This window comes from Beta vulgaris, chromosome 5, assembly GCF_026745355.1.
Source record: "Beta vulgaris subsp. vulgaris cultivar EL10 chromosome 5, EL10.2, whole genome shotgun sequence".
NCBI classification, from domain to species: Eukaryota; Viridiplantae; Streptophyta; class Magnoliopsida; order Caryophyllales; family Amaranthaceae; genus Beta; species Beta vulgaris.
Genome location: NC_079206.1, coordinates 10,965,873 through 11,037,961, shown reverse-complemented (window position 1 = coordinate 11,037,961; position 72,089 = coordinate 10,965,873). Strand labels below are relative to the sequence as shown.

General features: G+C 35.5%; 1 protein-coding gene across 1 annotated transcript; it reads left to right on the top strand.

The window, feature by feature from the left end:
* Positions 1-36,332: 36,332 nt before the first annotated feature.
* Positions 36,333-55,390, top strand: LOC125497592 (wall-associated receptor kinase 5-like). Its single transcript, XM_057394985.1, has 4 exons — positions 36,333-37,509; positions 46,380-46,544; positions 52,718-53,524; positions 54,632-55,390. Exons 1-4 carry the CDS (start codon positions 36,606-36,608, stop codon positions 55,042-55,044), a joined length of 2,289 nt encoding a protein of 762 aa, XP_057250968.1. The 5' UTR covers positions 36,333-36,605; the 3' UTR covers positions 55,045-55,390.
* The last annotated feature ends 16,699 nt before the right edge of the window (positions 55,391-72,089 follow it).

Below are 72,089 nucleotides of genomic sequence, written 5' to 3'. Positions count from 1 at the left end.
AAGATATACATGACCGGCCCTAGAATGTGCCGAAGCTATAAAAAAGATAAAAATGATATACATGACCGACCCTAGAATGTGCCGAAGAAGAAAAGCTATTTGTTTTAGCGTCAAGGCAAACTCTTGAATGGTCGGGATTATTTGACGAAGAAGATGAATTCATTTTATTGATTTTTTGAGAAAAAATAAGGAATAAGAACAAGGAGGAAAGAGGGGATACCTGATAAGCGCTTGGACGTTCGGTGAAGAAAAAGAAGTCTGGACGAACTCACTCTTTCTCTAAAAAATCAGAAAAGTTACAAAGTCTCTATCTCTAGAAAATTTCTCTCAAGGTGTGAAATGATTTCAGAAAGGACAAAAAAGCATATATATGTGGGGGGGGGGGCCTGAACCACTTAAAAAACGACTGGTAACTTCCCAAAAAACTGGCACACCTTTGCTCTTTTGAAAATAAGGTAACTTTAATTTCTCAAGTCAAAGGGCGTTAACCTTCTTAATGGTAAAATCCCCTTTTAGGGGGCAAATGTTGTAGCCTAAACAATTAAAGGCTCATAAAGAGACACGTGGACCAATAAAAAACATCCACGTGTCCCACTAAAAAGAGGAAAAAGGTGGTCATTTTTAAGGGTTTTTACTGATTAAAGGAGAAAAGCCCATTTTCGACCTGAAGGAATATTGAGGGTCCAACTCCCAAGCATTGCTTGCTACATGTCACAATCTGATTTCCCAGCCAATCAGGTGCTCTTATTTTAGGGTGACCTCAAATGATAGCTTTCATATCCCAAACACTATAAATAGTCTCCTTGAAATCAGAAAAAGAGGGTAACTCATTGAACAATGTGCCATTACTCTATTAAAATATTCTCTCACTTTCTCTTTCTATCTCTACTTTCCTTTTCCTTACATGATATATGACTTAAGTTTCGGAGGGGGAACCACCATCTAGACCTCCAGAGTTGGTTCCTTTTTATGCAGGTTTGGGAACGGAGCTCACGTTCGATTGCAAAATTAAGGAATCGTTGCACAAGTCTCCAAAGAAGAACATTTTGAAGGATATGAGTTTACTTGCCAACCAATGAGACTAAACACTTGTAATTTTTAAAGAATAAATGAAGTATAACATTGATGATAAGACTTTTGATCGTGTATTATTTGGAAAAATTATTTTCTTTATCATTATTTTTTTCAAAAGCCAGTAATTAACTATTACCGAAGCATGTTTGCAAGTTTGTTATTGTATTCTGATCTTCATCTTTCCCACAATTGCCCTATTGTATAAATTCTACAAAAATCAGCTTGATCAGTCTGGAAATTGATATAGCCAAATGAACAGAATTTGAAAATCACGGGCCTTCTTTGCTCGATATTTGGTCCATATTTCTCTCATACACAAACGAAGAATTTTTTCTTCCTTCGACTATTAATTGCAATGAAGAGATGCAATTGGAACAACTAACACCCAACAACGGCATATCCAACGCAAAATCATACTTATTCCAATAATCATCAAAAAAGTACACATAACATAATATGGGTTTAAGATAATAGGTTGCAAGATCGACTCAAATAGGTCCAGTAACCCGCTATGATGCACATAAATGGCTCGAGTATGGGAATACCTCAGATCCCATCTAATGTCGAGCTTCATCAACGCAAAACATATAGGATTTTGAGAACAAAATCATTGTGAAGATAGAATTACCTTGAAAGCCACAAGTTTTATTATTTCATACTCTTCCTATAAATCATCATAAGTTCTTGACAAAAATTAAGGCAACAACTTAACAATCTTAGGTTAGCACTTTGGTAAGAAGGAACATAAGATAAGGCAAAATTGGCGACTAACATGGTTTTTACACCTTGATTCTTCAAATGAAGCAAGTTCAAATTGACTCCTATTAACATGTTGAAATTTATGGGTTTTCATTAGAATTTACAATAATTTGTTCAATGTTGGTCCATATTTCTCTCATGTGCCTATTTATAGAATCGAATAAAGTTTGTCTTGGCTACTGAACATTATCAATCATGTGGGACGTTGGTCAACAACTTAAAAAATAACTTTTTTTTGGGTACAGTTTCAATTTAGTACCAAGAATAATGTCTTAGATTAGTGGTTAAGATTGAGGTGATGTGAACGATAGGTCACAAGTTTGAATCCCCCTTCCCTTCTTTATACTTTAATTCAATTCAATAAAAACTCATAGTTTTGAGTCCAGTTTACTTCAGCCCAACTCAATCAATTCAATTTATCCCAAAAACACTTTAATTGGGACTTCATATCCAATCACTGAAAGGGTTCACCTTTGAAAAGCTATTTCAAGATTTGTCTTTTTTGTTGAGAGTCAAGATTGATGTTGGGTATGCAATTCTCGACAAATTTCAGTTCTCCAAGTGGGCGCTTTAGTGATTCAAGTTGTCATACATATTGGGAGTCTGGTATTTTTTGGGTGTAAGTCCAATCTGATTCAGACTATTATATCACTCAAAATCATAATAGAAACAGAGTTTTGCAAAAACAGTTTTGTTATATAATCCTATTATATAGTTTTAATGAAGCAATTTTATTACTTCCTACGTTCTTTATTAGTTTACTCACTTTGACTTTTAACACTATTCATTTTTATTACTTTGACCATTATTTGTGCTTTATGTATAAGGAAAAATATAATCATGTGGGATATTGTTTGATTCGTCTCAAAATGTAGTTTTGTAATATCAAATTTTTATAATTTTTACAAATACATAATTAAAGATATTATTACTTAAAGTTTTACATCAATAATGTGAAAAGTCAAAATAAATAAACTAATAAAGAATGGAGGGAGTATATAAGTTTAATCTATCAAAATGACAATATATGTAAGATCTGATTCTTCAAGTCAAAGTTGCCAAGTCCTATATTAAACGACTGTACCTTCTATAGAAACTTTTGATTGGATATTCGTTTTTTCATTGAAGTATTTGGATCGTCTTTTTTTTGGGGTCTCTCTTTCGAAAATGATAAGGTAAATTTCTTCTGAGCTGCCCTCATATAAGGCCACCCACCCAGAGGTCCAACAAACCCCAACCTGCCCCCCACAATAATATTGAAAATTTTCCTTTCACCAAAATTTGAACTTTGGTTTCCCATGTGGGAGATAAAAAGCCATACCATTAGAACAACGATCCTTTTTTTTGTTATAGGAAAGAAAAACTATGTCTGGTTCTTAATATAGGACCAGCCTACAACATCCTTTCGGATGATGGAAGAAAAAACCAAATTAGAAGAAGAACACTAATATAAAAGAGACGAAGCCTTGTGACCCTTATAAGCCATGAAATCAGGCGCTTGATTCAAAGAGAATGCAACATAGATTAGAAGAGCTAAACAAGCAATAATTTAATCACAAAAATCTCTAAATCCAATTTCAAATGCCCAATTCAATCATGGTTGGGTTTTCACCAAACCCTAACCAACAAACTACTCCATAAATACAAAAATGAGGACTTTAGAGAAATTAAACTTTAATAACATGATAATAATCATTAATCTAACATTAAACTAAATAAAATAAATCATAAATAATTAAACTAATCAAGAACAACTAATCTAAGAAAAACAATGAAAATAAAACAATAAAAGAGGAGAAAGAGTAAGAAATGCTCATTGATTAATGGTTGAAAGTTTCGATACAAATGTCACCCTTGAATCTACAATCTTCCATCTTTCTTTGAGTTTCCTCCCTTTTCTTCCTAAACTAATCTATGGAGGCTAAACCTCCTTAAAACCCTAAAAAGTCTAAAACTAAGAGTGGTGAAAAAATAAAACTAGGCTAAAAAAAAAAATATATGAATATTGGTATATTTTTTATTATTTTCAAAAATATATTTCTTGAGATATAAGTTAAAATTGCAAAAAAGTAATTTGTTTTGGATAAATAATATTGTGACATGTATGCTAATTATATGTTGCAACATGGATGTTAGCTTTTGCTATAGACAAAAGTGTCTATAGCTGTTAGCGTTTTATCATTTCTCATACATGAGCTCACAGGCCCACAGAAGCCGATTAGTTATATCACCATTGGGAGTGCTCTTAACAATGTTTATTCACAGAAGCCGATTAGTTATACATCGGTACCGCTGACCCCACAGGCCCACACCAACGAATAAACTGGCATATTCAATGACCTTACCAAGAAATTTGGAAGTCTATTGATTCGTACAGTCACCTGCTTGAGCTTTTGTGTAGGATATGTCCTTTTTGCCAACGACAATTTGTCGGCTTTATTTTTCTCATCCCCCGCTTGTTGGACGTGATTGTCTTAAACTTTCATTAACTTTAAAGATCACTAAAGTTTTCTTTTGTAAAAATCCCCAATATTCATTGCTAAATTAACTGGAGGTAGTGATGGCCACTGGTGCGGGCTGGGCGGTTCGGACCGTGGGCCGGAGCGGGCTGGATTGAGATTTCACAGCCCAGGACCGGACCGTGAAATTCATGGGTTGGGTGGGCTGGTCCGCGGGTTGAAAAGTCTTGGCCCACACTGGTCTGTTACCGGTTTTCACGGTTCGAGAAGCGGTTCTGGCGGTTCGTGGGTCTATTGGGCTGGACCGGGCTGGCGGGCCGGCATGAAATATTTTTTTTAAAAATTATTTAATCATTGAAATTATTCATTATTGTTATATAAAATCTTTAAAATGAATAAAAAATATATACAATTATTAAAATTAATGAATAATTTCATTATTTTAAAATTTGACTGAATTATAATATATGCAATTTGATTAAAATATATACAATTTGATTAAAATATACACAATTTGGTTCAATAATAACTTGGACTGGGTTGGTCTGGTTCATGGGTTGGGCTGGACCTGTTTCGTGGTCCGGGCTGGGCGGTTTTAGTAGTGGGCTTTGGTGGGCTGGGCTCAAGAAATCTGGCCCACGGCCCACCCACCAATTTCACGGTTCGAGTTGGGCTGGACCGGGCTTTTTGCGTGCCCGGCCCACACGGCCCACGAGGTGGGCTGGGTTGGATGGGCTGGATTGGCCCGCACTGTTGGCCATCTCTAACTGGAGGCTTGTGAAATATAGCTGCTTTGCATTCTTGGTACTTTGTTGTCATCTACAACTACAAGCAAATACGACATTTTCAACTGAAGATTTTAATCTACAACTGAAGATATACAATCTCTTATTTGTCCCCACCCATCTCCAACTTGCACTTGGTAGTGTCGTCAGACAAAAAACACATCAGATTCAAGGTATTCTAGTAAGCCACTTCTACTTTGTGCCAAATTCACAAGTATAAATAAACAATTATTTACAAGATAACAATCGTTTTCCCTATGTATTAACTGTAGTAGGCTACATTAACTTTTTTTCCTATAACTTATTTAACTTATATTTATTGACACTTATTTTAATAAGTCGAGGAGAATAGAGCCCAATAAGGTATATTAAGTTCATTTAAAATAAACCAGCAAATAAGGTCTAACTCACAAAATAAGTTCTAATAAAAATTGATAAGTTCAGATAAGTTTGGATAAGTTAATTAAGTAAAAATAAGTTGAAAAGAGCAGGATTTTATTATGCATGTGGAAGACCAGTGAGGCAAGCTTCATTAAGTGATAAAACAAAGTGCACGTGGATATAAATAGTTAACTGTCCCCGGGTGTACAACGTATCTAGAGTCTAGATGTACTATATAATTTGTAACTAAAGTGAAGTACTTCCTCCTTTTCATAATACTCGCTATATTTTCTATTGTAGGAAGTTTTACATTACTTGCTACATTTTCTTTTTGGGCAATAAACTCTCTCTATCTCTTACTTTCTCTCTCTATCTCTCTATTCTCACATGTGTCCCTTTTCTTTTTACTCTCTACCTTTATCTTCTCCAAAAATTACCTAGGTGTTTGTGAAATGAGAAGTATAGCGAGTGATATGAAACGGAGGAAGTATGTAAAATGTAAGTAGTGTAAAAGTACCAAACTTAGTTTGGCTTACTTGGTGGGGATTTTACCTCATAGGTCATGGGTTCGAATCTAACCTAGTGACGGCTATACTTAGAGGAGGATTCTCCTTATAATTTTTCCCCCTTCCATGTTTTGAGCCTCTAGACCAGGCCATGTGCGAGGATATCTCAAAGGTTCATCTTACTAATTCAAAAAAACAAGTATAAAAGTGAAATTGTCGCTATTGTTTACAGAACAAGAAAGTATAGTATTTGATCACAAGACCTTCCATCATTATTATTAATGGGTTTTCTATAAGGTATCTTTGTGTTAGCGTTTATGTTTTTTCTTCTTCCAATTAGCACTCTTCAACTTTTATTTGTTCTATGTGGTACCCCTTGATTACTGTTGAAACCCATGAAATGCCCACTTGTGAGTGTCCCACATTGGAGAAAGAGGAGAGAATAAACCACTTTATAAGATTAGGAGTTACTCCTTCTATCACCAATTGGTTTTAGGATGGAACCTCCTAGCTTGTAAGTGGCTAAACTCTCCTCCTCCTTATTGGGTTACCCAGGCCCATTTTCACATAATCTAAAAATTAACATGGTATCAGAGCTCGGGTTGTGGGTCTTTTCTAAACTGGGCCTCTAATCAAGCAACTGAGTAAGGGTTCACCTCGACAGGTGTCAGCCCCTAAGAGGATTATTTCTGATTACCTTTCCAGTTAGCTCTAAATTCTAAAGACACTCACAAGTGAGGGGGTGTGTTGAAACTTGAAACCCATGAAATGCCCACTTGTGAGTGTCCCACATTGGAGAAAGAGGAGAGAATAAACCACTTTATAAGATTAGGAGTTACTCCTCCTATCACCAATGGTTTTAGGATGGAACCTCCTAGCTTGTAAGTGGGCTAAACTCTCCTCCTCCTTATTGGGTTACCCAGGCCCATTTTCACATACAGGCCCGGCCCTGAGGGATGTTTAGAGGGGCGATGGCCCAGGGCCCAAACCTTAAAGGGCCCCAATCCTCTGGTTTTTCTCATTAATAGAAAAAGATAAAAAAAATCGCTGCCAAAGGAAGGTTAAGGAAAACAGAAGAACACACGCTTCACCTCACCAAACCGCCTTCTCATCTTCTCATTTCCAAATCCAAATTTAATTTTCTTCGATTCCCAAAATTTTCTTTTAATTCCCAAAATTTCGCTAACCACCATTAAACTCATGGAAAATTCCCATATTTCCCTGATTATAGTTGTTATCCTTCTCGTGAATATGGCAACGAGAATGTTTATTTTCCACAATTTAGGAGAAAATTGCATTTATATAATGGATTACTCATAACTTTTACTCTTAATCAATTGTTAAGAAATTTCGAAATTAAGAACTTCTTTTGGGAATTTTTGCTGCCGTCTATTAAGAAATTGCATGTATTTTGTTGGAGTTCCTTTGCCTCACTAAAGATGGTCCGGTCCCTTTGTTGCCGCCTTGCCGGAGCTCCGCAATTCATTACTGCCCGTCGGATTTCTTGTTTGCACATTGGTCGAGATGTTGTCATTCCATTCTAATTTTCTATATTATTTCTTGTAATATGATTTGAGTGTTGAATTTATTTTTCATTTGCAAATATGTTGCCTAACAAACATTTATGTAGAAGTGAAAAGAGAAAAAAGAGAAACTTGTTGAAGAGTTACTGAAATTGCATTTTTCTAAAAGGCCCTAAATTTGTTATTTTGCCTAGGGCCCCAAAAAGATCAGGACCCGGCCTGTTCACATAATCTAAAAATTAAAAATTACGTCAACACAAAGTTTTTCATTTTCTTCTGATTTTCAATTCTTATACTTACGTTAGGAAGGCAATTTAACAATAAACTTAACATTGACGTAACAGAAAGGCACAACATATAACATATAAAATGGCCAAGGATAGGGGTGAAAGTTATTCGGATAAAATCCAAAATCCAATCCAATCCAATCCAAATTAGTAATTCGGATCGGATTCGGACTGTGTTTGGATTGGATTCGGATTGAGAATTTTTGGAAAATTGGATTTTCGGATCGGATTGGATTGAGGGTAATTGGATCCAAAAATCCAATATAACCGAATAGTAATATGCCTTGTATTATGTATGTGGATTGGGCTTAAGTGCTTAACTGATTTTTTATTATAAAAAAACCTACTCCATAGTCCAATACACATAGAACTTCAATCCTTCCCCTAAAGCACTAACTGCACTTAATTCCTCATTTCCTAAGTCTACTAGGCTGCTGTTGTGCTTAATTTATTTCATCGAAAAATTAAAGTTTTTAAAAAATCGATTTTCGGATCGGATCCAATCTAGAGTATTCGGATCGGATTCAAACCCTAATTGGTTTGGATTCGGATTGAAAAATTGAAATCCAAATTTTATTCGGATCAGATTGGATTAGGCCCTAATCCAAACCGCACACGAACTTTCACCCCTAGCCAAGGATACAACTTGGAAGAAATAATATTAGGGTACAACCGAGAAAGCACTAAAACATATCACAGAAAAACCCATTATTAGGGTAAATAAAAAAAAATATTACAAATGTATGTTTTGCAAGTCTAGCATTATAGCCTGATCTTCATCTTTCTTCTCGAATGACCTCTTGTAGAAAATCTACAGAAAACAACCTTATTATTCTGGTCTGCAAATTATTGTAGTTATATACTCCTTCAGTATTTTTTTACTTGCCATATTATACTCCTTCATTATCGTCCTCTTCATACGCACAATTTCCAAATTTTATCATATCCTTTAATCCTTATAAAGTTATGGTCCTTACCTCCTCTCCTAAACTCTTGTGTAAAAATAAAGGCAGAGGAAGGTAGTATATAAACAAAATCTGGAATTCATGGCACTTGTTTGATCGGCCCATATTTCTTGCATACACTAACGAAGAATGTTTGTCTTCCTTGATCGACCTTTCATCTTCATTTGACTATCACCTGCAATGAAATATGCAGTTGGAACAACAAACACCAAACAACGCCATATCCAACGCAAGATCGTACCAATTCCGGTAATCATCAAAAAAGTACTTAAAACAGAATGATGGTTTAAGATACTAGTTAGTAATATTGACTCAAATGAGGAAATCCTCAGGTCACAGCTAATCCGAAGCTTCATTAGCACGAAAACAGTTGGGGTTTCGATAACAAAATCGTTTTGGAAATCGGGATGCCTCAGATTCCACAATATCACGTACTTCATTGCTAACCCGTTAAATATCGCAAGTTCTTGAAAGAGGGTAGCATTGTGATATAGGAGAAGGCAAAAAATGGCGACTAATAACATGTTTTTGTGCCTCGATTATTCAAGTGAAGCAATTTAAGTATAAGAGAGACTAAGAAGCTGAAAGTAGAGTTATACCCATAATCGGCTCCTATGAACATGTATTTAGATGTTGCGAGAGTTGGTTCAATGTTGGTCCAAATTTGTCTGTGACACTCACGCACCTATTTATAGAGTCGGGAATAGAGGTTTAAATTTGTTACTATGCAGCTACCAAGCATGTTCGTCAAGAATAATTTCGATAGATAATGAATTATTAGGTGTACTTTTTTTGATTGGGACTTTTGGATCGAACAATAATAGAGGTTCACCTTTTATTAGCAAAGTCAAGGATTGTACTTTTTTTTGGTGGGACCGGGGAGTCAAGGTTGATGACTTGTACACGTTGCAATTCTCAACCAATTTTAGTCCTACAGGGGTACTCTTTATAGTCTAGAGATGGCCAACATTGCGGGTCAATCCAACCCATCCAACCCAGCCCACCTCGTGGGCCGTGTGGGTCGGGCTCGTAAAAAGCCCGGTCCAGCCCAGCTCGAACCGTGAAATTGGTGGGCGGGCTGTGGGCCAGATTTCTTGAGCCCAACCCACTAAAGCCCGCTACTAAAACCGCCCAGCCCGAACCACGAAACCGGTCCAGCCCAACCCATGAACCAGACCAGCCCAATCCAAGTTATCATTGAACCAAATTGTGTATATTTTAATCAAATTGTATATATTTTAATCAAATTGCATATATTATAATTCAATCAAATTTTAAAATAATGAAATTATTCATTAATTTTAATAATTGTATATATTTTTATTCATTTTAAAGATTTTATATAACAATAATGAATAATTTCAATGATTAAATAATTTTGAAAAAAAATATCTCATGCCGGCCCGCCAGCCCGGTCCAGCCCACTAGACCCACGAACCGCCAGAACCGCTTCTCGAACCGTGAAAACCGGTAACAGACGGTGTGGGCCAAGATTTTTCAACCCGCAGACCAGCCCACCCAACCCATGAATTTCATGGTCCGGTCCTGGGCCGTGAAATCTCAGCCCAGCCCGCTACGGCCCACGGTCTGGCCCGCCCAGCCCGCACCAGTGGCCATCACTTTTATACTAGTGGTATGGTATGTTTTGTTTATCTTATTTTAAATCTTTAGCAGAAAAAAAAATTTAGTTAAGTTCAAATAAAGTCTAATAAGGACTCATAAGGTTTAATAAATTTAGATTCGTTTAGTTTAATAAAATAAGGTTTGACAGTCTCATAAATTAAGGTCTTATATCAAAATGTTCAGATTAGGTCTAACAAGGACTAGTAATAAATTTAAATATGTTCCGATAAGTTCATATAAGTTTAAATAAGTAATACTAAATTGAATAGAACAGATCCTACATCTATCTTTAGATACTACATTGCTATAGGCACAAAATTTTAGAAGATTAGAAAAAAAAGTGATGGAGATTAACTAAAAGTTCATGGAAAATCGTACAAAGATGTGAGAGTTATAGGTAAAAAGAGGACAATAGTAAAGGAAAACTTCGACAGTTTTATGTAGGATCATGGTTACCAAATGAAAGAAATGCATAGCAAGTTAAAAAAGACATCCATCTCTCAAAAAGTAGCAAGTAAAATATTCTTTATAGACATCAAAGCCCTTAAAATATTGGGGTAAGAAAATTGTAAACAAAACAAAAAGATGTATTGCGAGTTACTATTTATTCTCGACTCCTAATAATACTATGAGCCATGTACGTTAGGTCACTTTAACTAACCACTTATTAGTCAATCGTATTTGATATCCATTATCATATTTGGAAAGGGAGGATCCACAAATCAAACTACTTCATATGTGCAATCCTATTGTATATTGTTGTTCTTTAATTTCGAATTCGAACTTGTATACCAGTTGTACGTAAGTTTTTGTAGTTAACTATGAACTGCATTTAATTGGAATTTCAAAGTTGAAATAACCTAAATATTATTCATTAGGGGATAATATTCCACTGAAAAACTATTCTATAAAAGTTGTTACTAAGGAGTGATGAGATTACTACAACAAATCTCAATCACAAGATTGATGCCACATCAACTACTTCATCTACACTTGATCCTAGCTGCGTTTCACCTTAATCTCCTGACTAACTGACTCTGATGCAGTTAGTTATTGCTCTTGTAATAAGCCTTGTATAAATATTGTTTTACTTTCTGGATTAGTTAATTCAGTTATTTATTTATTCTCTCATTCTCAATTGTAAGAATTCTCTATGTATTTTCTCTCTTACAATGAATAAAGTAGTTCTAAGAATCTGAGCTCAATAATGAGAGTGACGAAGATTAAAATCTCCGTGTTCTTTGATTAAATATTCCTCTAAACTTAATCTATAAAAAATACATGGTATCAGAGCTACCAGATTCAATCCTAGATGCTAGATGTACTTCGCTGGAGTTCAATCTCTTTTTCTCAGAATTGTTCAGTTCATTTTCTCAAAGTTTTCTCGATTTTTTCAGCTCGTTTTTATGAGAATTGTCATTTCTTGATCTATATTTCTTATTATTGATTGTCCGTTTTCAATTGATTCAATTTGTTTCAATTGAGAATTTTCATGACAATCTTAATTCAGTTCTCATTTCTTCGTTACTTCAATTTTTCTCAATTTCAGTCATCAATGGAAGCAACTAGTGATAATACTCTACGAACTAAACAAATGATTTGTCCTTCACTGTTTTTCATCATCCTTTTGATGATTAAATTTTAGCTTGTTTCTGAGAAATTAAATGGTGAATCTTACACTGACTAGAAAAGGTCAATGATGATCAGTTTATCTACTAAAAACAAATTAGGATTTATTGACGGAATTGTTCACAAGCCTGCACCGGGTATAAGAGAGTTGGGAGCTTGGGAAAGGTGTAATTCCATGTTGATTTCATGGAATACTCTTGGAGTTTTGGATCAAAATTTGGCTCTAAGTGTGTTGTATTTTCACACATCATGAGATATATAGTTGAATCTTGAAGAACGTTTTGATGCAACACTGGAGCTCTTCTGTATGCTCTACAACAATCTCTTGATGATATGAAGCAAGGTACATTTAGTGTTTCACTATTTTTTCACCAATATCAAAAGAGTTTGGGACAATCTTGATGAAGTTGATCCACTTCCAATTTGTGATTGTGGTAATTGTTGATGCACAATTACACAAAGTTACTCAAATCACAACAAGACAGATTCAATTCAATTTCTCATGAAGTTAAATCGTGGATTACCGAGGGCTTGGGAAGCAACAATAATGTTGATTTGGGTTGCGTGGAACATCATAAACACTTGGGTGGATTTTTTAGAAGAAAAGGATTGAGGTGAAAATGGTGTGTGATAAGGTAATGAAACTCTTAAGCGAGTACGAGATGGCCATGTAGAGGGAGGATGTTTGAGGACATAGTGCTGAATCTCCCTAGGAACATTGGAAGAAACCCACTAGCACGCCATACAAGATGAACACTGATGTTGGAGTCCGTAATAGAAGTTGTGGGCTTGGGATGGTGACACCATGGGGGAGGTCCTAATGGCTAGTGGAGAGTATAAACAAGTCGATTGACAAGCTGAGTATGCCGAAGCTTCAACTATCTACTTTGGTCTCGAATATGCGCATATGATGTTAGGTTTAGAAATATTGAAGTTGGATCTGAATGCCTTCGGGTGGTCAATATGCTAACAAAAGAGATACATCTTCATTCGAGTACTTAAGTCATTGTTGATGACATTTTAGTTTTTAAGAATTTATTTGAGTTTTGTTCTATTAGTTTTGCTCATAAAGCTTGTAATAAAGTGGCTCATTTCATGGCACATACCTTACTCTCTTTGGTACGTACAAGTTTGGATGGAGGATCACCTGTTTGAACTTTGCGGCCTTGTTGATTGTGACAAAGCTGATAGAATCTGTGGCGCACACGAAAGTTTTGATGGACCTGAATAGTATCATAAAATTGCATTTTCATTGATAATTAATTGTACAAGTGTGTTTGTGAGAGCTCATGTCTCTCAGCATTCACCTTGGTAGAACCCTTTGTTTCTACCTTTCCTAATATCTTGTCTGGAGCTCACTTGTTTGGCTCCCTTTTCAACTCATGCACATATTACATATTTATAGTTGTTGTATCCTAGCTTCTAGATTTTTCTTTCAAGTATAAATATTTTAGATTTTTCACAAGATAATTTTAGATACACATTAGATAGTTTTCTCACATTTTTTTTATCAAATATTTAGAATTTTCTAGATTAATCTCTAACACTCCCCTTTAATCTTGAAAATTCTTTTACTTCATCATGCTTTTTCCAAAGGTCTCTTGAAAGTCTTGTTGATGCACTTGTCATCAACTATCTCCAAACTTGATTCTTGAAATTTTCTTCTCGTTCTCATCCTCGTTGGTGCCTACGTCACCAACCACCTTGATCTTCCATTTTCTTCTTTTCATCTTGTTGATTACCAACCATCCTACCTTTGTTTCTTCATCACATTTTCTTGATCTTCAATGTTTTGTGTTGGTACACATGTTACCAACTTACTCCCCCTAATCTGAACTTTTTCATTTTTCTTCTTCACATATCTTTATCCAATTTCATCCTTTCATTTATGCTTATGTCACCAATCATCTCTATTAATGCTCATGTTATTAGCAAACTCCAAAAATCTTTCTCTTGAACCTTTTTTTTCCCCTTCTTCTTCTCCTTTTTCTTTTCATTTTTTCTTCTTCTTCTTCCCAACTATTGGTGCTCTTGTCACCAATATTCTCTCATTTTTTTCATTCTTTTCTTTTCTTCCAATGTTAATTTCATTTGTTGATGTTCATATCATGAACCATCCAACTTATCCTACATTTTAATATTCAACATTTCTCAAAAGCTATCTCATCCTTTTTTTGTCTCCACCATCATATTTTAATTTTCAAACATATCTTCCATTTTTGTCTTCTCCTAAAACTCCTTTATTTCATCTCCATACCTTTTGAATTATCTTCTTTGAAATTTGTATTAGATTCTTACCTTGATTGTGTCATTCAAGTCTCTTCTTAAAAGCTTGATTTCCATCTTTCGGGCCTTCGATCTTCTTCGTAATCACTTTTGCGGCTCTGCTAACATGATAAAATATGTGGCGCACACGAAAGTTTTGATGGACCCGAATAGTATCATAAAATTGCACACTAGTAGAAAAAGGTCGATTTGCGTTGGACCTGGGACCCCTATTTGCGTCGGACTTGGGTCCGACGGCACAGGTCTCGACGCAGATGACCTAGAACTGATCTGCGTCGTATGTGGATACGACGCAGATGTTTTAGCTATTTGCGTTGCACGTTGTATATGGTGCGACACAAATTGGTCTTCCCAGCTCGTACAAACTATAGGATATAAGGGGATATAAGGGGAATTTGTGTCGCACATAGTACGTACGGGGTGCGACACAAATCAGTCATCTGCGTCGCACCTTGCGCCATGTGCGATGCAAATGACCTAATGTAAAAAATAAAAAAACGCAGTACCAAAGCATGAATGCTTTAGTACTGCATTCGAGGAAAAAGAAAAGAGACAAAAATTAAAAGAACCAGATCTAACCAGTGAAGCCAATGACGATAATTAAAAAACGAGATAATAATTAAACCAGATCTAACATACAACAAAAAATGAGATCTAACAAAAACGAAATTAAACGAGATAATAATAACCAGTGAACCTCAAGGGTACAAATTGTCTAACAAATATCAAAAATAAAAAATTCAGATCTAACATACAATAAAAAAACGAAATTAAAAAACTAAACCTAATAAAAAAAACCAGATCTAACCGACAAAAATTTCACTAAATATATTTTTCAAAAAAAATACAAATCGCCGAAAAAACAGATCTTGTTCTTCAATCTCGTTCTTCAAATCTCTTTCTTCAAATCGCCAAAAACCAGATCTAACAGAAAGAAATCTCGTTCTTCTTCAAATCTCGTTCTTCAAATCTCGTTCTTCAAATTTAAAAAATAAACATAAATAGGGCAAAATAAAGAAATTCAGAATAAAATTTGAACTAAAAATACCTGAGAATCGCGAAATGGAACGAACGAAATTCGGTGCTCTTCTTCGAACGTTAGATCTGAGAAAGGGTTGGTGTTTTTTCAATTTTCATTCGTTGCTTACTTCGAATGTGATGTCGTTGTTTGTGTTTGAAGCGGCGGAGTTTAGAATTTGATGTGTTCGACGGAGATGGAGGGGTTTGAAGAGAAGAGAGAGAGAGAGAGAGAGAGAGAGAGAGAGAGAGAGAGAGAGAGAGAGGCGCTAAGAATTGAGAGGGAGGGAGAGGCGTGTGAGGGTAGGGTTCTGAAATAAAAGGGTATAGTGGCCTTAATATGCGCCGCACATTGAATAGGTGCGTTGCAAATTGGGTAATTTGCAACGTACCTAAAAGACGTGCGACGCAGATAGTTTGATTTTTTTTTTAAATGTAGAGACGATTTGCGTCGCATGTGTCAGGGTATCCGACGCACATTTGGCTTTTGCAACGCATGTAAGGCATGTGCGACGCAAATGGGACATATCTGGTGCTTATGTAACCATGTTGTGCGTCGCACTCCTCTTTGTGTGCGACGCAAATTACGTTATTGCGTCGTTTTGCCTTTTATGCGACGCAAATAGGGTGACGCAAATCGTCTTTTTTCTACTAGTGGCATTTTCATTGATAATTAATTGTACAAGTTTGTGAAAGCTCATGTCTCTCATTCGCCTTGGTAGAACCCTTTGTTTCTACCTTTTCTAATATCTTGAGTGGAGCTCATTTGTTTGACTCCCTTTTAAACTCATGCACATATTACATAATTATAATTGTTGTATCCTAACTTCTAAATCTTTCTTTCAAGTACAAATATTTTAGATTTTTCATAAGATATATATTAGATATTTTTCTCATATTTTTCATCAAACATTTAGAATTTTCTAGATTAATCTCTAACAAAAGCTTTTGTTGCTTAATGAATTGATTATGGTTTTCTTGTAAAAAAAATATACCTCACGTACTTTATGCTGGTTTTTATTGCCTCATGATAAAGCATTTTAGAGGATTTTTGCTTAGGACAAAAAATTTAAAAGATTGTAACCATTGTAGGCGGTAGGCCACACATGATCTTGTCATACTTGATCTATACTGATGTCTGATGCGCCCTAACACCGCCCCTTCTCTCACAATTTAGTTTGATTCAATTCATTCTCAAAGGATTTTTAATACCTAAATATATCTTTGAACTTTAGTCATAAGTACTTTGCAACATCAAAAGTACCAAGAAAAGACCGGCCATTATCGAAGTGAACGACAGCCATCTTTAAGGATTAGAGTCTCCCAATCCCACGTATTACTTTTCTTAAAAAGATTCCCTCACCTTGTCAACTTCTATCGTTATTTGTTTTTGTTCTGCTTAATCCACACATTTGTTTAGACATATTAAAGACTTTATCGTTTGTATGTTACTAATAGATTTGGGTAGACATACACTATATACCGGTTTGTTTTGTGGTTATAAATAATGGTAATGATAATGAAATTTAGTATAAATTTATAAAGAAATTCTTATGTCAATGAACAGGGAAATGAAACTTTATCACAAAATACGAGTTTTTCTTTATAAATTTCAATTACCACCCAATACCACCTTCACAAGTGGTAAAGGATAATAATGAAATTTTAATAAGAAAATGGATATTTTGGGATGAAGTATCGTAATCATAGGTAATGATATTGGAATTCTAGTATAAATTTACATTATAATGCATTACCATTTCCACCATTTATAACTTCTTACCAAACGGGCGTATATACATGTCGAAATAGTATTTAAAAAATCTCATATGTTATACAAATATTTTACTTTGTTATAACCATGTTATACTCCCAAAGTTATTTAATAGGCTTCACATCTGCCTTTTCAAGTCAAATCAATAATTAGGGAACCTAGGGGATTATGAAGCTTCAAGCATTGAGTTACACTGGAAAATTGATAATTTAATTTAAAAAAACATATTGAAATGAAGCTAACAACATTTTTTTTTTTTGTTATATACTCCTTCCATTTCAAAAATAATCTGAACACTTAAGAGACATGTATTTTAATGTGATAAGTTGTAGTATGATTATTGAATATTATTTTATTTAAGAAGTAGATGTGATAGGAGTTGGTGGGATATTTTTTATTAGAGGAGAGTGAAAGTTAGACAACTTTTTATTGATAAAAGATAGAGTGTGGGCCAAAAGAGGTTAAAAATAATAATATATTAATAGTGGGATCATGCTAAAAATGGCAGTGTTCAAACTAATTTGGGACAAACATAAAAGGAATGTGTTTGCCTATTTTGGGACGTAAAGAGCATTGATAAAAACATGGTAAAGAAATTCTCTACATTTGACCAGGAACAATAAATGAGTTGAATAAGAAATGGAGGTAGTACATCCGATAAGTTGTAATATATTTTTAGCAATTAATTGCATTTCTTAACATTTGTTAAATAAGAAACAAGTAAGAAAATATATATAAAACATGGTCTGAGACTCGAGATAAGAACAGTTAAATCTCACGATATAATAATGATTAATAGTGAAAACAAAAGATTAAATGCATTTACAAATTCTTTTTTCTATCTCTAAATCTGACGACTAATTTGATAACAAAGTGTGAAGTATAAAATTAAACTGATACAAGTTTAGAGCGACACTTATTGTAAGAAAGAGTAGCGTCTAAAACTTTTAAAAAAGGGTATTTGAGAAAAAAATAGTATGCATGTATAAGCCATATTATAAACAACATATATAATGACAAGTTTATTTTATAGTGTTTTCGTACTTGTAACCAATTTTTGACATAGTTAAATTCATTTGAATAAAGAGCAACTCACCAGATAGTAGACGAGTACATGGCTACATGCCACAAGTTAAATTACTGTAAATCTTATTCAAAAACTTATTGTAGGATTTGCATAGACAGCAACTCAGCAGATGATAGTTAAATTCATTGTTTTGTTAGGGGGTGCAAGAGAGGGGCTGTAGTTAGATTCACTGACAAATTGATGGTAAACCTCTAAAAAAAAAGAAAACAGAATCTATCGTGCCCGGGCTCTTGGACCACCACCGCCCAATTTAGTCAACTTTGGCGGTTATTATGGTCAATGAACTAAGCGAATTATTATGCATGAACATGATTAAGGTTATCAAGCCCACGGCCAGTCACAATTATGTACGTAAAAACGTAACAAAAGACAATGATTAGGACTTAGAAGTGCCTATAAATAACTACGGGTCAATATGAATTAGATAAATTGGTGAAGCCTCTCTAGTATTGGAAGAACTAACAAAACTAAAGAAACGAAATCTTATCTTACAGATAATTGCTCGCCAAGATACTACCAAGGTATAATTTGATTATTTTGATAGTCAATTTTATTATGTCGCAAGTATATATAGATTTAGTTTAGTAACTATGTAATCATAATCTTTTAGATAGAGTATGTTAAATTTCTTTAGTCCTAGTACTATACAGATTTAGTTGTTCACATACAGGCTTATTAGCCCTTCGAACCAATCTCCCAATATTTGTGCCCTTCCTTTTATTTCTCTTTGCATTACATCTCTAGTTGTTACCTTATCCTTTGTAAGCATGTCCCCCCAAGTCATCTTATGAATTTGAACTCCTTCTAATCCCTTAACCCCCTTACCCTAACGGTCCGTTTGGTAGATGGTTATAAATGGTGGTAATGGGAATGAATTTATATGTAAATTTGTGAAGAAAATCATTGTTCATTCCCATGGTAATGCTAATTTATCTTATAGTGTCTATTTTTCTTCTTGAATTTTCATTCTCATCCAATACCACCTTGTTAGGTGGTAATGAGTGGTAATGAAAATTAGGGGTGAGTTTGCTTCCCTATGGAGAAAAAACACAAACTTGAGGGTTGAAATTGTCTCCCTAATAAAGATTTTAAGGGTGCTTCCTTTGTAAGCTACACTTAAAATCCATTCCCATTACTGCAATTTATTAACGACTACCAAACGGGCCGTAAATGAAATTCAAACAATTAGGAGTTACTTTTTATTGATGAGTGAAAATCTCACTGACCTTACCTAGACTCTATTCTACTCTACTGTTGGTTCTCCCTCTATCTCTAAATGTGGGCTCCATTGCTTTTTTAAGTCGAAGTTTAAAACATTGACAGAGTATTCTCCTTCATATATATAAAAGAAAATATAGTCGTCTCAATCCTTTTAGGATCGTTTGTATATATGTAATTATTTTACTAGTGTATAACTAATACTATAGTTGTTTACAACCTGTGAAAATTTCAATGGGGCATACATCAAGAGATGGAGGGAGTAGTTGGTTTGGTTACATTAACACACACAACATATTCGATCTCATGCTAACTACTTCTCCTGCCTCTCTTGGTATATCATCATTTTTTAACAGATAGCTATCCTAACTCTGGGTAAAACTAATAGACTAATAGAGTAATATCTACTAGCTATCCTACGGCTAATCTGATAGATTGTGAAATTCATGCAGTGGATATTGTGATTTTTACATTAAATTATATTAATAGCCCTTTTAAAGGTACTATTGAGCTGGAATATTCAATTTTTTTTTAAAAAAAGAACATATATAGAATGTAATTATAACCATTTTTACCATTTGGTACCGCTTATCAAACAAGTTGTACATATCGTATAACTTAGTTATTGTATATCTGTATGCAATTCATACTTTATAAAGGTTTTCATGTTCAAATGTCGTTGATGTAGGCAAGACTGCTGATGGAGACCTTCAAAAAGAAGCTGACTGCGACAGACGTTGAGTACAAGATGTCATGGCCTACAAAATATTTGATACACTTGGAGAAGAATCAGAGAATTAACCTCAACAACCCGCCACACAAAGTGGAGTTTGAGGTGGTGGACCAAGCTGACCATTCATGGACATTTCTTTGCACTAGTCGAGCCGACGGGTATAAGAAGCCCGCCATCAGCGGCCAGTGGCTTCAGTTTGTTAAATTTTACAATCTCCAGGTTGACGACAATGTCGTCTTTTTATTTAACAATCCTGATGATCGGGTACCCTTCCGTATTTGGTTTGAGAAGCAAAGAGCTTGACTGGGTGCCCACTATATATATGTTGCTCCACTGCCTTTCAAATTATTTCAACTTCTTCGCGCATGTTAGGGTATCAATGTTAATAATGGTGTGGAGATCATGTACTCACAAGACCGCTACAAGAAATTTATCAAAAAAGGGCAAACATGCCTTGCTATAAATTATCAAAAAGGCATAGCTAAATTGCCTTGTTAAGTATATATGTAACAAGAAGAGCAGTATGTATATAGATATTGTTGTCTTTTTATTAAAGAAAATAAAGGGTGATATATGTAAGTTGTTGTCTTATTTTGTAAATAAGAAGTTGTTCTCTTTGTTAATCAAATTTATAAATGGCACGCATGCTTTGAAAAAGTGACAATGGCATATATAATTAATGCTTGAAAAATGACATTGACACATAATAACAATGACACCTTATGAAAATGATATAAAACTTGAACAATTATAACATCAAAGGTTTACAATTGATACATATGAAGGAACTAATAATGATGTCCAAAATAAAATCAAAACTTAGCCATAGAATTGTCACATTATGGTTAATTGATCGTGAAAAACCATAAGATTACGCTTATAAAAATATGAGTAAAATCCTTGCAAAATGGCATTCACTTCTTTGTCATTCTTGTAAGGGTTGTTACATACTAATATAGAAAGTAAGTATAATAAGAATGAGTACATTTTTCAAGATCCCTCTTATTTTCCGATTATGTATTATATCAATTTAGAAATGGCTTTTCTCCTATTTTGTTATCCCACACAATCTTTACATATATATGAAGGCGGGATCCACAACTTTAAATAAAAAAGAAATTGCAAAGTGCAAACACTTTCAACTAAGCGATTGATCAATTTGTTTTGGGTTTCACTTTCAACTAAAAGATTGATGCAATATGTTTTGGGTTTTACTTCCAAAGTTTCAACTGGAGTACTTTTAAAACAAAAACAAGGGCTTTTGTTTCTAGAAATTATGTCAAGCCTTCTTGATCGCTACATTTTTTTCTATACTCCATACTCCACTAAAAACATGAGGTTAGTAAACGAACCAAACACCAAGTTAAGCTTGATCTAGTGGTTGGTATTGTACTTGCCAATCTTGAGGTTTGGGGTTCAATTCCCACTAGGGGGCACTTTGAGGGTAGGAATTTCTCTTACCCTCTCCCCTTACTCACTCTCAGAATATGTAGCCCGCTAACGTGGACCGAATTGACCTATACGAGATTCATATGGCAATTCATCTTACCAATCAAAAAAATAAACGAACCAAACTCACGTGTGCTGAGTCGGAATCAACGCATATGGAGCGACTAAGTGACTAATGAGCCGTGCTGGACAAAGCGAGAAGAAGAATCTTTGTCCCAACCTAATTGTGCGACAAAGCTATTAGATCAGCGCAAATCATTGTTGTCCAGTCCCTACTTCATTCGATATCGAAGTCATTCTTTTAGTGCAGTCAATTTGTCAAGTAAATCATTGTCCAATCCCCATCATCATTCAATTTTTTGGATAAAACGGAAGAGTGCATTGGCCAGGCAGTTTGATTCTCACGTTCCCCCTCCTCGGCCAGCAACTGAGCCTTCTTTTCCTTGTAGCGTCAGGGAAGAAGAGATTGAGAAAACAAACCCAGAGGCTAGTCTGCCTGGGTGAGACATTGAGATGGGCGAATGTTATAATGACGAGGGCGAGTCTAGCTCCCATGATTAATCGGACGTCCCATCAACCACTTCGTTCGAAATTAGAAAACGTTTAGGTCCCTTTTTTTGAACCACATTAATTTTTTTTGGCTAATAATAACCGTGCTCCTAATGAAGCTGTTGCTAGGCGCTACCGCTATCATAGCCGAGCGGCGACTAACACCAGACGAACAACATCCTTCTTCGAGCTTGGGAGTAATTCGGACGAGGAACTGGTGGAATGCTTCAGAATAGCGGAGTATTCCAAACCAAACTATTCATCTTTTAAGGGACCCGTCCAATCAGATTCCCTTTAAAGAGATGTTATATAACGGTAATTTCATAGTCGCCGCTGGCTTGCGGTTGGTCGAGGATAGAGGTATAGCACCAAATCTCCCAAGTAAAATGCACCATCTAAGGTTCATGTTCTACTAATTCTTTTGTTGGCCTTATCCTTCTTGCAACCGCCACCAAGTTCGTCCTCGAAAGATTTTGGACAGGTGACATCAGTATGTCTAGGTTCACTGATACTGTTTGGAAGGATTTCATCAGAACAGGCTCTGAGAAGAGAGTCTTACTTTGGTTAGTCCTAAATTTTTTTTTCTGAAAGGAAGGGCGACTAGCTTTGGTGTCCATCCATCTTGGTTTGGATGAGGGTTCCTTGTAAAAGGAGAGCAACTAAGCTTGGCCAGCTTTCTCCTGCAAGTGGCCTTCGTCTAGGAACTATATTTTTTTTTCTCTGTACGTCGCCTTTTATGGAGGTTTTTTGGATGAAGGTCCCTTGCAGAAGGAAGGTGGCCAGAACAGGTCGACCTTTCTCTACTATAGGTCTTCGTCAAGGATTAAGGATCTTTAAGATTTCTGGATGAAGATTCGTCACAAACGAAAGACGACCACGTTTGGCCGGACTCTTATGGTGAGCAACTTCATCCAATTCTAAAGAGTCTACTTATCTCTCGACGAGTATTTTCTCACCGAGTAAGGGAAACGACTATTCATGGCCGACTTTCTTCTTCGGATGGCCTTCGTATGAATCTTAGGATTCCTCTGGACAAGTATCTACTATAATTTGATCTTCGTCTGGATATGGCACTATATTCTTAACCGGCTTCTTCAGCAAGCAGGAGGGAGCGTCCAGGATCTTAAATTTCTTTGTTTCTTCTTGACGTTTGTGATTCTAACTTATGTTTTATTTATTTATGTTGCAAAAATGCCCTAACATCCAAGACTTTGGCTGGAAAACCAGCAGCTATAATGAAACGACCATCATCTATTGAGGATCAACCCCCTCCGAAAAAATCAAAAGGCTTCACGACTAAAAAGAAGGCGGGTCGTCTGTCTGTTCAGAAGGCCACTCCATCTGGCCAAGGAAAGGGAGACCAGTCCAACCTACTATCAGTTGGTAAGCCTCTGAAGGTGGACGATTCTTCGACCATTATTCCGTTCATGGGGGAGGTCAACCCAGCCTCAACCCTTCTTATCGTCAAGTAGTCAGATGCGACTGATAATTTTGAGAACAAGCATGAAATGGCTGATGAAACAAAGGAATAGCCAAACACGACTGTTAAAGAGGGTTCGGCTTATTGTGGGTACGTCGCCCAACTAGTGGCTCAAATGCCACCTGCTTTCAGATCCGCTTACTTAACTCTGGGTAAGTTGTACTAGTCCAAAGTGGTTCAGGCACTACGGGCTAGTGGACTTCCGATGAGTCCGTCTAACAAGTTAGTAGAAGTCATCCTAATCAAGAACATTGACTCCTTTATACTTTCAGATAAGGGCAAGGGACCTACTGCTGCCGCTCCTGTTGCTCCTGAGGCAGATTCGGAAGACGAGTCCCCTGCCGCCTTTGCCAAGATGAAGAAGGTTGAACGAGAGAAGCTCAAATAGGATCTATTCAAGTGTTACCCTGAGGCTTACATCAATGGCGTAAGGGGTGCATCTTCTTGGCATGTTGGTTACATGTCTCAATTTGCAGCTGAGGTACATGTTGTTGGCCATTTAAGCTTCAATACTTAGAGATAATCAAAAATTTTTTGCCAGTCTACTGACTGGTATATATTTTTCATTTAGTCTTTACAGCTTCTTGCTCGTTGCGTAATAACTGGAGACTGGGCGACGAAGCTTTGGGAAGAGAACAAGCACCTCATCCATCAAGCTACAACGGTCGGGGGATAAGGCTGTGTATGACTGCCAGCTGCTAGAGACCAAACACTGTCAATCTCGAGAAGCCTGGAAGAAAAGGTCGGCCGAACAGGAGTTCCTTATCAAGAATTATCTCATAAAGATTAATGAACTTCTTGATGAGAAGTATCAATGGCAAATGGCCATGGACTTTGTTTCGGTCGAGCTGAAGGAGTAAAGGAATACTACTCTCTTGGCCGCTACTCAACATAGGAGGGATAACTTCCTCCTAAGTGCCCAAAATGAGTGTCTCAAGGAGGAGGAGGCTAAGTCCTTTGAAATCGCCAAGGAGGCTATGACTGAGGTGATTAAGACGTCTAAAGCCTAGGCTCTGAGCGCTTTTGGAATGTTGGTCGACCCTGAGGACGTCCTCACTTTTAACGTCGCCTGCTTTTTCAAGAGAATCTTCATAGAGCGAAGGTGCTGGCCGAAGAACCCCCCCACTTTGGTAGACTCATCGGATGAGGAGGATGATGAAGAAGAGCATCCTCTAGACAACCAAGAGAATCCATAGGACTCACTGTCGGCCGAGATACACCCCTTGCTGAATAGGGAGCTTAGTTATAGGCTCAGTTTTTGTTGTATCGTGGCCGAATGTTAGTGTAGTTTAGTCTTCTCCTTGATAAGAATCAATGAACAACGTCTTTGTTTCCAAACTGTGTTATTATCTCTTAAACTTAGCTTATCTAACAAATTTTTTTTGGTCTTAACCTCATAACATATGATAAAATTGATATCTTAAACGTGGTCGTCCAAAGACTGCTAGATCAACAAACTCTCTTTTAGAATCTGGACGAACGTGGAACTTTAAGCAAATAAGCATGAGTTCAAATATGGTTCGTCAGATATTTTGTCAACCATCACTCTTAAGAGTTCGTCATGACTTCTAGACGGACACCGTTGAGCTATACTTGTATAAATGTTAGTTCAAATGTAGCCTGTCTTAATAGTCTGGAAGACCATAGAGCTATACTTGTATAAATGTGAGTTCAAATGTTACTCGTCCTAAAGTTTTGGACGATCACCGAACTATGTTATACAAATACAAGTTCAAATGTAACTCCTCATAAAGTTTTGGACGGCCACCGAACTATGTTATACAAATACAAGTTCAAATGTAACTCATCCTAATCTTTTTGGTACTAAACTGGTCCTATTATTGAGCTTGGTTCCAAGAAGGAGAACATCCACAAAAGATCAAACCTTTGTGGGACTCTCTTTTCGGACAAGGTCGTATATGGATAAAACTATCGACACTGAGTTATGGGGTTCCCATGTACTTGGGCGACTTCCTTTAGGAAGTAGGATTCGTCTTGTGTAGTAACTTTTCCTTTACTAAGGTTATTACCACTTGGCTGACCTTGCAATTGAAAGTAAGATTCCTTTATTAAGGTTTGCTTATTTCTAGTCGGTTTCCTTTAGGGGACCATGATGTTTCTCTTACTAGAGATTATCCCTGTTTGGCTAACCAGATATGTAACCTACCTTTTAGGTTTATTACAAATTGGCCAGTCTCCTTGAGAAAGCAATGTGCGTCAGGCAAATGATTATTCACTAGTAGAATAATTGCTTATTGCTGCGGTTTTGGCCATACGCAACAATATATCACGTAAAAAGAAAAATATGAATAACCATATTGCTGCGGTTTCGGCAAAACTTCGCAGCAATATGGTGTCAACGAATATTTTTTGAAAAATGTTGACCCTTTGACCAGGATATATTGCTGCCGTTTCTCGTAAGAACCGCAGCAATATATTAAAAGAATATTAAAAAAAATATTATTTTAATATATTGTTGCAGTTCTTTGAAAAAACCGCAGCAATAAACTTTAAAATTTAATAAAACACATACGCCAGCCAAGTGGCAGTTAGGTCTTTTCACTCTTTCAACCATTTAGGGTTTTCTCACCCTTTACCTCAACCATTTTCTCCCTCTCCTCTCTCTCCTCTCATCCTCTCACCTCTCACCCCCTCACCCTCACACGCCATTTTCAGCTCTCTCATGTTCTCACCTCACTTTGTCTCTCTCACCCTCACACGCCTCTCACCTTTCTCATCCTCGCAATTCTCACCCTCACACGACAAGTACAACATCCTCGTCAGTGCTTTCACTTTTTTCCTTCTTGTTCAAACAATCATCCTTCTTCTGAAACTTCCTTCTCCCTTGGGGCAAGTATGAATTCATCTTTCCTTTTGTGGGTAAATCCTCCAAACCCCTCTTAAAGTGTTTACATTCGTTGGTCTCATGACCATAGTCCTTGTGAAAATGGCAATACTTGTTCTTATCCCTTTACCTGTAAGGAATATTGATTTCATCCGGAGCCTTTAGCTCATATTCATCCTTTATCTCCATAAGAATGGAGTATTGATCTTTGCTAAAATCAATGGGATCAGCTGAAGATTCAAATTCTTTCCTCTTGCCTCGTATGGACGAAGTGGTTGTGGAGGTTATAGCCCAAGTCTCAGCCTTTTTAGGGTTGATCTTCTTTGGTTAAGCTACCTCTTCAGGCTTCTATGACTCAGGGTACTTCGCCTCAGCACACAACTCAGTGACATGTATGAATGCTTCCACTTCTTTCAATGCTTCTACAAGAGTGGTGATTTTCTTCTTAAGAAGATCAAACTGAAAACTTCTTGGCCTCAGCCCCATGATGAAGGCGTCGAAGGCCACACCAGCATTGAGATTTTGAATCTTCAAAGTTTCGAGATTGAATCACTTAACAAAACTTCTAAGGGCTTCTTTTGGTTATTGGACGACCATACCCAAGTGCATGCTTGTCTTTTGTTCTTGCCGATTGACTACAAAGTGACTTGTAATTAAATAACCGAGTTTAGTGAAATTGTTGACTGAATTAGGGGGGGAGATTGTTAAACAACTTATGAGCTACCCCCATTCAGAGTAGCAGAAAAGTTCTTGCACCAAGTAGCATCATCTAGTGCTTGAACTTACATATGATGCTTATAAGCATATAGGTGATCATTGGATCACTTATTCCATCAAAAGGCTCTATGGTAGGGAGTTTAACCTTTAGGAAGGAGGGTGCCTCCACGATTCTGGTCGAGAATGGAGTCGGCTAGGTTATTTGGAGGGCTTCCAGCTATCCCTTAATGGGTATGAACTCCTTACGATGCCATTTCAGCACGGGATCAGATAAGGTGTTTATAGGGGTTGGACGCCTATTAACCATTGGCTATAGTATAGTTTTCTCCTATCTTAGACGAACAAGAGAAGGGCCCATACTTCTTCCTTCTATTCGGGATGGTAACCTCAAAGGGAGATCTCTCAAATACGTTGGAGATCTTGTGGTGGACCGTTGTAATGCAACAGCTTTCTTTGCCTCTAATTACTCATGGTCATCTGTTTCATTCTATGTCCATTTAAACGGGCATCTTCTTGGGTCCTAACCACCAGGTTCCAATCCAACTTCCTTCGCTACTCACTGCCTTCTGGCTGTCGTTCTCTGGTTGTTCTCCTAGAGGGTTCCTGACGAGTAGGACGGCTTGAACTTGGACGATTCTACTGGGAACGCCCTTTAAGAGGAACTAGATTGTTAGCAACTGGATCTGGGTTGACTTGGAAAGATAATATGTTGTTCTTGATTTGTTCCTGGACGACTGCTGTCATCTTAGTGTGAAGGTCATTCATGGCGTTTTCAGATGGGCAGTAGTCACTAGACGTTCAAGATTTTCTTGAATAACAGGTTCACGGCTTTGACCAGGGACATTGATAATGGATGAAGGTTTATCCCTTCCTCGAGGTGGTCTCTTATCATCTATGGTATCTTCAACTCTTAACTTGAAAACTTCGATTCCTTGCCACGTTGGACGAATGACAATTAGTCATCACTGCCTCTCCCCGCAGTCAGCGCCAAATGTTTAGTCTTCTTGGCTGGCAAGTAAACTTTTATCCCTCAAGATATTCTTTAATTGAGACTTGTGTAGTGATGTATGAATCTCGTATCCCGAACCTGCAAAAGAAGGGACGAACCTAGGAGCCTTGTTGGGTGGTATTCCCTCCGAAGCTTAAGTTAGGTATTGGGAGTGAAAAGGAAACGTAGAGAGAGAAAGTGAGAGACAATTTCTACAGAGAGTATGGGCACACTGTTCAAAAAGTTACCTTTTTCCTGATTTTTAGGGGCTATCTATAGTGTTGGGGTCTTCAATGATGGCATTTGAAGTCATCCTAAAATGGGGTCACCTGATTGGTCAGGCAATCAGACATTGACACATGGTGGGTAATGATCGGATTGAAAATACCAACCAATCATATGTAGTCGTTTTTTTGGGATATGGGGCTTGAATATTCTTTCAGGCCAAAAGGCGGGCTTTTACTATTTCCCCAGTAAAACTCAGAGTTTTATCCTCTTTTTTATACCTTTGGATAGGACACGTGGACGCTATGGATGGATCCACGTGTCTCCTGAGAAGTCGTCGATTTGTTTAGGCTACAACAACACCCCTAGAGGTGGTTCTTTCAAGACCCAAAGTGGTCCATATTATGTCTTTTTCACTCCTAAACACATTTTAATTTCCTTCCATATACTTCTTTCCTTATCATTTCCATCTTTGTTTCATTCTATTTTTTATACTTTTACTTCTCTTGTTTTCTCATCTGAAGTTGGATTTTTTTGTTTTATCAAGGTTAGACTGTTACTCTCCCGGTCTTGACAGGCGCCCGTCGGGGCTAAGCCACCCGCCCGGGGCAGAGATGCCACCAACTCATTGCCTTGCCTAAGCTTCCCATCCCCAGCCGTCCGCTCGGGCGCTTGTGCAGCCCTCCTGGGCACCTCCCGCTGATCGCCTTCGCTTTCTTCCTCGTAGCTTAGCCTAAATTTGCTTCACTATCTCCACTAACCCAACAATGACTTTCTATATATTTAATGCAAATAATAATTGACCAGTAACAAACACTAACAAACAATTACCACATGCTTTTAAAACATAGGACCTAACTTTGAATTAGATCATTCAACATTTTGTCTATATAATTAATATACAACGTTTTGTATATATTGTACAATATAGTGTTTGTATTTTCAAAGTATCAAAATATGAGAGAAAATCAAAACACTATATGCTATGATACACATACACTATATTTTGTTTATTTGCTGTATCTAACTGTTATATCTGTTGGAACCCAAGATGACGCTCAAGAAGGGGGGGTTGAATTGAGTGGTGAAATCTAATCGTTTTTCGCAAAAATCCTTTTGTGGCTCAGTGCCTGGCACTGTGCCAAATACTCGTAAATCGCTGATTTGAGTTTTTGCGAATAATAAACTTAAAAATATTAGATTTGACACGCAAACACAAGATATAACGTGGTTCAATCTCACCTCTGAGATCTACGTCCACAAGAAACAAAAACTCTTTTATTTCTTTGAATCCTAAAATATCAAACTCTTGATACAATAAGATTCCCCTCACTACTAACCCTAGTAATGACCCCCAACACTTAACTTTAAGTGTTGACACTCTCTATAATGTTAAAGTTACAAAGAAAGAACGATCCTCAATGATGTGCTTCTTAGTCAAGCAAATAGAAGACAATTACAATTGTGAAATAGTAACTTAAATCTAACTCACTCAGTGCTATGCTCAGTGCCGGAGGAAATAGTTTTCAGCTTTTAATAGACTCGATTTTTCTCTCTAAAAACGTGAGATTTAAAAGTGAATTCTGATTCCCTTTTATAGGCCTTGGTTAGGATGAAAATCACTTAAAAATATCTTTATCTTTTAATCTTTGATTTAAGGGATAAAACTTTATCTTTTAACCTTAAAAAGATAAGTTTTCCACATTAGATTTTCTTTTTCAACTCAAATTCTGTTTTCTTTTATCAAAAAGATATTTTCCAAAATAAAATCTGATTTTATATTTTCTTAAAACACATTTTATTCAAATTCAGTTTTAAAACCTTTTTTCAAAACACGTTTTACTAAAACACATTTTTTTCCGAAAATTTCTTTTTCTAAAATTCTTTAAAACTCGTTTTTATCAAAATCTTATTTTTATTAAAATCTTTTCAAAAACTCATTTTTAAAATCTTTTAGAAACTCAGTTTTACAAAATCTTTTTTCTAAAAACTCGTTTTACTTAATCCCTTTTTATTTCTGATTTCGAAAATCTATTTCCTCTTATATAGATATATAATTTTAATATAATTATTTACTTTCTTAACTCAAAGAAAATAATAATTATACTAACTTTATATTTCTATATTTAGCACATAGCATATCACTAAGTTAGAGCATATTACATTTTAATCTAAAGTAACTATTCTAAGAAATTATAAACTAGAACTTCATTCTTGATTCTTCTTTTCTTCAAAGTCTTCGTTTATCAATTTCTTTCTTCATGCATCTGTTGCAACTGTTACATACTTTCATGCTACAACATATTATATTAATTTTCATCATCAAAACATAACATGTGCATAAAACATAACATGTACATGCACAACAAATTCCCCCTTTTTGATGATGACAAACCATGAATATAATATTGTTAAATAAACATTTGTTCCCCTTAAAGTATGCATATATTCTTTTGTTCCCCCTCAAAGAATGCATGTAATGATTATTCACCCTTTTAGAACCTATCCGTACGTCAGATTAATAGCATTCAATTATTCACTTGTCCCCACATGCTCATTTATATTTAATTCGCATTATCTCAACCTAGGATATCATCAAGACACAAAGTCAATATTATATACCTTCTTTTCCCCTTTTTGTCATTCTCAAAAAGTGCAAAAAGACAAAAAATCATTCACACAATCAGAAGAGTTTAAAATAACCCAATAGCTCAACTATTTAAGCTAGTGATGCTGGTGCTACAACAAACACCAATTCACAATCATCAGAATAATCCAAAAGAACACCCAAAAAGCATCAAAACAGTTTAATAAAAAAACCGACATGTTTTTCCAAAAACTACAAGGCATAGACAAGAGTACATAGTAGGACTAGGATAAAAGGAAAAGTGTTTATGGTCTAGACATAAGCTGGCAATGGCGTTGGGCAGAAAGAGTATCAAGTTTTTATTGTTTCTGTTATTCTCCATAAGGTCTTTTGCTTTGTGGGTTGTCAACAATGGGTTCCAACAAAAGTATCACCTTTTCGAAAATCTCTATTGATGTTGCTTTAATAAGAGATTTTTTCTGGGCCGGAGGTTTTTGTGGGCCGAGAGTGTTTTTGACCGGAGCTTTTTGTGGTTCGAGTGTTTTCTTGGCCGGAGATATTATTTGAGAGGTGGTTCAGGAGAAGTAGTGGGTGGTTGAGATGGAGGGGCAGCAGCGGCGGGTTGCTCGGGGAGCCGTCGGTTGGACTTCCTTCCCATGGTTAGGGTTTGGGGATGAGGAAGAAGAGAGAAAATGGGGAGATGTTGAGGGTGTGAAGTGGTTTAATGGGGGAAACCGGTTGTTTGGTTTAATTGGAAGGGTTTGTGTTTGGGCTTTTAGTTCACTATGCTCCTCTAACAACCTTGCATACAATTTTTTTTTTTTTTAAAAAAAAAAAAATTTGAAAACCAATTTTTGAAATTAATTTAGTTTTATCAAAGCAACATCAATGTATATTTTTATAAACATGATACTTTTGATGGAGTTTTTCATGGAATTTTCTTAAAGCAACTTAGGTGTCAATTATCAGGACACCATCAATAGCCTTTTCAGGAGTCTTTGATTAAATCAAAAATCTGACTTAGTGTAGATATAATCTTTCGAACTCTTGAGCATGTAAATGGGTCAAATAAGTACATAAATCAACTAAGTACCAGAAATCAATCCCAAAGCTAATCTAAGTTTTTCAAATCTTTCACGAGCAAGTGGTTTAGTGAAAATATCAACTATTTGGTCTTCAGTACAAATAAATTCAAGGGCTATGTTACCTTTTTCTACATGATCACTTGTTAGTTTTAGGAACCCATATTTGCTTGGGTCCCTTTTTCTTACGCTGAGCATCAAGTATGTCTTTCCTAACCCAGATTTGAGTAACACGTTTGATATTCTTTGCAATTCGATTTTTCTTTTTGTTGCAGTCGTCAATTAGATGACCATTATTTCCACAAAAATTGCAAATTAGATATTCAGGAAGGCCCACGTATTTTCTCTTTCGAAAGTCTCTTTCGAAGGTTCTGGCACTGAGCCTGGCACTGGGTTGCTGGTCAGAATATCCTAATCCTGTTTTGTTCATGTTGTTTGTGGTGCAAGTTAAGTAATTTAGAGCAGTCATCCCATTAGTCCATTTTTCGTGCATCTTTCGAGCAATAGAAAGTTGTGATTCCAAAAATTCAACTGAGGTATTTAAATCACTACTTCTTTTTCGGGACAATTCTAGATTGTTGTCTTGAGTTCTTAAGATCATATAACTCGTGATTTAATTTTTCAATTTGTTCCTCAAGACTAGATTTTTCAGCTTCGAACTTAGTGACTGGCACTGAGCTATTTACGAGATTATCAACTAGAGTCTTTTCGTGTTTTAGTGTGTTTATCTCTATGTCTTTCTCGTCAATCCTTTTCATTAGAGTTTTGTTTTCTTTCAATAAATCCTTATATTATGTTTCTAATCCAATTTTTAGCCTGGTCAAGTTTTTTTATTTCCTTTTTCATGATATCAAAATTATCATTCATGTTTTGACAATCATCAATTACGTTTCCAAGCAATGTTACAAGCTGACTTTTTGAAAGACGATGAATTGAAGGTTTTAAAGAAGTTAGACTTACCTCACTGTCTTCTTCCTCTTCAAGAGGGTTCGAACTTTTAGCCATCAAGCATAGATGTGAGTCGTCAGGGCACAGTGCCGTCTTCAGAGTTGTCTGTACAGCATTCAGACATAATTTGTCCTCGTGGCACTGTGCCGGGCACTGATCCTCGTCAGAATCCTAGTCTCCCCAGACTGCCGCAATCATAGCTTTCTTGTACTCTTTCTTAGACTGCTCTCGTTTTTCCTTAGGCTTTTCTTCAATCCACAGAGGACATTCTTTAATCCTGTGATCGAACTCACCACACTTGAAACAACCAGAGTTAGTAGCACTTTTCTTAGAGTTAGAAGTAGTGCCTTTACCTTTGAAGTTTCCACTTCTCCTGAAGTTGTTGCTCCTGTTCTCTTTTAAGAAATTTTGAAACTTTCTAGTTAGAGACGCTACTTCTTCATCACTTTCCTATCATCCGTTTCTACTTCAGTTTTTAAGGCCAACCCTTTATTCTTTGGTTCATTTGATTTAGGATCTAAAACAAGTTCATGGGTCATTAAAGAACCAATTAGTTGTTCTAGTGATAGTTTTGTTAGATCTTTAGCCTCTTGAATAGCAGTGATTTTGGGAAGCCATTTATTATCAAACTTCTTAACACTTTTCTAACTAAATCTTCAGAAGAATAGATTTTTCCTAAGGATCTTAGTTCATTAGTTATTAGTGTGAATCTGGTAAACATATCTTTAATAGATTCGTCCTTATTCATTGTGAACAATTCATATTCATGGACTAGTAAATCTATCCTAGACTGTTTTACCTCATTTGTACCTTCATGGGCCAATTCCAGTGTGTCCCAAATTTCCATAGCAGTAGTACACGGCGAGATTCTTGAATATTCATCAGGTCCAATTCCAGATTGGAGAATACTCATAGCTTTGTAATTCTTTTCGGCTTTTCCATAGTCAACAGAATTGTACTGATCTTCCTCCTTATCGATCAGCTTTCCTTTAGCATCTTTGACTTGAATAGGTAGAGGTCCAGTCTTTATGATTCTCCAGTATTCAAAATCAGAACCTTGAATGTAGATCCTCATCCTAGTCTTCCACCATCCATAGTCCTTCCCGTTGAAAACATGACACTTGGAATACCTGTCACGATAGTCATCTTGCGTGTTCAGGATTTCTATTCTCTAGATGTGAGTCTTACGAGAATAGCCTGCTCTGATACCACTTGTTGGAACCCAAGATGACGCTCAAGAAGGGGGGGTTGAATTGAGTGGTGAAATCTAATCGTTTTTCGCAAAAATCCTTTTGTGGCTCAGTGCCTGGCACTGTGCTAAACACTCGTAAATCGCTGATTTGAGTTTTTGCGGATAATAAACTTAAAAGATATTAGATTTGACACAAACACAAGATATAACGTGGTTCAATCTCACCTCTGAGATTTACGTCCACAAGAAACAAAAACTCTTTTATTTCTTTGAATCCTAAAATATCAAACTCTTGATACAATAAGATTCCCCTCACTACTAACCCTAGTAATGACCCCCAAAACTTAACTCTAAGTGTTGACACTCTCTATAATGTTAAAGTTACAAAGAAACAACGATCCTCAATGATGTGCTTCTTAGTCAAGCAAATAGAGGACAATTACAATTGTGAAATAGTAACTTAAATCTAACTCGCTCAGTGCTATGCTCAGTGCCGGAGGAAATAGTTTTCAGCTTTTAATAGACTCGATTTTTGTCTCTGAAAACGTGAGATTTAAAAGTGAATTCTGATTCCCTTTTATAGGCCTTGGTTAGGATGAAAATCACTTAAAAATATCTTTATCTTGTAATCCTTGATTTAAGAAGGGATAAAACTTTAACTTTTTCTATCTTTATCTTTTAAACTTAAAAAGATAAGTTTTCCACATTAGATTTTCTTTTTCAACTCAAATTCTGTTTTCTTTTATCAAAAAGATATTTTCCAAAATAAAATCTGATTTTATATTTTCTCAAAACACGTTTTATTTCTTAAATTCAGTTTTAAAACCTTTTTTCAAAACACGTTTTACTAAAACACGTTTTTTTCCGAAAATTTCTTTTTCTAAAATTCTTTAAAACTCGTTTTTATCAAAATCTTATTTTTATTAAAATATTTTCAAAAACTCATTTTTAAAATCTTTTAGAAACTCGGTTTTACAAAATCTTTTTTCTAAAAACTCGTTTTACTTAATCCCTTTTTATTTCTGATTTCGAAAATCTATTTCCTCTTATATAGATATATAATTTTAATATAATTATTTACTTTCTTAACTCAAAGAAAATAATAATTATACTAACCTTATATTTCTATATTTAGCACATAGCATATCACTAAGTTAGAGCATATTACATTTTAATCTAAAGTAACTATTCTAAGAAATTATAAACTAGAACTTCATTCTTGATTCTTCTTTTCTTCAAAGTCTTCGTTTATCAATTTCTTTCTTCATGCATCTGATGCAACTGTTACATACTTTCATGCTACAACATATTATATTAATTTTCATCATCAAAACATAACATGTGCATAAAACATAACATGTACATGCACAACAATATCTTTATCATTTTTTTTTTTGAGCTTTATATTATATCTTTATCATTCCTCTAAAAAAAGCTGGAGCAATGATAAAGAACTAACAACTAGATGCATGTAACAAAAATCTATATAGTGTTTATATATGTATAAACATATAATACATGTATAGTAAAATATAGCGTTTGTGCTGTCAAAGTAGCAAAATAAGAGAGAAAATCACACACACTAATGTTGAAACACATAAACCTATGTGCTTTCAAAGTAGTAAAGTGCTAGATTGAATGGAATAATACAATGAATACAAGCTAAGGTAAGGAAGATTATATATAATGTATTATGTGTACACCGTGTTATACTGTATTATTGACTACATAGTTATCAGAGTTAACATACACTTGACTCCCTTCTAGTAGTGTTTTAGATGGTATACTAGCATAGGTTGATAAGTTTTTTTTTTTTTTGAGGGGAAGTATAGGTTGATAAGTTTTGATTGCAATGGATTAAACACTTCCTAAAAAAAATTAAGGACGGGTGATTGGTGAATATATGATCCTCCAAAGTCCGCTAGCTGGCATGCCTGGGGCTACAAATAAATTTTATACTATTATGAACTTGTACTAAAGCGGGTACTTGATTATGCTTCACTCTTCAAAGATGGGAAGGATTACAGTAGTCTAGTGGTTATGACTGGCTTGCCCCTTCGTAAAATTCTCTTGGCATACATATATAAATTGCTTATTGACAGTTAATGCTTGGAAGATATCTAGGGAACTAAACAAAAGTATAAATTTCTTTGGATAGAAAAAAAATACTATAGAGGCGTTCAATCACACAGATAAACCTTCTCAAACGGAGGAAAAAAAAAACTTGGAATAACTCTATTCATTAAAAAGGATTGATGTAATCATGATTCATCCATTACGCTAAGTTCCTTGTAAGTTGTAACTAAAAGAAAAAGTCAGCTTCAATTATTCCACGCCGACCTCATGTTTTAAGTAGTTCAATACTTCATGCCATCATGCTGCTATCTTTCCCTCTTATCTTATGGTTGACTTCAATTGTCCCTAAGACAGACTAGAAATGTCTAAGATACGAGCTCTCCCTCTTGTTTTCTCATGGCTTTGGCTAAGTTTAGCCGTCACTACATCCACCACCAGCCCTATAGCGAAGCCCGGTTGCCCGACGAGGTGTGGAAACGTGAGTATTCCATACCCGTTTGGTGTCGGCCTAGATGGGGCATGTTCCCTAAGTAGTTTCTACAACATAAACTGCAACACTTCCTTTAACCCGCCAAAACCCTTCTTGGGTACGGGTAACCTTGAGATCATGGATCTATCCGGTAACGGTCAAATGCGAATAAGAAACTATTTGGCAACTGGATGCTACGAAGGAGGTGAGATTGAAGCACCCAGCTCATCCTCCGATTTGGCATGGATAAATCTCAGTTCTCTACCACTTGTGTTTTCAGACACCGCCAACAAGTTCACCGTCGTAGGTTGCGACGACCTCGCTTTGATCAGAGGTACGTTGGGGCGTTCTTTCACAAGTGGGTGCCTTGCCGTGTGCTCGAGGCCAGACGAGGTGCTTAATGGTACGTGCTCGGGGACAGGTTGCTGCCAAATATCTATTCCAAAAGGGTTGAAATTTTTCATAGCAGTAGTGTCTAGCTTGAACAATCATACCAATGTGTCGGACTTTAATCCATGTGGTCACGCTTTCTTAGGAGAGCAGGACAAGTTCACCTTCAATCTTGCTAACCTTTCTGACCCAATGTTTGTTAACAATGTGAGGGATGAAGTTCCTGTCGTGCTTGAATGGTTTGTTGGTGCTAATCAGACTTGTCGTCAAGCCAAGGAGAATCCGGGTGCTTATTATGCTTGCCAGCCGAATAGTAATTGCACCGATTTTGATGATGGACAAGGATATCGTTGCACTTGTCGTCCTGGTTATGAGGGTAACCCTTACCTTAGTCCTGGCTGTACAGGTCAGTTATTCTTCTCTTACTTTCTAATTTCTTATGAAAATATTTTCTGAGAAAGAACGACAAATATTCCAATTGGGTAGGAGAGAATGAGTGAGCAAAACAAGATATCAGACCCGGTCTTATAAATCGGATCAGATATTCGATTTTTTTAGATCACAACAAATGATTTGTATATGATCCACTGAATATTCCAATTTTCGGATATCCCATTAATTAACCAAATCTGAAATCATATTATTTGGATCCGATTTTGACTAAGCTTGCATATATAGAGGCCATGAGTATAATATTTCCTCTATTTCGGTCTACTCACTTCAATTTATAGGGAAGTCCAAAAATATGATAGAGAAACTCAAAAGTGGAGAGGGAAATTGAAAAGTGTGAGAGAAAAACTAAAAAAGTGGGTTGAAAAAATAGAAAAATTGATGATATTGGTGGAAAAGAGGATAAACAGGAAATTGGGACATGTTAGCAAGAATTAAAAAAACAACAATGTGATTAAAAAGAAACTGATGGAGTATAATAATAATAATAATAATAATAATAATAATAATAATAATAATAATAATAATAATAATAATAATAATAATAATAATAATAATAATAATAATATAATAATAATAATAATAATAATAATAATAATAATAATATAATAATAGTAATAATAATAATAATAATAATAATAATAATGATAATAGTAATAATAATAATAATAATAATAATAATAATAATAATAATAATAATGATAATAGTAATATTAATAGTAATAATAATAATAATAATAATGATGATGATGATGATGATGATGATGATGATGATGATGATGATGATGATTGCTTTTAGAATTATACTTATAAATAAAATAGTAGAAATGATAATATTAATAATAATATTGTGCTTTGCCTAATGAACTTTGAAAAAAATTATTTTAGTAATACTTGAAAACTTTTCATGTAACTCACAACCTTTTAATATAACTTTATAGTCCATGCTACATAGAAAATTAAAGATTTATGAGTTCAAGATAAAATAAGAAAATAGTGAAAATTTGACCGAATTCGGATATCTGAATTTACAAAAATATGACATGGATGCGATCCATATCTATACAAAAAATTCCAAATTAGATATTTGGTCATGTTTTCTTATTTTTTTTAGATTGAATTTCCGAAAATTTGATCGAAAAGTTAAAATATCCACTTTTAAGTTTTTTTTTTTGTTTAGATCTACTATTGAGTCACCAAACACCATTCCATGGATTCTGCGTCTGATTAAAAGCTTGGTAACAAACATTCAGTGGTGTTTTCGCCTCAAAGTGGATCGCAACAAGTTCAAAAAGCACATGAGATAGCTAAACTTTGTGTTCAAACTTGTTCAGGATGGACTTTTTAATTTAGTTTGTTGTTTATTTGCTTTCCTTTCCCTATTGTGAAAAAAAAAGAAAAAAAAAAACTACCGGGTCATAACTCATAACTTAATCTTGACGAGTTTATTTTGATAGATGGTGAGGGTATTATTTTGGAACAATTTATGGTAAAATTAAGCATGACTTGCCGAAGTTTTTCTCACTTAGAATACCATTATTGATGATTCAGAAATAAGATCATCCCACTCTCTTTCTAACTTTTTCTCTCTAAAAAATTACATTCCACAATCTTTTTCCACTTTCTTCTTAACAATTAAACCAAAAAGAAGATCATCTCAACTAATTTTGCCTACCCAACTTCTTTTTTACCCCACCCAACTATTTTTTCTTTCTCATCAGTCATCACCCCACCACTATTATACAATATTTTTATTATTTACTTTTTAATAGTGTGAAATATTCATTCCGAATTGATAAAAAATTAATTAAATAAATACATAATTTGTATTTTTAGCATTAAATAAATTACTAAATGCAGAAAAATATTTTTTATTTTTTTTGAATTTAAAAGTGAAAGATATTTCATATGAAATAAGCAAAATTATAGAAAATCAATAAATAGCTAGAAAAAAAAAATCCAAAATATTACAAAATGGGTCTCTATTTATAGATCTCGCAAAAATTGAGCCATTGGTAAATTTTTATTTTTTTTGGCTTTGTATTTTTTAAGATATTGCATTTTTTATTTTTGTAATTTTATTATTTCTCTCTCCTGTCAGAATTTCACAAGTGCCAAATTCTGACACCGACGTTCGAAATCTAGCAAAATTATTTTATTTTGTTTTTTTTTTTTCCAGCCAAAACGATGCGTTTTGGCTAAGCTCTAGCCAAAACACGACGTTTTGACTGGAAGAAAAGCAAAAAAAATTAATTTTCGCCAGATCAAGTGGTGGGTCCTAATCCCACGCCTGATCATCTTTTCACTTATCCCATACCATTTCCTTTTTCAATCACCACTCAATCTTTTTCTCACTCATTACTAAGAGCACCTTTTTAAGATCAAGTACTTGATCTTTTTTTCACTCATTGATAGGCGTGTCGCGCACCTAACAAAAATAATTTCCTAACTAACCTTCTAACTATGTAGCAGGACAAGTCAGGGTCGAATCCACAGAGACAAACGGTATCAAACATGAGAAATCTCAAGTCAATTTACCTAAACAAGTGACAAACAATGATGAAAAAGAGGTTAAACTAAAAATAACGCTAAATGGTGACAACTACTAAGAACACACAAGGTAAAATCAGTCAATAAAGACACCTAGAATTAAGTATCCCCACTAGCATTAATAATACATGAATGATTCCCATCCGAATAAACATAATCAATGATCCAAAAGGAGTAATGCACTCTATAAATACCAAAGACCTCCCGAGTACCTATGACTACTCTAAACAAGCAATCAAACTTATTCCCATGGAATCATGCAAGAAAGAGACATCAAACATGAAATCACAAATAAATTCCTAGTAATCCTATCTAGTTATTCCCATAGAGATACTCATACTCTTGATTGAATCAACAAATCCATCCAGATTCAATTCCCATTAAAAACAAGACATAAGAAATTAATTGAAAATCACCTATCCCTAGTATGATAGTGAAAATAAGCGCAATTCAATCAATCAAGAACAATTATTCACATCAAATTGGGATTATGGGAGGGATTCATGCATTATTAATCATTACTAGGGTTCAACTTAACCCTAGATTATAGAACTACTCACTCATAATTGAAATAACTAGACACGATTGATAAATAAATTGAAAGACACAATAATAATGAAGGAAAAGAGGAGATTAAAAAAACTTAGTCTTTACTTGAATGGATCAAACTTGTAGAATTCAAGTTTCAATAATGGAGTTTTCTCTCAAAAAGATCTCTAAAAAGTAATACTCTCTTTTCTAATAATGAAAAACTCCTCAAAAGTATGTTTAATAAAACCTAATATTGCTTACATAAATCTGAAAAGGAAATAATTAAAAGTCGCAAAAATAATCGGGCAGCAACATGTACGGTTGAGCAGGATATTGCATGGGCGTGCAACACAGACTACACAGTTGTGCACGGGCAAGCGGGATCTCGCTTGCGCGTGCGTCTTGGTGCGTGGGCAAGCGAGATTCTTCTTGGGCGTGCGCCTTGGTGCATGGGCAAGTGAAGTTCTGCTTGGTCCCGCAAAGAAAGTATTCTTCAATATCGTCATTCCTTCAACCCCAAAGCATTCAAACTCATCTTCTTGCATCAAGAAACCACCATCTAGACCATCTACGAACCATATTAGCTTCTCTTAGTCACAATCGACCTCAATAACCTGAAAATCACATAAAAGAGCCAAAAGTACCTCGAAATAACACAATGGTTCAAAAGAATGCCCTAATCATGCAAAAAGATCTAAAATGCACTAAAATCTTCATGAAAATGAGACTTAATACCTACCTATATGCAACTAAAAATCGACTTATCGCTCATCATTAAGGTTGCTCTTAGGTTCCAAATTTTGGTAACAATTTCTTCTAAAAAAAAAATTGGAAACAATTTGTTGACTAGTTAAAACCTCTAGTTTGACTAATAATAACGTATATTGTGCATCGAAAATCATATAATATAGTCTTATTTTTTAAAAAAAAATGTAAGTGGTTTTATTACCAAAAAAAGCAATACAAAGCCTCCTCTAAAACATCTACCAACCAACAAAGAAGCAACAGACCACTAGAACAAAACACACTCTACAAAAAACCCTTAGCTTGGCTTATGCACTGAGTACCTAAGTTACCAAACCAGACCCTCTCAACCTCACTCCACTTGGCAATAATTTTACATTTCACTTGAATATAAATGTCAATTCGAATCTCTTGATTACAACTTCAAGTCTCAAAACAGCTTCATGCCAATAACCATGATTCCTGACCTTTCATATGTTGTAAACTGTAGCAGCAAGACTTGCGTAACAGACTTCTTGTTGTTTTTTCCTTCTGTATCTTCTACCCCATTGCCCCCAGTGAACATACAAGTTTTTATAATTTATATGAGATATGTTCAACCAATTCATGATGCCAAAGCAAAATTTCTTGCTATAAATTCACACTGAAAAAAATAAGTGAGAACAAGACTATATGATACTTCCTCCGTTTCTTAATAAGTGCAACATAGAGAAAGTGGGGGAATACCAAGGAATGTAGAGAGAGAAAGTTGGGACCACAATAAAGTAGAGTAATTCAAATGATGAAACAAAAAAGTTGTGGTCCCCTCTTGCTTTTTGGTGGCATATTTGTAATAATATTGAACTTTGTTTTACCATTTGAGCTTGGTTGCACTTATTGTGACTATTCCAAATAAGGGAAATGTTGCACTTATTAAGAAACGGAGGTAGTATGTGCCTTGCATACACATAAGACAACTCATATCATGACATAACCCAGCTTGGTTAAGCCTTTCTCTGGTTTTATGTTTCCCAAGAGCAGCTAACTAGGATATGGATGAATGTTTAGTCAGTTTTTGTTTGATATATATAGTAAGTTTTCATTTGATATAATCAGTTTTTGTATGATAAAGTCAATTTTTTGATATGATCAGTTTTTGTATGATATAGTTGTTTTTTACTAATATATTCAGTTTTTTTGTGATAAATTCAGGTTGGGTCCATAATAAATTATTGTAACCCTGGTCCATCCAATACGTTTTGTAATTCTTACTTGTCACCCCAAAATCAAAATCATGATACGTATGTAGCTAGTAGTTACATAATTTTTTATGTTTTTCTAATGGCAAGGAGAAAGACCCAATAGAACAAAAGCTCTAGTAAATTCAATCTTGCTTTAATTGTAGGCTAGGCCCTTAGTATAATAAGAGGCTTAAAATAATTATCATCGCAAAAGCCACATTTGGTAGAGATTGAATTTATAACATTAAACCAGTGAGATGTAGTAGTACAGTGAAGTACCACCTCGATTACAGGATATTGCTTAGGGTTCAAATCCTCATTCAAACAATATGTTGGAGCATTTGCTTTAAGGTTGTTTGGCCTTGTACCCAGCATCTGAGTTCGTGTTCCCTGCAGACTAGTAGCCTAGTAGGGGTTGATTTTCGGACCAATTATCTTTCTTTAAAAAAAAAATCATGTAACTTCCCTACCATTTAGGAGCTACGTGCCTATGTACACCGTATCAATTAGAGGTTTAGGCAATTACTACTTGCAAGTTGCAATTTTGTTTAAACGTAAGGAGAAGACCCCCTATCCGGACCTGAAACTCGTACAGGTAAACCTGGCCCGGGTTCGCAGGCAAAGCCCCTTGGGAGTAGGGGCAACTCCCGACCTCAAATTGCCTCTACTAGGGTTTAATCCCCACCTCAAATTGCCTCTACTAGGGATGCCTACTGATGACTACGTTGGATTATGCTCCAAAATAATTCAAATAGTTTTCCTAAAAGTTAGGACTAGTTGCTAATAATTAATTAGTGGACTAACAAGTAGTGGTCTATATAATGGTCTATTTAGTGGGATATATAGTAAGTAGTGGGATAGCAAGTAGTGGGTTAAGTAGTAGGCATGTTCCTAAATTCTCTTTTTAGTTGCTCATAGTTAAGATGTTATTAGTAGTGCTTTGTATTCCTCTTTAAATGTGCTTTGTTTATTTATTTATGTCAAAAATATATAAAAATATAGTCTTTTTAACTTATCCATGTTTCTCTTTTTTCTACTCAAAAAATTCGACATGCTATCAGCTCATCAGGTTAGATCCTTAAAAAAGTAGAGAGAAAAGAAGAAGAAAAAGAAAAAGCAGAGAAAGATAAAAAAAGAACTTAGGAGAGCAAATTATAGAAACAAAATAAAATTTGTGAGTGTGTGGTTAACCATGGTAAGTTATGGTTTTTTTTAGATGTATGGATGGGTTCCATTTTAGCGCATAAAATTATTTTCGATTACTATAAAAAAAAAGAGGGACAAAATATTTCGAGTGATGCATGGGGTAACCTTCACTAGTAGATAACCAACGATTTGCATCGGACCTGGGACCACCATTTTCGTCGTAACTAGGTCTGACGGCACAGGTCTCGACACAAATTTGTGAGACATGATACGCTCCGGACAAGGTCCAATGCAGTTGAGGAGCTATTTGCGTCGTACATGACTCGAGGTGCGACGCACATGAAATCCTATTTGCGTCGCACATGGCTCAGGATGCGTCGCACATGGGATGCCAAGCCACACCAGCCACGAGCAAGCCTGGCCTGCCATTTGCGTCGCACGTAGGACCATGTGCGACACAAATTATGCATTTTTTAATTAAAAAAACGAATTTGCGTCGGATTTTAACCACCATCCAAAGAAAATGGCAGATTATACAATAAAAAAAAACCAACCCAAATCAACCCAGCTGCAACAAGCACGAAATTATAGTTCTGCACACACGAAACTATGGAACATGATTCTTTAGATCTACAATAGTTCTGTAATCAGAAAACATGAATGAAAATCTAAAATGATAAACTTAGCAAATGGTACAAAATAAAATGGAATTGAACACCGAAAATCTATATCCTAAATCAGTAATTTATTCTCTCCACCAGATCTACCAATCACTAAATTTCATTTTAAAGTTAAAAAACTGAAAAAATACAAGAAATTTCATTTTTGATAGGTTCTTTTTTTTTTATTTCAAAAGTAAACATAACTACAGCAAAACAAAGAAATTCATAATAAAATGTGAATTAGAAATACCTGAAAATCGTGCATTCAGAGAAGATGAACCCAAAAACTTATGAATTCGTGTTTCTCTCATCTTTATGTTCGTGCTCGTCAGCCAGATCCGAAAATCAGATCGTAACACTCGCCGTCGAGATCCAAAAACACCGCGAACGCATGAAGATGCGGAGAATTTTTGAGAATCGAAATTCAGAGGAGAGAGAAAATACCCAGAAAAAATGGCGAAAAACAGGAAATCTATTGCGACGAACCTCGATGAGGTGGATCAAACCATCAGAAAATCTCTTTTCAAGCCGGCGAACGTGATGGACTTGTATATATATCTCACTTTTTGCTTTTGATTTCTTTTTTGTTGTTTTTAATTTGCCACAATTTGTGTTTTTTGAGGGTTTTGTGGTGTTTTTTGATTTGGGTTTTTATTAATTTTTGAAGATATTTTGTGGTTATGATATTTTGAGTGATAAAGGTTTCATTTGATGATGAATTTTTCCTTGTTTGATTGTTGTTTGAGAGTGAGAGAGAATGAGGTGAGAGAGTGGCCTGGGAAATGAAGTTAGGGTTTGGAAATGCGGAGAGTGGACTGGGATATTAAAGGTCACGGGTAATCTGCTTCGCGTGTCATGGGCCATGCAACACACATGAGTTAATAGGCCTCCAAGCATTTAAAAAATTATTAGTGGGTTGTGCGCTGATCTGCGTCGGATGGGCCAAGGGGTCAGATGCAAATCAGCCTTTTGCAACGCACTTTAGTTAAGTGCGACGGAGATAGGGTCTCAGTCCTATATCCATGATGCAACGATGTGCGTCGGATGGGCCTCAGTGTCCGACGCACATCCTTGTATCTGAGCTATATGTGTCGCACATCAATAAGGTACGACACATATTGCTCATATCTGGTGCTTATGCAATGATGTTTCGCGTCGCACTCTTCGTAGCATGTGATGCAAAATATATTTTGCGTCATTTTGCTTGTTGTGTGATGCACTTGGGGAGACGCAAATCGTCCTTTTTCTACTAGTGCTTCACAAGAAAGTCAGATAATTGACAATCTGAATAATGATGGAAGTGGTAGTCAACGTAGACATGGTTTCTGAAATTTTACTAGTGGATGTGGTAAAATTTGCAAGATTGCGTCGAAGAGAGGTTATGGAGAGAAGTGCTCCATCCATTGGAGGCTAATGAGAAGTACATTAACAAATTTGAAGATGATAATGAGAAGTGCATTACATTAGGAAGAGAAGTGTGTCCATATTAATGGAGAGAAGTGCTCCATAGAGATTAAGAAATTTTTTGAAGGTCCATCATGCGGGAAAAATTACAAACACGCAAGATTGTGACACAATGTATAATGTTGGCTCCTACAATTTTCGGAACAAGTGGATGTGTTGGATTATGCTCCAAAATTAGTTAAATAGTTTTCCTGATAGTTAGAACTAGTTGCTAATAATTAGATAGTGGGCTAGCAAGTAATGGTCTATATAATGGTCTGTTTCGTGGAATAGCAAGTAATGGGTTACGTAGTTGGCATGCTCCTAAATTCTCTTTTTAGTTGCTCATAGTTAAGATGTTATTAATATTGTTTTGTATATATGCCTATTTAAATGTATTTTGTTTATTTGTTTATGTGAAAAATATATAAAAATATGATCCTTTTAACTCATCCTAGTGTCTTTTTTCTACCCAAAAAATTCTACAGACTACTGAGCTATGTTTCTCTGTATAATTTTTTTTATTGTAGATATTGATGAATGTGCTAGTCCAATCAAGCCTTGCTCTCACTACTGTACCAACACCCTTGGTTCTTACAAATGCTCTTGTCCTAAAGGACAACGCGGTGATGGTCAGACGAACGGCGCCGGGTGTACTAGAGGTCACTCCCAATTTATTACGAGGCTCAGTTTAGGTAATTACATCCTCATTCCTATTTTGTTTTGTTGATTTGCTTAGAAAGCAGCAAGAGGTAATAGCCCTTTGGTTTTATGAAGAAATTATATTACCGACATAGGGATTAATTAGCTTAATTAGTAGACAAATACTCCTACTTGAGAGTTGATGAATCTAACTTATCTTCCTTCAACATATTTTATTTTAGAAAAATTGACAAGGTCAGCCCAACTATACAGAAAAAAAGAAGCTAAATACAGCAAAACATATTAAAAGACTAACCTATCCTTAGGGGAGTCATCTAGGACAAATGACCCCTTTTGGGGGGTCATTTATGACAAATGATCCCCCTTAAATGGGGGGTCATTCATGACAAATGACCCCGCTTTGGGGAGGGTCATCTATGACAAATGACCCCCCCCTAAGGGAGGTCATCTATGATAAATGACCCCATTTCCTCCATATTCACAACCCGAAAAATATAAAATATGACCTACCGACTTTGAATAATATAACAATAAATTTGAAATTTAAACAATTGAGTATTCGCCGAACTGCTCTTATTATTATTTATTAAAGCGATCTCCATAGTTAAAGCCCGATTATAATAAGAAAAATGGGTGCAGCGACGAGAGAGTACTTACGTGGTAAAGGGAAAAGTGTTGTGGTGAGTGAAATTATATTCTCAAATTTGCTATAGGGTGAGTAATAATTGTGAAACCAGTCACTATTTCTCTATTTCCCCATCATCAACTATTGTGCCATCTATTCCGGTATTGGAACGGTGGCGGTGTCCTTCAATGATTGTGGGGGCATCCGTGAGTGAAAGGCTACAAAGAAACAAAGGTTATCTACTCTCGGTGGAGATGCGAGGAAACCCCTTCGACACTCAAGTCAGCATGTGTCCTTCAGAATATAATTTCAGAGAGAGAAAGTAGCGTTTGAAATGTACCTTCAGAATAGTACTATTTGACTATTTATAGAGTACTATTCTTATAATCCGTTGACATGTGTACGACTGAAATGAGTTTGACGGGAGGAAAGATTACCTTATTTTGTCCTTTTTGGTGGCCACGGGCACCATCTCGGACCTTCATCGAAAATGGCCTAGCTCACGATAGTGAGATCGCTTCCTGCAGAGTTCGTGGCGGGCCACTTAACTTGGGTCTGCCAGCAAACCTGGGTGTTTCCCATACACCATATATGTCCTTCGCAGGTGGTGTATCCACCACATGACCTCCTCCTTCTCATGTTCTTTACCCCTCCACCTATATGGGTATCTATACTAATATATTAAAAGGCGTGCGTAAACGACAAAAGGTGCCATGTGGCGCAGTCCCCTAAGAGAGTTTTACTCCATGTAATCCACAACAATAAAACGAATTAGAAATGACATAGTATAGGGTTTGATCCCAAGACCTCATGAACACATACTAAAGTCTTAACCACTAGACCACATAACATTTAGTGTTATCATCTTAAATTATAATATTAATAAATGAGAATTTTTCTTATCCGGAGTGTAACCCGGGCATAATAACTAGTTTATTAAATTAAAAGTTGTTAACTCGACTAAAACTGACCACGGTAAATTGGGACCATGTTTGTTAAAAATGAGGTATAGTATGCCTACTGTTGTGGAGTAATTAAAAGTTGAGACTAAAACTAGCCTAACACCTATTGTTATTAGGACCATTATTATCAATTTTACTGGACTTTTGAAAAAAATTCTAACGTTTTGTGGACTTTGCTAAATATAGTATGCATTTTTCATGAATTTTTAAATGTTTGTTACTTTTTCTCCAAAAATAAGTAAATATAAGTTGAAAATAATACCCCCTCATACCGAGTTATGAATTCTAAAACATGTCTTTATTGTAAGGTTCACAAGTCCATCTCTACCATTAGTATGATATTGACCGCTTTGGGCCTAGTCTGCACAAATTTATTTTTTAACTCCTTCCCAAAATGTCTCATATTATAACATAGTTGGCGAACTCTTATAAACTAGGTAACTCCTTATCTCTTCGATGCGCGACTTGGGATGTATATCCAACAATCCTCTACACAGAACAAGGACCACAAGCCTCCCTAAAACGATAATCCATCTAATCATCTTGTACCGTTGCCAACCTGCGAAACACGCTGCCAGACCACTACAATTTCAAGAAGTCTTCCGACACAAAACACCAAGCAAATATTTATTAACTGAGTCACCCATCCTTGAGAACCATACAGAATACCACCAAAGACTTGCACTTACGCCCTAGAGCTACACCATGTGTGCTCCAACAAATCGACCAAGGGGTCCATCATTGTATGCGTGTTCTCCCAACTGAACTGTCGATTTTGATACCATTTGTAGGATCCATGAGTCCACCTACAGGTCCACCATTTATATAATATTGTTTGATTTGGACGTGGCCCGTAAGAATTTGTTCTTGGGCTTTTTTCTGAAAGGTCTCATACTAATGTAGTTGGTATATCGTGATAAAACTAGGATCTCCAATGTGGAACTTGGTATATGTACACAACATTCATTTACAAAACTAGAGAGAAAAAAAAAAAATTTGTCGAACACATACATATGCGGATGAAATTGGTGACGAAGATCTCGAGTGTCCATAAATAATATTGCATAGCGTTTTTTTTTTTTTTTTCCGAAGGGATTGCATAGCGTATCTAAATGAAGATAATTTTGGGAAATTGGTCGGATCAGAGTTACCTTTGCTTAGAATTTTTTTTTTTTTAGGGAATACCTTTTCTTAGATTTATCTTACATAGTAGATAAGCAAGTTTTAGGTAAGATTACGTTACATGCATGTATTTTTTGTAGAGATATATTATAAATCTCATCCTCTAAAATATTTTAAATTACCCTAAATAAAAGTCACCATCGTCTTAAATTAAGCTCTTGCGTGACCATTTAGGGCCTCTCAGAGATGGCAATGGGTAGGATCTGGACAGAATCCTCTACGATTCAGATCCAGATTCTTTTTTTAGGCAAGGATCCATATCCTACCCGGATCGAATGGGTAATAAAAATTAGGATCCAGATCCAGATCCGTATGGATCCTATGGATCCGGGTCCTAAACGGATCCTTACCTATTGTCTTCAAACTAACCTAATTTTCACAATAGTTAAAGATTTTAAATGAGAAAGTTATCTAATATCAACCAAAAAATACATTTAATTATTGAAAATTAACCATTGCAACTAGTTATAAGTATTCAATTATCAAACTGTAGATTAGTTATCAATCCAATTTTTGAGCTTTAGTATCCTTTAAATTCGCACAAAAATCACAGATTAATTAAAATATTAATTCGAAATTCAAGCGAAAATCCGTTTTTACATGTACTAACTAATATTATAATATTATCAAAATATAATATTAAATTATAATAATATTATAAAAATGGGTAAATGGATCTGGATCTAGGTAATAATTTAGGACCCGGTCTAGATCCGTTTTTTTCAAGGAGGATCCAGATCCTACCCGGATCCATAGGGTCCAAATTTTGAGGATCCAGATCCGTCAAAAATGGATCTGGATCCACGGATCTGGGTAGGGTCCATTACCCACTGCCATCTCTATGGCCTGTTCTCCCCAACTTATTTTCAGTTTAGTTCAGTTCAGTTCAGCTCCAATCAGTTTAGTTCAGTTCAGTTCAGCTCCAATCAGTTCAGCTCCATTCTTTTATAACCATTTTGTTAAATATTATTATTATGTTGGTATAATTTATTTTACTAATTACTCTTATTATTATTATTATTATTATTATTATTATTATTATTATTATATATATCATTACTATTAAGTATTATTATTATTTTTTTTATCATAGCTTTACTCATTATTATTATTATTATTATTATTATTATTATTATTATTAGAAGGAACATGGTTTAGGTCAAAGCACAAATAAAACCACTTTTTTTAGCCATAAACCAATCAAATCGCGTCAAGACGGTTTATGATGTAATTTTCGCGGTCCAACCCAATCATTATTTTTATAACTAAATATTTTTATATTATGAAATCTAATTATTAAAATATTAATATTAATGTACTTCTTAGATATTATTGTTATTATATATCATCATCAAGTATTAATCTATTAATACAAATAATATAAAATAATAATTCTTAATTATCATTATTATCATTAATTATTATTATTATTATTTATTTATAACTATCATTTAAAAATATCCAAAATACTATTATTATTATTATTGTTCATTATTAATATTTATCATTGTAATTATTATTTAATATTCATATTATTATTGTTTAAAATATTATTTATATATTTGTTACATTCAATTCAATTTAATTTAATTCAATTCAATTCAATTCAGTTCATTTCAGTTCAGTTTAGCTCCAATAAGTTCAGTTCAGTTCAGCTGTTTTTTTGCCGAAGAGAACAGACCCTTATACTATTCAAGAAATGCCATAGTATAAGGGCATGTTCTCTTCGGCATAAAACAGCTGAACTGAACTGAATTGAATTGATTGGCGCTGAACTAAACTGAACTGAACTGAATTAAATTGAATTGAATTGAATTAAATTAAATTAAATTGAATGTAATAAGGGCATGTTCTCTTCGGCATAAAACAGCTGAACTGAACTAAACTTATTGGAGCTGAACTGAACTAAACTTATTGGAGCTGAACTGAACTGAACTTATTGGAGCTGAACTGAACTGAACTGAACTGAACTGAACTGAATTGAATTAAATTAAATTGAATTAAATTGAATGTAATAAATATATGAATACTATTTTAAACAATAAGAATATGAATATTAAATAATAATTATAATGATAAGTAATAATAATGAATAATAATAATAATTGTATTTTGAATATTTTTAAATGATAGTTATAAATAAATAATATTAATAATCATAAATTAATAATAATAATAATTAATGATAATAATGATGATTAATAATAATTATTTTATATTATTTGTATTAATATATAATTAATACTTGATGATGATATATAATAACAATAATATCTAAGAAGTAAATTAATATTACTATTTTAATAATTAGATTTAATAAGATAAAAATATTTAGTAATAAAAATAATAATTGGGTTGGACCACGAAAATTACATCATAAACCGTCTTGATGCGATTTGATTGGTTTATGGGCTAAAAAAAGTGGGTTTATTTGTGCTTTGAACTAAACCATGTTCCTCCTAATAATAATAGTAATAATAATGAGCAAAGCTATAATAAACAAAACAATATATAGAAACAACAACAATAATAATAATACTTAATAGTAATGATATATATTTAAATAATAATAATAATAATGATAATAATAATAATAATAATAATAAGAGTAATTGGTAAAATAAATTATACCAACATAATAATAATATTTAACAAAATGGTTATAAAAGAATGGAGCTGAGCTAAAGTGAACTTAACTGAAGTGAACTGAACTGATTGGAGCTGAACTGAACTGAACTGAAAATAAGCTGGGGAGAACAGGTCCTAAATATATAAATAATATTTAAACAATAATAATATGAATATTAAATAATAATTATAAGGATAAGTAATAACAATGAATAATAATAGTATTTTGGATATTTTTAAATGATAGTTATAAGTAAATTATATTAATAATCATAAATTAATAATAATAATAATAATAATACTTAATAATAATGATATAAAAATAAATAATAATAATAGTAATAATAATAATAATAATAATAAGAGTAATTAGTAAAATAAATTATACCAACATAATAATAATATTTAACAAAATGGTTATAAAATAATGGAGCTCAACTGAACTGAACTGAACTGAACTGAGCTTAACTGCACTGAACTGAACTGAACTGATTGGAGCTAAACTGAACTGAACTGAACTTAACTAAACTGAAAATAAGCTGGGGAGAACATACCTTAGTACGTACGATAGTAAATCCTCTTATATTAATCAAATATTTACCTTACTCATTAGACTATGAGGAGCAACTTATCTGGAGTTTCCATTATATATCTAGCAAAGCTCAACTCTACGCTAAGTGAATTTAGACGCCTGTTTCACCTCTTAGATCAAGTGTGTGTTTTAGCCAACTTTTTGTGTTAATTTTGAACTCTAATGTAAAAATAATTTGCGTAAGTGACAACCTATTGCCTAAAACTGCTTTTACAGGTATGAGCTTTGGCTTCTTATTCTTGCTTATTCTAGCGACTTGGATATATTTTAGCATTAGACGAAAGAAGCTTATAATAATGAGGGAGAAATTCTTTGAGCAAAATGGAGGAATCCTATTGAAACAACAACTATCTCAGAAAGGAGGGGCAACAGAGTCGTCGTCCAAAATATTTTCTGCAGATGAGTTAAAAGTCGCAACAAATAATTTTAGTGAAGATCGTATTTTAGGCAAAGGTGGTTATGGCACAGTATACAAAGGAGTTTTAAGAGACGGTCGTGAAGTTGCAATTAAAAAATCTAAAGTTGCTGATCAATCTCAAGTTGAGCAATTTATCAACGAAGTAGTTATTTTGACACAAATCAACCATCGAAATGTGGTGAAACTACTAGGATGTTGTCTTGAGACCGAGGTTCCTCTACTGGTATATGAATTCATCTCTAATGGTACTCTCTTTGAACATATCCATATAAATAAGGGTATCGCATCTTGGCTAACTTGGGCAAATTGCATTAGACTTGCCTCGGAGGCTGCTGATGCTCTTTCTTATCTTCATTCAGCTGCATCAATACCAATAATTCACAGAGATGTTAAATCGACCAACATACTACTAGACGAAAGCTATACAACAAAAATAGCCGATTTTGGCACCTCTAGGTTAATACCAATAGATCAAGCTCAAGTTACAACATTAGTGCAAGGGACATTGGGTTATTTGGATCCGGAATATTTCCATACAAGCCAGCTAACTGAGAAAAGTGATGTTTATAGCTTTGGTGTTGTTCTTGCTGAGCTCTTAACCAGTGGCGGAGCCAGGATTTTCAAATCGAGGGGTCACAAAAAAAAGACAAAAGATATTCAATATTAAAAATTTTACAACGTAAAGAAACATAGATCGAGTTGTTTTTCCATTGCCTTTGATTTTTTTAATCTAAGTGTATCACTCATCGTTTTCTATATTCATTATTTAATACAAATTAACAAATTTCATATCAAAAATAGGCATGAGTCACATAACAATGCACTCGTAAAAATGCAAAAATATGCATGAATCATGGAACAATCATACATTGAACAGCTCCAAAAGCATCTCTAATCTAATTGAACAACTTATTCACATGAAAGAACAGTATATACCAAAACTTTTATACATAAACAAATAAGCTCAACAAAAAAACACAAGCACATTTTATACCAAATTTTCATCTGAGGCTTCAGAAGCCGAATCGACGTCGATAGCATAAAGTATTTCCCTGATCACCTTCCTATCTTCCGGGATCATTCCCAAAAAAGATCAAAACAGAAGAACACCATTGAAAGACCCACATCTTTTATACGCATAATTGGTAGCTTCACCATCACAAACATAAAAAAATCCTAATCATCTCATCAATAAACCCAAAACCTTAAAATTCCCATCCACTAAAGCCAACAAAAGAAACATAAAACCCTCGAATTTGTGAAGTGTGATTGATGCACGGAGTCGTGGAGGTTGGAGAAGTGATGCGGGCGTGCGGTGTGGTCGCTTGGTCGGCGTGCAGCGTGCGTCCCGGTGGTTGACGGACACCATCATTCCGGCGACTTAACAGACTGAACTATCGAACTCGTGAACGTGAAGGAAGGAGCGTGAGATACTAAGGTGTATTGGGAAAGGAAGATTGGAGAAAGTGATAAGTTTTAGAATTAAATGATTTTTAATATTTGATTTAATTGAAAATTTGATGGGAATTGGGAGTTGGGAAGTGGGCCAAAGTGGCAGATAAGAATACAGGGGAATTGAAGTAGCGCTGAAGAGCTGACTATTGGGCGCTGGTTTTTTTTTCCCCGAAAAATCCTTCAATTTTTTTTTTAATTCACGGGGTCACGTGACCCCACGTGACCCAAGCTAGCTCCGCCCCTGCTCTTAACCAAACAAAAACATATCTCCTTTGAGAGGAAAATAGAAGAAAGAAACTTGGCAACGTACTTTGTTCTGTCGATGAAAGAAGATCGGTTGATGGAAATCCTTGATCCTCAGTTAGTGAGGGAAGCTAGTGAAGTGCAGCTAATTACAATGGCAAAACTTGTAAAGAAATGCCTTAGTGTTCAGGGTGATGATAGGCCTACCATGAAGGAAGTGGCTCTCGAGTTAGAGGGTTTGAGGAAGCAAAATAGGCATCCTTGGGCTGAACGGAACTACGAGGAGGAGACAACGGGCTTAACGGGTCAAGAGGATCTTTACCCAGTACCTTCAAATGCTTCTAATGGTAATCAAAGTATTGGGGAGTATTCTGGCCAATATTCAGTGCAAACGCATATGATTTCTGAGATCAATTGGCCTCGTTAATAATTGAAAACCCCCCTCCCCAAAAGAAAATGAAGAGAAGAAAAAACGATCGGAGCTGCGACTCCGAGCAGCCATCTTCATATTGATTAGAACTCTGTTTGTTTTGCTGCTCTTTAGAGCTGCTGGAAGGATGTGGAACTGTGTCTTTATTTGGCGATCCATGTTTGGGTTATTCAATTGGAAATGTTCAAGGACGAGATAGCTGGGTTGCAACTTGCAAGACCTTATTACTTCCTCCGTTTCTTTGTACTCGCTACACTTTCCATTATGGGAAGTTTCACATTACTTGCTACACTTCTTTTTTGGGCAATAAACTCTCTCTATCTCTCTCCTCCCACATGGGTCCCTTTTCTTTTTACTCTCTACCTGTCTCTTCTCCAAAAATTGCCTAGGAGTCCGTGAAATGTGAAGTGTAGCGAGTAAAAAGAAACGGAGGAAGTATATCTCATTTGTTTATCAATTAATGTAACCCTTATATTTTTCATAGGAAAAATTATCTCTATTATATTTGCCCCCCTTCCCTTTCTAAATTACGAAAGGAATGTCAAAATCATAATCGGCACTCAAAAAAACTACCGAAAATTAATTTACAACACTCACTCACAAATCACTTAAAAGAAGAAACTTTACAAATCACTCATACAATTGAGAAAATCACGTTATAAAAATCACGCAAATCACTCAAATAATCAGAAACTTTATTATAACTTAAAATTAACATACAAACTAAAACTAATAACTAGAACGTCAATACATACAAAAACATTTACAAAAATTTACTTACAAATCACTATTCTCAAGAACCATTCACAATTAATGGTGGGTCATGATAAAAAAAAATAGAGGTGTATTTGTAGTGAAATTGAAATTTAGAAGTTAGACAAGGAAAAAAATTATTTACTTTTTTATAGTGTTCCCTATATATAATGAAACTTTTACATATATTTGGACATATCTTTTTCTATTATATAATAGCGATTAATTATCAAAGTAAAAATATTTATATAAAATATCATTTAAGAATTAAAGTACTACATATCTCTATTATATAATGGAAGGGGGGAGTTATGGTGTCTCCGAATGAAGAGACTATGTTACCCCCTTCTCATTCTAAATTACAGATTCACTTACAAATCAAAGGGGGCTTCAAACAAAAATACAAAAAAAATATAATTATAACAATCACTCACAAGTCAACTAAAAAAATTGCATAATTTACGTTATGCAAATCACTAAAATGATAAAAAATTTACAAAAACTGAAAAATTCACTTATAAACTACAACCTATGGAAAAATTGACTTGAAATCAAAGTGTCCACTTTCTTTACAATTTATGAAGTACTGTACTTAATTCAAAAATCAACTAAAAAATTATAATATTAGAAGTCATAAAAAATTCAATTAAATTTCTATTTTGTTCATAGAATTTAACTTTGAAAAGTAAAAAAAAAACAAACAGATTGATGAGAGACTTAAGTGACAGAAACTACCAATCAAATTTTGCAACTAAAAACAATTATAATTTGCATGTCTAATGTTCAAATTTTGACTCTTATGCCGAAGAAAATCAAGTTTCTATTTCGAAAAAAATTGAAGTACGCATCGCGCGAAAAAAAATTCTAGTAAGAACCTGCCAAATGGCGTGAGGTAAGTGGGCTGCAGGAATTCTGACGCGCGTCAGAATTTCCTGCAGGCGTCCAATATTTTTTTTGCCTTTCCAGCAGCCTTTCTTCCAATCAACTAGTGACATGTGGCCCGTTTTAGTTTTTTTTTTTTGCTTTTTTTTCTCTACCCACATACAGCATGGCGTGATGAATTTTAACATACGAATTATTCGGAAAATCGAATAGGTTCGCCTCGATTCATGTACAAATCCTTTACCATTTCATGATTAAGCAAAAAAAAAAAAAAAGGGTTCATCCTCATGAACCATTTTTTTTCATTGTTAAAAGTGCTCTAAAAAGTAAATAGTGGGCCCGAAGGATATTGGGGTTATTAGGATAAGGAAAAATATCATATGAAATAGGATTGCTTTAGCTAAACTTTGTTAGAAATACACTCCTCTAGTAACCTCGTTGCCAGGTAAAATACAATACATATTGCAAAAATAGAGACACCCCTTAATCCTTTAGGAATGGCTCCCACATTTGGCGAAATATGGGGAAAGGGTGGGATATATTCACTAAGTACTCGGGTTATAGTATTAGAAAGGGCATCTGTGTGTTATTCTGGAGTGGTGTTTGGATCCCCTTTGAGCCATTAGAAAAGTGGTCCATAGTCCTATTACCCATCAGGTTGAGATTAGAAGGGTGAGCAATGTCATTAGTCATGGTAGTTGGTCTCTTAGTGAGTTGTCCTTGGACCTAGTCTATTGAGCTGCAAAGGAGATTTTTTTTATTCTAATAGGATTTACAAAGAGGAATGGCAAAATAAGTTCCCCTCTACCTAGACTCAAGAGTTACACTAGAATAACGTTTGGGAAGCCCCTTGTCACCCTAAAATCCAAAATTTTCTATGGCTTGCCTCTGGAATGGTATACCCACAAAATCATCTCTTCATAGAAGAAGAATAATTAGTGATAATCCATATTTCCCCCTTTAACAAACTATTGCTAAGACAAAGAGAGCATGTCATGACAGACTGTTCTAGAGCTTTAGATGTGTGGAACAAATGCAAACTTCCTCTTGACTTTCATGACATGAACTTTAATATGGTTGTCTAAAGATATGACATCCTCAGTGAAAATGAAAAACATGCATGTATAATAATCCTCGGGCTATGCTTTTTTCATTCTTATGTTGGAGAATTTGGATCAGGATAAACCAATGGGTCTTTAACCATATGGATCTTAAAATTGATCCAAAATGGCACCACTCTGCCTTCCTTGCCACGAAATTCGCTTGCTCAAGACATGTTCCTAATTTAACTTCTCAGATCCCCCCAGACCTTGAAATTTCCCAAAACACTCCTTTACTATTATAGTAGATGCCTCTTTCTGTCTTATTAGCCGTCATGCAAGAATAGGAACTGTCTGCAAAAACATATTAGACCATTTGATTGAAGGTCTTTGCTGAAATATTGTGAGTAATGATGCAGATCTATTAGAGATTATAGTTATCATGGAAAATATGAAATGGATTAAGAGAAGAGACTGGATGACTGCCTAATTCTCTCCGACTCTATAGGTGGCAGTGGACAACATTAATGGAGATGCAAAAAACAAATGTAGATATACTAATGCCACCAATATATATAGAGGGAGTTATTGCTGAAGGGATGTTGATGTATGTAATCTTTTTCTTAATGAAACAACCACTTGATGGTTATTACAACTGCCAGCTCAGCAGGTTGTTATAACAAACTTTCTTCTTGTTATAACTAACTCTAGATATTTCTCTTTTTCTTGTAATGACGGTAGTATATAAACTGTCTTCTTGGTTCAATCTAAGCAATGATGTAATAATATTCATTCTGGAATTATTACACATTTTCTCTCTCTAAATCCTCTCAATCACTTTTATATTATTTACAATTGCTGAAATGAAGTTTAGTTCATGAATTTCTTCATGGTATCAAAGCTTGGCTCAATCATTTCGATCATTTGTTTTGAGTTTTGATCATTCTGATTTCATTTCTTCTTTTTTTTTTTCTATCTTGTGAAGTTGTTTGAATGCTAAAATTGATCATATTGTTGCTGTGAAATTCATATCTCTTGCTGCGATCTTGATATTGTTGTTTGAAATCATTTCTTTGTTGTTGAATCCTCATTATTATGTAGTAATCAATCATAATTTCTCAATATCTTCATTCTGATTTCTTGAAATTCTCTTCTGCTTCATTACAAAATGTCTGAACAAATCTCAAATCCTTCAAATTCTTCAAATTCTTCAATTCCACTCACACAAAATCCTTCTAGTGTGTATTTCATCCACCCCTATGAAAATCCAACAAATTCTCTTGTGTCTGTGAAGTTTACTGGTGATAATTTTGGAGAATGGCAAAGAGGTGTGAAGATTGCCTTATCATGTAAGAATAAAATTGCATTTATTGATGGAACTCTCACTAGACCTAGTTCATCTGATGATCCTACATTTGCTGCTTGGGAAAGATGCAATTCAATGGTGATTTCTTATCTTTTGCACTCTCTAGACACTACTATTGCTAGAAATGTCATCTATTTCACCACTGCAACGGAGATCTGGAAAGATCTTGAAGAACGATACTCTCATAATTCAGGTGCAAAATTGTATTCAATACAACAAACTCTTCATGAACTGACTCAAGGATCAAATCCAGTATCATATTTTTTTACTCAGATTAAAGGTCTTTGTGATCAACTAAATGGAATTAATCCAATTTTAATGTGTACATGCAGTGGTTGTACTTCTAATCTTAGTCAAAAGATCATGAAACAACAGCAAGAAGAGAGACTTATTCAACTTCTCATGAAGTTAAACACACATTATGCCAATGTGAGGACTAACATCTTGATGATGTAGCCTCTTCCTAATGTCTCTATGGCTTACAGGTTGTTAATTCAAGAAGAGAAACAATGGAGTGTTACTAACATTACTACTGGAGATGTTAGTCATAATGCCATGGCATTTGATGCTGAAGACAAAAAAGTTGCACCTCAGAGACCTGCACCATACAGACCACCATTTTCTAACACTTGGCAACGATCCTATAATCCAGCCACAGCTGCTGGAAAAGGCTATGATGGATATAGGAGACCTTCACCATTCTATTGTGAACATTGCAAAATGTCTGGTCACTCTATTGACAGATGTTTTCGAGTTCATGGATTTCCTACTAATTTCAAAGGAGGAAAAGGGAAGAAAATTGTTGCTATTGTCTATGGAGATGATGATAATGATCAGTCAATTGATTATGAACCAGCTCAACTTACTGAAGAGCAGGATCAAAAGTTGTTGAACCTAATGCAAACTCAGAATCATTCTCCTTCTCCAATCACTAATCAGACAATCAATAGTTTAGCCAATGTAGCAGGTACATGTTTAATTTCATGTTCCAATTGTAAGTGGATTATATACAGTGGTGCTACTGACCACATATGTTCTAAAATTTAATTATTTCATTCCTTTGAAAAATTCACTAAAACACCAAATACAATAACCATTGCTGACGGGAAACAAGCTGTTGTTGAGCATATTGGTGTTGTCAGATTTCAAAATGGAGTGGAACTGACAAATGTTCTTAATGTACCTGGGTTCACTTTCAATCTCATCAGTACACATAAGTTGTGTAAATACCTAGATTGTGATATTATTTTCACACATGATACCTGTTTACTTCAAGATCATTCTCAGAGCAGTTCCCTAGTTCTTGGTAAACTGGATTGTGGCCTTTAATCTACTAGAGATGATTACAGAGTCTTGAAGAAAGCCTTTTTACCTGGTACAGCTTGTATAGCTAATGATGAAACAATAAAACTCTGGCATTTAAGGCTAGGACACCTTCCTTTCAATAAACTTCATCATGTGATTTCTGATGTCTCATTTTCTAGTCAATGTGATGATATTTGTGCTATATGTCCACAGGCTAAGCACACTAGGTCTTCTTTTCCTAGTAGTTCTATCAAAACAAATGTTTGTTTTGAGCTTTTACACATTGATACATGGGGTCCCTATAAGGTGTCTACTCATGATGGTTATAGTCAGTTTTTAACCATAGTAGATGATTACTCAAGACACACTTGGATTTTCTTCATGAAATATAAATCAGATGCTGTTACTAAACTTGGCCATTTCCTTGTTTTCTTGCAAACTCAGTTTGATGCTCATGTTAAGTACATAAGGTCAGACAATAATGCTAAAGAGTTTTGTGAAGGTGCTATTATGCAAATATATCAACAACATGGTATAATTCATCAAAGAAGTTGTACTCATACTCCACAACAGAATGGGGTTGTGGAGAGAAAGCACATGCATCTTTTAGAAACTGCCAGGGCTTTATACTTTCAGTCCCATGTTCCAGTTTCTCTTTGGGGTGAGTGTTTACTTTGTGCAACTCACCTTATTTATAGAATGCCATTAAGTTCTATTAATTTTTGTACACCTTATGAAAAGATTCATGGCACTAAACCTGACCTCTCTCATCTAAAGGTTTTTGGTTGCTTGTGTTTTGTTGCTACTAACTCGGTTCACATGAGCAAATTTGATGCCAGAGCTTCTTCTTGTGTCTTCATTGGCTATCCCCCTAATCATAAGGCATATAAAGTGATGGATTTGAGTACTAAAAAAATTATTATCAGCAGAGATATTCATTTCCATGAAAAGCACCTGCCATTTCATTACTCTCCTCTCAGACTCATTCCTCTCCTCCTCCTATTTTTCTCCCTCACAATACATATGGTGTTCATGACTACTCTTTTCGTATTCCTGAACCTTTTCAATTTTCTGAAACAATTACACCTTCTTCCCCTTCCACTTTACAAAATGACTCTTTCTCTCCTTCTTCTATACCACCACAGAATGATACTTCTCTCCCTCCTTCACCTGTCCTTAGACATTCTACTAGAGTTCATAATCCTCCTACTTGGATGACTTACTATGTTGCTTCTCTTTATTTTTCTCCTCATGGGTGCAACATAGTCTCTTTCAATGACCTCCCTTCCTCTTCTAAAGCCCTTATTTCTCATACCTCTTCCATCTCTGAACCTGAAAGTTACTTAGAAGCTTCACAACATGAGGGATGGGTTGAAGCAATGCAAAAAGAAATTACTGCCTTAGAAGCTAATGGCACTTGGGAGCTCACCAATTTACCTAAGGGCAAGAAGGCTATTGGGTACAAATGGGTGTTTAAAGTTAAGCTTAAAGCAGATGGGTCATTGAAGAGGCTCAAAGCCAGATTAGTTGCCAAGGGCTTCACCCAACAATATGGGATTGACTTTGAGGAAACCTTTTCACCAGTTGTGAAAATGTCCACTGTGAGATGTTTACTTGCTATTGCAGCTAGTAAAAGATGGCCCTTGTTCCAATTGGACATCAACAATGCATTTCTACATGGTGACCTTACTGAAGAAATCTATATGAAGATGCCTCAAGGTATTCCTAATCCCGAGAACCTTATATGTAAGCTCAGAAAATCTTTGTATGGCCTTAAGCAAGCCTCAAGGCAATGGTTTGCTAGGCTTACTTGTGAATTACTACAACAAGGCTACTATCAATCAAAGAATGACTATTCTTTGTTTCTTAACAAATCTGGCTCCCACATTCTCATTATTGTCATCTATGTGGATGATATCATCCTCACTAGCACTAATCATTCTACTCTGGAGACTCTCAAGCTTCATTTACATCAAGTCTTTAGCATTAAAGACTTAGGGTCTTCAAATTATTTTTTGGGCATGGAAATCACTTATGTCTCTCAAGGTCTTATTATGACTCAAAGAAAGTTTTCCAAGGAATTGCTAGCTGCTTGCAACATGAATCTCTCTAAGACAGCAAAAACTCCTCTCCCCGCTGGTCTTAAACTTTCTGGTGATTGTAGAGCTTCCTATGTTGATCCAGCTCTATACAGAAGTAGTGGGGAAACTAAACTTCTTAACTCACACCAAGCCTGATTTATGCTCGGTGCAAACTCTTAGCCAGTATATGCACCAGCCTCGAGTTCAACATTATGAAGCTTTACACCATGTTCTTAGGTAGTTAGTTGGGTCCCTAGGACAAGGAATATTGCTCAATACCACTGATCAGCTTACTTTGAAGGCCAATTCAGACTTAGACTGGGCTTCCTGCCCTTATACTCGCAGGTTTGTCACTGGTTATGGGATGTTACTTGGATCTTCACCTATTTATTAAAAATCCAAGAAGCAAGCTACAGTCTCCAAGTCTTCTTCTGAGGCTGAGTACATAGCAATGTCAGCAGCAGCCTCTGAAATCACTTGGCTTGTTAGACTTTTGCAAGAACTTGGGGTTCCTAATTTAACTCCTATTAAGTTATTATGTGACAACCAATTTGCCATTCACATTGGTAGAAATCCAGTGTTCCATGAGAGAACAAAACATATAGAACTTGATTGTCACTTTACTAGAGAGAAGGTTATGGAAGGTTTGCTTGAACTCTCATATTTGCCTACTCAAAAAAAACTTGCTGATATGTTTACAAAGGCCTTGAATTCTCCTCAGCATATGAAACTTAGCTCCAAGCTAGGTTTGATTGAAGATCAATCACTCCCTAGCTTGAGGGGGGTGTTGATGTATATAATCTTCCTCCTAATGAAACAACCACTTGATGGTCATTACAACTGCCAGCTCAGCAGGTTGTTATAACAAACTTTCTTCTTGTTATAACTAACTCTAGATATTTCTCTTTCTCGTGTAATGACAATAGTATATAAACTATCTTCTTAGTTCAATCTAAGCAATGATGTAATAATATTCATTCTGGAATTATTACACACTTTCTCTCTCCAAATCCTCTCAATCACTTTTATATTGTTTACAATTGCTGAAATGAAGTTTAGTTCATGAATTTCTTCAAGGGATGAGTGAAGCTAGTGCAAAAAGCTAAATGAGAGCAAACAAAGGAATATGATATCTTGGCAAAAACTATTAGGAAGGGGAGCATGAAAATTGAAAGTCAATGTATTCCACCAACTTTCCAAACCACCTTGGGAGGAATTAAACATTGGATTAGGGGAGATTAATTTCGAACAATTGTGTTTTTGTTTTAATATAGGGAATCATATTATACCCATGATACTTTTGCTAACTAATGTTTAAGTTAGAATGTTAAACTTTTAATATATTGCCCTCTTTAATATAAAAAAAAGTAGTTAAAGATGATGAGGAGTTTGGCTATCAAAAGTAGAAAAATAGAAGTGAGTAAAATTTTGTGAGACGTATTAAGGCTTTGCTTGGTTGGAGTGTTTTGGGGCTTGAAAATGGATTCAGTAAGCTGAATCCATTTCTCTTTGCTTGTTTGGTAGTGGATTAACAAATACCCTTACTTAAGATAAGACAAATCTCCAAATGTTACCCTCCAAATTAGAGGAGTAACAAAATCATTTCCATTCCCTTACAAGTGATTATTATTCATTGTTGAACCAAATATGCAATAAAAGTAACAATTATTGTTACGATTTCTCATTTTACTTGATTCCATTCCCTTTCATTTCTCTATTTAAATCAAACGCCCTGGTAAAGGGAAGTGAGTAATCAATACAAATATATTACAAGGCGTACGAAAGAAAGTCTATGTGTCACGTGGCACTCTACTCAAATTTCTAATGCAAATGTTTTCTGTCTACGTGTACTCATCACTTTAAAAAAAAAAGGTGTAAGTGCAAGGTATCGAACACGTGACCTTTGAAATGAAAAGTAAGAGGTTACCCATCAATACACTATGATTTTATTCTCTAATGTTTCAAATAAAATATGATAAAGTCTTGTAATAATTATAATTTACTAAAAAAACTTAAACAAGTATATACATCTCTAACATTTTATTACGTAATTTACAAGATAATATTGATGTCATATTCTCTTACTACAATTTCTTTTAAGGTGTTGTTTTCAAACTCAAATTTTACTTATCACGTCGTGACATGAATTTTCCAATTTCTTAGTGGACAAAAAAACAAAAAGTGACAAAATAAATTATAAAATTTAAAAGTAATAACATATTTGTTTATTATAACTGACCCGAGGCATTGCACGGGCAACAAAAACTAGTTTTATGATCAAATAGAAGAAGTACAATCTAGCTCGTTTGAATAAATTTAAACAATAAACATCAATTGATATAGTGCAGCTAACTAATGTTGTTTGAGCAATTGAATGGCTCATATTATAGTTGCTGGTCAGAATTTCTTTATTTTTTTTTTAATGAAACATGAATTGGTCAGAATGCATTTTGATCCTATTGATTACGACAGTTTAAGGAACAAATTAGTTTATGAAGAAAAGATGAACACTGATGAGTTGTTTAGTATTGTAAACCCTCCCTCAAATTCTGAAATTAAAAGTGCACTATTTGCCATGAAACCCTTAAAAGCCCCAGGATCTGATGGTTTTCACCCAATATTCTTTCAAGCTAAATGGGAGACTATAAGTGACCATGTTTGTGATGAAATTAGGGATTGGTTTAGGAATAGGGAAATACCAGAGAGTCTAGGGCATGCCCTCATTTGTCTGATCCCGAAACAAGACCCACCCGAAACAGTGAAACATCTAAGACCCATTAGTCTATGTAACACTCTTTATAAACTTGTCACTAAAATCCTAGTTAATAGACTTAAACCTTGGATACCAGAATGGATCTCTCCCAATCAAAATAGTTTCATAAAAGGACGGGGGCCGAAAGTTAACCTTGTAGTCGCCTCCGAGATCCTTCATTCCATGCATAAGAAAAAAGGAAAAACGGGTTGGTTTGCACTAAAAGTGGATTTAGAGAAAGCTTATGATAGAATGGAATGGAGTTTTGTTAGGAAGTGCCTTGACTACCATAACCTTGACATAGCTTCCATTAATTTGATTGTGAATTGTATTTCCAAGGCATCCTCCTCAGTATTGGTTAATGGGAAGAAGACGGAATCCTTCACCCACTCTCGGGGACTACGTCAAGGGGACCCCATGTCCCCCTACATATTCAACATGTGCTTTGAGCAACTCACATCACTCATAAACCTAGCCTGCGAAAAGGGTGATTGGACCCCATTTTGGGTGGGGAAGAAGAGGGTTAAAGTGTCTCACTTACTTTTTAAAGACGATCTTCTTTTGTTTGGAAAGGTTGACGAAAGCACAACATTTGCGGTTAGGGATATCATGACTGAATTCGGTAGAATCTCGGGTCAAAAAGTAAATGAAAATAAGAGTCGACTGGTCTTTTCCCCGAATACTCAAGAAGAGTTAAGAGAACTGTATCAAAGCACAATTAATGTCCAGGCCTCTGAAAATCTAGGAATCTACCTTGGCCTACCCCTCTCACATAAGCGTCCCAATAAGAATGATCTTCAATTTGTGGTGGAGAAAGTCCGAAAGAAACTTGCATCCTGGAAAACTACCACTCTATGTAGAGCTAGTAGGCTTGTCCTTGTGAGATCTACCCTTAACACAATCCCAAACTACTACATGCAAGCTTATGCTTTCCCGACTTCAATTCATGAGGACCTCGACAGAATTTGTAATAACTTTCTTTGGGGCTCGTCGGGGGGTAAGAATAGGTTACACCTTGTCTCAAAGAATGCGACTTTTCGCCCAAAGAATATGGGAGGTATGGGAATAAGAGAACATGCTACCCTTAACAAAACACTCATGGCAAAATTAGGATGGAAAATGTGCCAAGGCCCACCCTCCTTGGCAACAGAGTGTGTCCAGTCCAAGTATCTAAGTAAAAATGGCATAACTAGTTTTAGAAATGGGTCCAGAGTGTGGCAGAGCATTGGTAAAGGGTGGCCCATCCTTGAATCTAGTTGCCAGTGGTATTTAGGAGACGGATACTCAGTGTCCTTTTGGGACAATAACTGGCTAGGGGTGGGGCCCATCAGAAAATATGTTATTGGGTCGCTTGAGGAGAAAGAAGCTAGCCTTAGAGTTAGGGACTGCTGGGGGAATGAGGGCTGGAAGGAGCGCATCCTGTCAATAGATCTCCCAACCCATATCCTCCTGAGAATCTTCAGCTATGTTTGGACCCCCTTAGACGACCCTGACAACCCTTTTCCTCACTTGTCATAAATCATCAATTCTCCACTAAAGAAGCATTTGTCCAAGCCTCTATCCTAGATAATGCAAGCATTTCGGTCGAGTCATGGGTGTGGAAGGGTAATCACTCTCCCAAAATTAAGTTCTTCCTTTGGCTCCTATGGTGGGGGCGACTTCCGACCCAATCATGTCTCTATGGTAGGAATATAGTGCCTAACCCAATTTGTAACATTTGTGACTCGTTTGAGGAAGACATTTTACATCTCCTTTGCGATTGTGATAAGGCTAGGTCCACATGGGAGCTTATTCACCTTGACCTTGCGTTTGACACTGTTGTGGCAAATGACTAGATCAGCCAGAACCTGGCGAGAACGGAGCGTAGCCATGGCCTTGAGTGGAGAAACATCATCCCGTATATTTGCCACCAAATATGGGTGAATAGGAATAAGTACCTATTTGAGGGAACTCTCCACCCACCTCCTGAGATTACATTGAAAAGAGCGGTTTTTGCGGCATGGGAGGTCACCTCTTCCTCTAAAAATTCTGCAAATCATACATATATCGTAGCACATAGCTTGCCTAATATACCATGTAGCTAGGAGTTAGTATCGGTTGATGCTTCATTCACCCATAGTCTCGATGTCGCAGGGATAGGGGGATGCATACGGTCAAAAATTGGTAATTGGATCAAAGGATTTCAAAAAACTATTTATGCCTTAGATGCTCTTATGGCTGAGATTATTGCGATAATTCATGGTCTTGAGTTGGCTCATCAGTTGGGAATCAAAAATGTTTTGCTGCTTTCAGATTGTTAGGAAGCTATCCTTCGAATTAATCAGGAAAATGTTTGTGTGGATGCTTATACTCATGTGATTGTCAAATGTAGGGAGTACACTCAGGCATTCAAGGAAGTGAAGTTCGCATTCATGAAGCGCGAGTTTAATCGAGTGGCTGATGTTATGGCAAAAGATTGTAGGAAAAACTATCTACGGATTAATGAGTTCATGGAACTTCCCATCCCCCCATGTTTTGTAATGACTTGTTGTTGTTGGGTTGTAATGGGTTATTCAAGCCCTAACTTGATGTTTGCGTAGTTATCTATTAATCTATGATGCCATTTTCACCAAAAAGAAAAAAAAAAAGATGAACAAGTAATTGTTGTGACGTCTATTACACAGATCAGCCTACTAATGTCTAAGTAGTTCATGACCTCTATTAGACCAAAACATAATAATACTCCAAAACCTTCTATGCATATGCATCATTAAATCGCGTATATTGCTCCAAATTCTGAAAAATTCAATTTTTCTCTAAACCAGATACACCTCAACTAATTAATTACCAAAATTAATCTCCATCGTTCATCCTGCTATTTTAGGTCATTTAGAAGTACTTAATTGCTCCGAAGGTAGAGTGAATGGTCTAGCCATAAGCCATAAACAAATTTAGATAATAATGCTACAGATCATATCTATTTTCTGTCTTCTCTCGTGGCTCTGGTTGACTACTGCAGTCATGTTTTCATTCACAATTCTCGCTGCCACATCCATTACCGAACCCGGTTGTCCGTCCAGGTGCGGAAACATCACCATTCCATACCCAATTTGGCATCGGCTTAGACGGAGCATGTTCACTTACTCCGGCCTACAACGTAAATTGCAGCACTTTGTATGAACCCCTAAAACCATTTCTAAGTGTGAAGAATATGATTAGGGCTGAAAGCTTGCCTTCTCATTAATGATTTATCACTATATATATGTACATACAATAGGAAACCCTCTATACAAAGAACTCTATGTATAAGGAAACTTCCCTCTAACAATATATATTCCTATCACTCACCTCAAGTTGGACATGTAGGATCGAGAATGCCCGACTTGGATAACAATAAATAAAACTGTGTCTTCCGAAGAGCCTTGGTGAAGACATCGGCAAGCTGAGCCTTTGTAGAGACATAAGAAGGAACAATAAGCCCATCAACTATAGCATCCCGCACAAAATGACAATCAACCTCTATATGCTTTGTGCGCTCATGAAAGACATGATTCTTGGCAATATGTAATTCAGACTGACTATCACATAATAGAGGAATAGCCTTGGGATGATGAACACCCAAGCTCAACAATAATGCCTTCAACCACTTCAACTCACAAGTGATGGAGGCCATGGAACGATACTCACCCTCAGTAGAAAAGCAAGAAATTGTTTGTTGTTTCTTGGTCTTCCAAGAGATAGGATAAGAACCCAAGAAAATAAGCCAGCCAGACAAAGAACGATGAGTGATGGGGCACGCAGCCCAATCAGAATCACACCAACCCTGCAAAGGAAGCTCACTATTTGTGCGCAAGAGGATACCCTGACCAGGAATACCCTTCAGATAACGAACCACGCGTAAGGCAGCATCCCAGTGCTTACTACCGGTTCCTGCATAAACTGAGACAAAACATGCATCGAGTAGGCTAAATCAGGCCGCGTAACAGCCAAATAAATAAGTCGACGATATGCAGCAGGACGATATGCACCAGAAGCAAGAGCCAGCCGATGATGTTGCTCAATGGGAAAGCCACTCGGCTTTGAGCCTAACAAACCAGCCTTTGAAATGATATCAAGAGTACCTGCCTCGTAATTTTTTAACGGCGGTGACTAAAGCTAAAACAAGTTTTTCTAGAGAAGAATACCTGATCTATGTGTCAAAACGACACTAACAGAGATGTTGCTGACGACAAGATACAACTGGAGCCTTTCTGCATCGCTAGGTTTGGACAATAAAGGGGGAGAAGCTAGATATTGCTTGAGTGCTTGTAGAGCGTTTTCATGTTTTGGTTTCTAGTCGAATCTTTTGTTTTTGCTCAGCACATCATAGAATAGATGGCACTTTTCGGATGACTTGGATATGAAATGATTAAGAGCAGCGATGCGTCCGATCAATTTTTGCACCTCTTTGACATTCTTGGGAGATTGGATGTTAATCAACGCCTTGATCTGGTCGGGACTTGCCTCAATTCCTCGTAGCGTCACTACATTTCCTATGAATTTACCTGCAGCCACTTCAAACGTACACTTAGTGGGATTAAGTTTCATACCTTACTTTTGGAGGACGTCAAACGCTTCGGAGAGATGTTGGATACGGTCGCTTGCTCGCTTAGATTTCACCAGCATGTCAAATATGTATACCTCCATGGTGTCGCCTAGTTGATCCTTCACTACAAGAATCCGCATTTTTAACTACCGTCTAAAACGGTCGGTAATTTCCCAAATACGGTCGGTATTATAATCACCGACTGCTAACCGGTCGTTTTGCTGCAGTCGGTAAAAGGCTTGTCGGTAATTCGATGATAACGACTGCTGAACAGTCGGAAAAACCACCGACTGCTATAATCGGTAGGTAATTAAAGGAGACAAAATTTATAAAAAAAATCAGCACCATCCCTTCAATTTTGAGAGATGCGACTAATTTTATAATTCCATTTGAAATGTAAATCAATTTCAAGAATTTGAAGGAGGATAAACCAAGCAAAAATCAACAGTATCGAAGTAAACGAAATTACTCACAATTAAAATTCACAAAAGAACATATGGTAACATAATATTCATTCATATTTACATTGACCCATTACAAAAATTAATACATCAAATCCAAAAGTTACATAAAAAGATAAAAAAAAAAATTACATCTTCACTCCTAGATTCTGGAAATTGCCAGAATTGGCTCTTTATTCATCACCAATTTGAAACTTGCCAAACTTTTACATATTGAAGACAAAAAAATTACATACGCTCATTACTATGCAGTGGTTCTTTCTTCGTCGCGAATCTTCGAATTTGGCCAAACTTTATAATACTGATTGAAGAAGAGAAGAGCAAACAACAACAAAAGAAAATTAAACAGGGAACCTTCAAGAATAAGTGAAGATCTAAAACGAAAATCTAAAAAAGAAGAAGAGTAATATGAAACTTCAAACGAACAGACACCGCTAAACGTCGATGAAGAACGAAACTCGGTGGAACAGCTAACTCAGACCTCGGTCGACGAAAGATGATGGAGGAGGCGAATGGGATCGACGAAGGAGTGGGAAACTAGCAGATTATTGAGATTTTTGGCTGAAATGGAGATTAGGGATTTGAGAGGAGTGAGAAACTGTAGAGAGGAGTGGGAAATAAGCGAGGGATTAGGTCTAGTTTTTTTTCCTTTTTATATGGATGTGGGTAATGGGGTTCAGAAGTATTTTAACCAATCTTTTAGAGAGGTCGGTATTTCATTAACTACTGCTGTGTAGTCGCTAATTACAACAAAAGGGTGGGTAATTTTTGTCTGTCATCTTGCGGTCGGTATTCTCTAATGCACCGACTGTTATTTGGGCGGTCGGTATTTTGCCGTCGTTAAAATGGCGGATTTTTGTAGTGCTTGAACATATGGTTAAATTTAGGTGTCCAAGCTTTCACTATCATAGGCCTATTATTATATGAATAAGGACCAGCATACGTAATCTCATTCCTGTCTTCTATGGACTCAAATTTTATCAAAAATATCCATCTTCATGAAAGAACACCTTAGGCTTACCAACATGATTCCATTTCATGTTAATAAACCTTATAATAGCACCTATGGATGGTGTTTGGCCAACAACATACAGAATTATAGCATTTGCCCACAAATCCGACAGCTTCTCTACTTCAGCCATATCAATTTTAGCAACAGAGTGCCCATTATGAATGTTAGGGGCAACAAACTTTAGGGACATACCTTTAGCTGTGAGTTTCCTCCCTGCAATTGAAGACCATGTTTTCACTAGAGGAACATCAACATGTTGTTCCTGCTTATCGTCATCCTGGATAACCTCAATTTCATCAACCGGAGATGAGACAGCTGGCGTCGTTGCTGCATTTACCTTCACAACCATCTCCTTCTATCGTTGAGCTACACGTTGTTGTTCAAAGTGTTGCTTCATTGCATCTACATTAGTTCTTGTAATGAAGTTTGTGGACTTCAAGTGACATCTTTTTCTACCATCAAAGACCCTTGATTTCCATTTAAAAGTTGAGATTGGCACGTTATAGGAGGATTAGGCGTCTGAACTTTCTTCTTTCGACCAGTGATAAGCTAGAAATCAGTAGCTTAAATCTTACACAATCCCTGGTTTACCATGAAGGAGAAAACCCTAGTCTCTCGAAAACGACACCCAACTTATATTCCTTTTAGTAATCAATTAATTGTTACCATAAACATTTATAAAAAGAATTTGTCAAATCAACAATCAAAACTGCTTAACAAAAAGTTAAAACTCTAACACATAAACTCTAAACTCTATTTACTAAACATGGCCTCTATTTTTTATTAATACGTAATTGAAGATATTAAAGGTCAAAGTTACGTCTTG

Coding starts and splice junctions, on each gene's coding strand:
- LOC125497592 (XM_057394985.1), top strand. CDS start 36,606: ATGTCTAAGATACGAGCTCTCCCTCTTGTTTTCTCATGGCTTTGGCTA. Junction 37,510..46,379: donor CCTTAGTCCTGGCTGTACAG/GTCAGTTATTCT, acceptor TTTTTATTGTAG/ATATTGATGAATGTGCTAGT. Junction 53,525..54,631: donor TGCTGAGCTCTTAACCAGTG/GCGGAGCCAGGA, acceptor TCTTAACCAAAC/AAAAACATATCTCCTTTGAG.